This window comes from Trichogramma pretiosum, unplaced genomic scaffold (genome assembly GCF_000599845.2).
Source record: "Trichogramma pretiosum strain Unisexual culture from Peru unplaced genomic scaffold, Tpre_2.0 scaffold73, whole genome shotgun sequence".
NCBI lineage: Eukaryota > Metazoa > Arthropoda > Insecta > Hymenoptera > Trichogrammatidae > Trichogramma > Trichogramma pretiosum.
This window is the reverse complement of record NW_019641624.1, coordinates 610,729-670,567: the sequence shown is the minus strand read 5'-3', so window position 1 is coordinate 670,567 and position 59,839 is coordinate 610,729. Positions and strand designations below refer to the sequence as shown.

The following is a 59,839-nucleotide window of genomic DNA, read 5'->3' as shown; positions in this document are numbered from 1 at the left end:
CCCCCCCCCCCCATGTCCCTGCGTCGTGGCAGCGGGAAGAACGAGGATACGAAGAGAGAGCGAGAGAGAGATTGACAATTAAAGCTCGGAGGCTCGGAGCGGGTCGTACGCGGTAGCGACGTTTCGAAGGTCCTTATACCCACGACGTTCCTTCGATAATTCGACAGGCTCGAGAGGATGTATTATATACGTAATAATAATGCAGGAGGGAGCTAAGATCGCTCGCGAGCTCGAAGTCTGACGTTTGAAAGGATTCCACGCGCTGTCGGAATACGTGTATCGGACGTTTTTCCAGAAACGATATTATACGCGTAGGAGAGACACGAGCGAGAGAGTTTCCTCGGAGAAATGCAATGTCCGAGCTCGCCTTCGCTTCTTGTATAATATGCCGACGACAGGTAATGTCGACTTACAGTCACGAAATCTTCAATAAGATGCTTTGTAGTAAAAATCGCTTGCGCTTAATAGTAAAACTTTGCTTTTTCTCTTATAGGTTTCAAATATTTGGTCATACGCCATCTAGCGGTAACTTATGGACCATTGTATGCTGGATAAAAAAGGGTCGAAACGCGAGAAATTGACACCGGTGCCTATTTTATACTAAATAATCGAAATCATTGGGAGTAATTAGATCGAATTCATCAATAAAATTTGAATTAATTAATTTTTTATACTTCTTGCGTTTGTTTTTCGCTACGTCCAGAATCACTCGTAAGCATGATCGTCGTGTATTTCCGTTGAAGATTATAACTCAAGTACTTAGTCAACTCTCTCTCTCTCTCTCTCTCTCTCTCGGCTCTTAGGCTGGAGGAGTGGTAGGACTGGCATCGGAGCTACACTGGCGGCACGATAATATACAGTACAAGCGTATAAAATATATATAACGCAGCAGCAGCGTCGGGCAGAGTAATTTGCGCGCGCAAAACTTTCTGATACACAAAGTACAGCGTAAATCCAAAAATCAATCCCCGAACGTCGAGTTATAATCCTGGGCTACTCGTGGCCCCCGTCATCAACTATACATATATATATATACGATAACAAGTACCGACGAATGAAAAGTTTCGCAGCTTGAAACGTAAACGCGTATTTGTCTCGCGCGCGACACGGCCAAGTTCGCGTCTATATGTATTTACAGTCGACGATATATATAGATACATTAAAAGTGAGTAACATCAAAACAGCTCGACAACGGGCGCGAAATTCCTATACACATATATACCCAACGATGTCTCTCTTGCGCGCTCTATCCTTTTTCGTTCTCTCTTTCTATCGATAAAATTCAATAGCGCAATATTGTGAAAATAACTCATAAATCATCGGGTAAAAAAGAGCCATGAAAGCCCCTAACCGATACATATGAAGCGCGCGCTACAAAGTACAAGTGAGACAGAAACGCATCAATTTATCCTTCATCCTTTATTTTTTTCGTTCTATGTATGCGCGCTTTATCGGGGCCAATGTCTATATGTGTGCATAAGAAATTTGACATCGTGCGTGCCAGTCTGTGTATGTGTGCCCTACGTAATAAAATGTCAGCTCGTGCATGTCCCGGGCGCAAATCTAATGCATATTTTAAATCCTCTTCTCTCGCTCCTACAGCGCAGCGCCCCATATATATACCTACATGAGCACAAGAGAAGTGTGCGCTCGTGTATATATTGTATTTAACGTGCCGCTGCAGATCATATAATTTCTCATCGGTGTCATTCGCACGGCCGTAAAGACACGATTCGTACGAGGAGGAGGACGACGACGACGACGTCGAGAATAAGCTTAACGTATAATACGTTCGATACCGGAGCCACTCGACGACGAAGCACTCGAGACTCGCACAATTAATGTCTTTGAATGTATTATAATATCGTACACGTAATATCATGGAACAAGCGGCCAAAAGCGTTGTAAAACTTATTCACGAATTCTGCCTCGGAGAAGTGCGCGAGACGTTTCGATGAATTTTTTTTTCTCGTACTCGTCCAGAGATGGTAATAAAAAAAATGGAAAAAAAAACGAAGAAGACGAAAGGGACGAAAAAAATTTCAATTACCGCGGTGCGAAGATAAACAAAGCAAATGGGCGCGAGGGATATCTCGTCGTTTTTAAATCGTCAAGCCCTCGAGTCTACGTACGGACTCTGGGCCTATCCTCGTTATCGAATGCAAAATACATTCAGCCGGGCGTATACGCGTTTTTGAGCTTTTGATGAACGGGGGGGAAGCGAGTCTGCAAATATATATTATATCGTATATGGGTCAAAATAATACTTTTTTACAAAACCGTGCGCACGTATGTCACCGATCTTGACACGCTTTTGGTATGTTATAGTACATGGTAAAAAGGTCCCAAAAAAAAATTTTTAGACCCCCTCCCCCCTCCTACCCCCCACTTCCGGTATAAACGTCCATTTTCGATCTATATTTTTTCTGAGGACATGAAGCAAGTAAAAAATCTGAAAAAATTCATAAAAATACTTTTCCACAATCCAAACAACCTTGAATTTTTTCAGATTTTTTGAGTGCTTCAGGCCTTCAGATAAAATCATTGAAAATTTCAAAAATCGAGATACGGCGGTATGAGCCGATGTAGTACTCGGAAATTTTTTCAGTTATTTTTCGCATTAAAAAACATAACCTCAATTTTTTTCAGATTTTTTCAGATTACCTAACGCACCTTTTGAAGCCAAAAACCGATTTTTTTGACGAAAATAATTTTTTTAGGACAGTACGGAGCCTCGAAAAATCTGAAAAAAATTTTTTCTTGTTTTTTTCATCAAAATACGTAATCTCAAATTTTTTCAGATTTTTTAATTGAAGGCGATAGCTTCTAGGGCCGAAAAATGCTATTTTTAACAAAAAATGGTTCCTAGAACCCGATGGTTCCGGTGAAAAAATTTGAAAATATTTTTTTTGAATTCCTTGTCAAATTTTAATAAATTTTGACCGTTTCAAAAGTTCGATTGAAGCTTCCTAGCTCATTTTAGAGCAGGACAAAGATTAGTGCAAAATATCTGAAGACGTTTCTGAAGACATTAAGGAATGATAAAACTCGTTTGATGCTCTAAAATGAGCTAGGAAGCTTCAATCGAACTTTTGAAACGGTCAAAATTTATTAAAATTTGACAAGGAATTCAAAAAAAATATTTTCAAATTTTTTCACCGGAACCATCGGGTTCTAGGAACCATTTTTTGTTAAAAATAGCATTTTTCGGCCCTAGAAGCTATCGCCTTCAATTAAAAAATCTGAAAAAATTTGAGATTACGTATTTTGATGAAAAAAACAAGAAAAAATTTTTTTCAGATTTTTCGAGGCTCCGTACTGTCCTAAAAAAATTATTTTCGTCAAAAAAATCGGTTTTTGGCTTCAAAAGGTGCGTTAGGTAATCTGAAAAAATCTGAAAAAAATTGAGGTTATGTTTTTTAATGCGAAAAATAACTGAAAAAATTTCCGAGTACTACATCGGCTCATACCGCCGTATCTCGATTTTTGAAATTTTCAATAATTTTTTCTGAAGGCCTGAAGCACTCAAAAAATCTGAAAAAATTCAAGGTTGTTTGGATTGTGGAAAAGTATTTTTATGAATTTTTTCAGATTTTTTACTTGCTTCATGTCCTCAGAAAAAATATAGATCGAAAATGGACGTTTATACCGGAAGTGGGGGGTAGGAGGGGGGAGGGGGTCTAAAAATTTTTTTTTGGGACCTTTTTACCATGTACTATAACATACCAAAAGCGCGTCAAGATCGGTGACATACGTGCGCACGGTTTTGTAAAAAAGTATTATTTTGACCCATATATATACAGCGCCTACGGCACAGGCGCGTAATGTGTCAAAATCTCTCCCCAAGGGTCGAGAGCCAAAAGAGAGAAGCGTGTAGTGCAGAGGTATATAAGGGGAGAGAGACCCGAGGATTACGTCGAATAAACCTCTGACGCGCGCGCGGGGCTCCTCCTCGCATATATACATAGCATACATACAGCTCTCATCTCGACGCGCCCTGCGCAAACTTTCTAATGCCTACTGATGGGATATATTCTAAAAACGATAATCTCTTTCTCTCTCGCGCGCGCGCGCTCTTATATAATATGTAACATCAACGTCGTCGTCGTCGGCGCACTCCTATATGACCAAAAGTTAAAACTTCATTTATATGCTGTCCATTAAGTGTCAAATATATGTATTCGACCGCTCGGTTGACGCCACCGTCGCACATATTTTTATATATGTATATACGTATGGAACGTCGAGAGGACCTAAAAGGTGCCGCACAAGGCAAAGCTTTTAAAGATATATATATACCGAAGCGAGCGCGACTTCGATTTTCCGCAATGTATGGGCGTATCGCGCGAAGCTTTTTAGATATTATATGGTCGAATTAACGAGGCATCGATTTCATTATCGAGAAAATCTATGATAGCCGTTATAGCTTTGTACGGACGGCGCGCGCAGATGGACGGGTGTGCGTTGCCAACAGCCGAGCTTTCCCCTTATTTCGATTGAAAACGTCGCAGACTCGCGACTCCCCGCGCGCAAGATAGACGTATGGGGCGAGTCATGATAAATCCCTTAACTGTGTGCGCGAGTGCGCAAAACAGCCAAATCAAGCAGTTTTTGACTCGCTGTACGGACTTCATATTCTATCTTGAAAAAATCGCAGCGACGCCGAAGAACAGCTCCGCCAAGTTGCCGTAGCGGTCCCGCCTCGATATGACGTGCAGCGGAGCCATCTGCGCGCCGTTGACGAAATTGGGGTTCGCGCCGTGCCTCAACAGCAACTCGACCATCTTTGCGTTGCCATAGTGCAGGGCCAGGTGCAGCGGTGTATTGCCGAATTTGTCCCAAGCGTCGACTCGCACGGCGACGCCGCCGTACAACAACGTCTGCGCCAAGTCCGTATCGCATTCCCGATTCTGACCGAGCACGTGCATAGCCGTCAATCCGTCTCTGCTGGTCGCGGTTGGAACGGCGTGACCTCGACTCGAGAGCAATTCGGCCGTCTTCCAGTGGCCGTGGTGCAGAGCCAAGTGCACCGGTGGGTCTTCCGTTTGTAACGGTCGAAAAATTCGGACTCTGTCCGACCTCGATGAATCGCTCGACCACGTCGCAGAAGCCGAATCGGCAAGCCACGTGGAAGTGGCTCAAGCCCGTCTCGTCGACGTAGTTCGCCTCGAATCTGTCGTACATTCGAAAGAGGGCCCGGATCTTGGAGTTCTCCATGAATACATCGCGCCTGGCCACGAAATGCACCGCCGTGGTAAGCTGCAGTTTTGGCTTACCCTCTTGGTCGACTTTCGGCTTGTCTTTGTCGTTCAAGAGGATCATTCTCTCGATCATCGACAAGCATTTGACGTACGGATCGACTCGCCTTTCTCAGAATTGATGTTGGCCTGGAGAAACTGCTCGAATTGTGGCAGCGGCAAGTCCGCAGCTTCTCGTCGATGACGTTGTTGTTGCTCAACTGGTCCATGATCGTATTGTTCTACACTCGCGAGCGAATACCTTTACGCTTATCGATCGCTAACTTCTGCCGACTGGTTACAGTCGAGAACTTTTTTGTGCTACCTGTTCGCTACGGCGTCGTGACTCGTACTGATCTGAGACCACGAAACAACGGTAGTATGTGCGTTAAGGAGCAGAGTACAGAGTGAAAGGCCTGTACGTGTACTGCAGCGATTGGTTGCACCGAGAATAAGATCCATTGTCTCCGAGCGTTGGGGGCGGAGCCCGAAGCGTCGCTGCAGTCATCGTTGACACACTGAAAATTTCAAAAAGCAGTCCCCGGAACTCATTGCGCTGGTAATAGTTACTGGAGCTCTGTAGTATGAGAGGTTACCTACCACTATGTTACCGTATTAGTGAAGTTAACGTGTTTGTGCTCTAGAAAACAGTACTATTTTATTATCCCTGGTAGCAAAATCCTTTTGAATTCGATTATACCTGCTTTGAAATAACAATATTTTGCTTAGCGCAGAGGCAGGAAAATGCTACTTTCGGGCCACAGGGTATGTAAAATAGCATACCGCCCTGTACCGGAAAAAGAAAGCCCCAGAGCACGTTCTAATCGACCTCAGCTTCTCCTTGGTCGGTTATTTCAAGTGCCCTAGGACTTTTCGATTTTTCCCGGCCTAATCCAGTCCAATCCTTATGTTTCATATCTCTTTTTGGATCGTTACAACTTTCTCTAGAACATGAACCTCTAAAAATTAAAAGCAATCATCCCAAATTTAATGAATATGATTTTGACTGGATCGGAAATGTGTCATTCATTTACAAAAATATAACCCCGTGGTTCCAATATAAGCCTATAATATCCTGAGGCAGACTAATTGCTACGTCTCTGTTTCACTTTCTCACTTTTTCTTTCTCGCATGTCCGTGACTACTCAGGTTGTTAGACGACACGGATAGGGACATTTACATCAGTAAAAATCAGAAATTATTCAAGTCCATCGAATTAGCGGCGGGGCCTATTGCCTACTGTAGCCACATGTGTTTTACACATCATATGTTTCACCACTCTGAATTAAAAATTTCTTTTATTTTCTGCAGCTTTGGTCACTTTCTGTACATATCATAGTACACGTTCACGGCATTGCAAACAGATCGAGCGTCTTTTCTTGGATTCCATAAATTATTCTGAAGGACAATTCATCGGCTTCGTGGCTCGCAGCGGCTACAAAGACGAGCCCAAAGTTGATACGAACGGCGAGATATCGTTGTGTCGCACGACACCAGTACATCACGCGATTAGATTCAAGTTCCGAACCATAGTCCATGATCTTTTTAAAATTTACAGTACACTGAAAAAATTTTGCACTTAATTCGTGTTCACCTGTGGTCTTTTATTGATATCACACTATAGTGTCTTAACTTTATATTCAACAGTTAACTTGTAAAAAGTTCACGACGATGGTGACAGGGATTTAGGTTCACGGTGAACGCGATTATCAAGCACTTCATGTTGTCGATTCGACGATTGAACTATATTTAAGTAAAATCTTACACAAACGAGCCTATTTTCTTTATATGTTCGAATAATATTGTAAAAACTTTGTTATTTAAAAAAAAAGATTTATAAAATATTACAGTAAAATAATCGTGAATTATTGTACTTATCAATATTATTTACAAAGATAACAAAAATATCGCTTATAAGTTATGCCTAGTAACAACATAATTCTTATTAACTAGTTCAACAAATAACAATGGTGAAGTTTTGGGTAGTGATTGAACCTCTACATAAGTGTGGCGATTTGTTTCAATGACTTCATAAGCACGAATATGTGTATCAAATGATACAGTTTCTAATAAGTTTACACGGAAAAGAATTAATTTATCCGTTTTGTATACATATATGTTATAGCCAGCCAGCTAATAAATAGTGCCATGCGTAGCGGTAATTGCTTTCGAGCGTTGGCTTTACGGTGGTTCTGACATGTGCATTGTCGATATCGCAATTTACCGTCATGCGTGAAGCCAAATTCTTGTCACAGTGACAAATGATTCCCTTCAAAATATTAGTATACTGTTTTGTGTTCACTGTGTCATAAATAGTTGTTCATTTGATGAATATAAGATGTATTCACGCTGTAGAGATCTACTATTCAGTGCAAAATTTTTTCAGTGTAGAACAGACGTAAATTACACGGACGAATCCGGCTACTCTCATTTTCATGTGGCCTGCATGTTTGGCTGACACGAAATCGTCAAAAATTTCTCGAACTCGGACAAGATCCCAATTATTTCTTAAAAAAAAAGGTGCTTCCTCGCTACACTTGGCTTTGGAGAATCAAAGAAATGTGGCCGAATTACTGCTGATGTCACGTCCTTCGTGACTTATTATAAATAAATAATTATAATAAGAAAAATAATATTATATACATGTGAAAGCGTCTCGCTGTACGAATGTCTCTTTGCCTCTCCTCACTATCCGACACCAGATGACGCAGACCGTCGACGCTTTCGGGTATGAAAGATTCGAAATATAAACGTTAGTCTCACAGTGTTTCGATCTTGCGACGTAGCAACAAGGCAGCTTAAATATCTCGTTGACAATATGGCTTCAAATCAAGAAAACTCTAGCAAGGTAAGTTTTTCATTCTGACGTTGTATGTGTTGTGCGTGTATGTGTTGTAACGTGTGTAGAGCATTGTTTCGAAATCAGATAGAATAAAGGTCTGAGCCATGAAAAAAAAGCCCCAGAGCCCGTGCTTTACGGACTCGGCCACTAATTACAAGTCCTTTTAGAATATTTTGTTTTTCATGGCCTAGGGCAGCAATTTGCTATTGCCAATAACTTTACCACATCGTTTTTGTTCCGATTGTTACACTTAATAGTAAGCAAAGAGACTTTTGAAGAAGTCATTGAAAAAGAACCTGCACTTGAATTTTTCGTTAGAATTCATCATTTTTGAAATAGGCTTATCTCTTAATTTATCAGAATTTCATATGTGAAAGTAGGAAAAAATCATATTTTCAATAGGAAGCTATTTGCAAAAATATTGACATTATTTATTATATTTTATAAAAAATTTTATAAAAAATAATTACCGCCAAATTTTGACAGCTGATCGCGTGATGAGCCCGTGTTGTTTTTAACTGTCAAAATCAGGATACCGACCACGTGGCTTTATCCGTTGAACATCTGCTCTCACTCAATTATTGGATCGATCGTACTTTCGAAATGAATATGCTGTGATTGGTCTTTGTATTTGGGTAGGCGGCACCCGATGCATCGAAGGCGTATTTTTTAAATTTCTGATAACGTGATCGAATTAACTTATTTTCATTGTATATTTATTCATAATAATTGTATACGTAGTGTAGAAATGAGTCTAACTAGATAGCATTTATTACCAAATACTACCACTTAATAACTATCAGTTCTATTTCGAAACAAAATTTCAATATTTATCATTTATTTTGATTTTTTTTACAAGAACTTTTATTGTTGTTCAGTTTACAAAGTGTATAGGTAGTAAAAATAGAATAATATTACTAACTCTATTGCTACAATCAATGAAATAAATGTAAACCATTTGACTAATATCTTTTTCAATGTTATTACAGGTGCTAATCCTGCATTTGCAAAGTTCTGACGGAGTCGTTTTTGACGTGGAATTAGCAATCGCTAAGCGCTCAATGATGATAAGAACAATGATTGAAAGTTTAGGCGAAGATAGCTTGGATGAAGTACTTCCTCTAACAAAAATTAAGTCTGATACTCTGAAAAAGGTTATTGAATTCGCTACTCATCATAAAAATGATCCCATGCCAAAAGAATATGGCACGGATGAAAGAACTCGAATGACAGAATGGGATCGAACATTTCTAGAGGTATTTAAGCAATATTAAGTTTGAATATTAGTTTTATTGGAATTTAGTTGAACATTTCAACTCAAAATTCAAATTTAAAATCGCATGAGCAAAAATTATACCTTTGTTTGCTTGGCTGAATACTGTCATCAATACAACATCTATACCTGCTTATGCCGTAAAGTTAGTAGTGTATACACGTGGACCATGATTGAATTTAATAACTTGAATTATCGAAATAAGCTTAAAATCTCAATTGTTTACAAAAATTATATGTACTACTTAACAAATCAGAAAAATTTTTATAATATTTTCGAATAATGTTACAGGTTGATTTGGGCACTCTTTTTTCTCTTGCACGCGCAGCCAATTATTTAGATATGAAAGATTTGTTAGATTTGGTAACCCAAGCAATAGGCCAAGGATATTTTAAAGATAAATCAATGGATGAACTGAAGAAGACTTTTGAAATATTGATGCCAAAGTAGAGAAGCTCATCCACCCTCTGCTTCTGATGATGTCAATGCCTTTTTTCAAAATTTGATGAAATAGTTTTAATTAAATAAGAGACCTAGTTATAAATACTTATTGTTCATGATAAAAATGTCGAAATAAAGCAGATATAAAAATTAGTGAAATAACATAACTTAATTAACACTAGCGCTATAACCTCACTCGCTACGCTCGTTCGCTGTTTGAGACTATTTTTGAGAAACATCTGATTTTCATTTAAAAGAAAAAAAGTACTATAATAGTTCTATATATTATATATACCAAGTCCACTTTCGCGACAATTCTGCTTTTTAAAAGGAATGTTTCTTGTGGGTTTTGTAGTAATTACGTATTATTATGTTGCTAACTTGAAAAAATAGCTAATAAAACGTATCAAAATGCCAGGTTCATCAAATTAACAGATGATTGATGTGTATCTACCTAAAAAAATGTTTCAATTTTGTTGAGCCTTATTTTATTCTGGCAGCTTCCAATAACGCGAGAGTTGATATGCACAGTGTTCGAACATCATATTTTATCATGTATGAAAGTTTATAAAACCAGATGAAATTATTTATCAGGTGAACCATTTAAAAAAGTATATAGCTTTATGAGCAAATCTCGTGAAATTTTAATATTTGTGTCGACTCTACAATATTAGGGGAGAAACTAAAAAATTGGCATTCCTGGAATTGTTTTTGTTAAATTTTTCAATTTTTATGTTCTTGAGAACAACTTGTAGTGGTATCCAAACTCGAATTCATACATGAATCATCCATTTTATGGCATTTTTATGCATTTTGAAATTCAACTCATCCTATTTTTAATTTTCAAATTCAAATTTGCGTGGTATATTAATAGTTTTGCTTTAAATGGCATAATTTATATTGCCCGTTTTAGTTTTTGACATTTTGAAAAGGATAACGCTGAGTGCCTCTTTTGAAATGGCGAAAAACTTATTTTTAACCAAAGTTAGGAACACATATTGTCTTAAAAATATTATATAGCAGTTTTAGATTCAACATTTACATTTTTAAATCTTCGAAGGCCCTCATCCGAATTTTATAAGCCCTGCTTTTGTCAGGTTTCTGAATTACTTGTAAAAAATATTTCCCTTTAATAGTTTATAGTAAAATATTAAAATTTTAGAAGATTTACTCAAATAAACTTTTTTAATACCTTTGAAATACGTTTAATTTTTATACTCATTTTTTAATTTAAACTCAAAACTATTGAAATTTCAAGCCAATAATTGGCAAAAAAATTTCTACTTGAAAATAATGTTGTACACTTTTTAAAACTTGCTCAAACTAAAATTATCGATTTCCGCAGGGACTTTTATTATATATTTTGCCATGTATTACATATTAGTTTTTGTATTGTTCCAATAAATACACTTACAAAATGAGTTTTGATTTTTCTATTCGTAAGTCCGACATCATCTGAATTAAATGATCTCAATTTGGGCATTCATTTCCACGGTGCCTCAAAAATATAATAAAGAGAACTATACTCAAGCGCAATTGAAAAAATTGTAATGCAAGTGTTTGAAAAAAAAAATCGATCACCGCATACTCGTACCTGCACACCTTCAGAAAAGCGTATACGAATTACACGAGTTTGTATACCACACGCGCTATGTTTTTTTTCAGCTTTACGAACGTATCGTATATAATAAAAGAAAAGAAAATCTCTATAACGAATCGCGTATATATACAGCGCAGTGCCGTATAGTTTTTTAATGGACTCTGCAGAAATAATAGCCAACCGCCAGCGAGCCTGGTTGTGTGCAAGCTCGGCACAGTTCGAGTCTATATACCAGCCCTGAGCAAAAAGGGAAAGAAAGAGAGAGAGAGAGACAGAAAACACGCTCATCTTTCTCTGCCAACAGATCATCGTTTGTCTGCAGTAGCAGCCATTAATAATGCGCCAAGCAATTCGAGTCGAGATTCAACTTTGCGGCCAAAAAGAGAGAGACTCTCTGGCATTCTGCTGCCTTTGCTGCCGCCGTTGCCGCTGCTGCCGGTGTGCCCTCGTGAAACGAGAATCGGTGCGGGGTATATATAAATCTATAAAAATTCCATGATGCAGACGAAAGGCTCGTTGGCAAGGGTCCAGATTTTTAGACGCGCTTTTTTTCCACCCGAGAGAGAGATAGAGAACGCCTATATCGCTCGATACTCAATTTTGCGGATGGATAATTGGACATTTTCCGTGAGTGCAGCAGCAGCAGCAGCAGCGATAGCGAGAGCTATATAGCAAGTATCCTTTCCAATGAACTGAACGCGGTGGCGGCCTTGCCTCGTCTATGCGGCATATATATGGCATCGTGCGCGATCGTTATATAGAGCTTAAAGCGAGATACAAGTCGGAGCCGACCAAGTTATAACGAGAATTTCGTAAAAATCAAATACAGCAGAGAGAGAGAGAGATATCGAAAAATATCTTTTGGTGCTTGTTTAATTGATCGAGCACCGAAAGCTCCTGCCAGTAACACTGTCCGCAAAACGATCATTATTATTATTATCAACGTTATTATCGAGTATACAGACCAAGTTTTGCCTTTTGCGATTCATGCCGTACGTTACATAGGCGTGTGTGAAAGCGCGAGCGTAAATAGCGACGAGCCAGAGCGCAGCGACGGATACGAGCGTCAATTAAACAAGCTCGAACAATTCTCCGAACCGATGAATGCATAGTTGGCGCACACGCATACGTAGACACTATATTCTGGCAGCAGCATCAGCGGCGGCAATAGTTACTATCTGTACACCACCAACCCCTCTTGAGACTGTCACGACATTGGCAATAGCACACATTCGCTCGACGATTACGATCCTCCGCTATAGCCAAGTTTCATTCGGCAGTGAGAGAGAAATGTGCGGATGTGCCGCAGCATGCACATCCCGCTCCGGAGTATATACCGATAATTATGCGCGGCTGCACTCCGAGCGTATACGCGTGGACGAGTGATTTTATTCAGAACGCGCGTGTGTGCGTGTGTGTACGTACTCGATGGAGCAACAATTTTTGCAAGCTCTTAGATTTTGACCGACGCGAGAACCCACGAGCTTATACGGCGTTATATATATTTTGCAGTGTAGCATCGGCTAATTGGTTTCGTTAGTACGCGAGCACGCGCGCATTTCCCTGTGCACAACGACGTACGTCGACGAATTGTATATAAAGTGTTAAAATATAAACGTACACGATGTGGACGGAAGAAATGATAATTTTTCAGGAAAGTGCCGGTGCTTACAAATTTAAAAATTCGCCCTTCGAAACGAGCTAGCTACGTCCGCGGCTGAACGTTATTTACTCGACGTTAATCATCGGACGAGTCGTCTTCATTTTTTTCCCTTTGGCCAAACGTTAAGAGTTTATTATCATTAATACCAAAGAGCGCGTATTATAAATCAATGATGCCTGACGATTCGAATAATCATCACCCTGCTTGCCTCGAGCAGGTCAATCTTGTAAAAGCAATGCAGAGTCGCAAACAAAGTCGGGAATAAAGGTTGATCGATATTATACGGTATTCTCAGTGCCCTCGCATGTAGATACACATTAGCGATCGTACTTTTTTGACCCTGGATTCGAAAAGCACATTAAATTGTACGTAAGAAATAGTGTCTGAAAAGTTTTTTTAACAATTTTTAGTCGGTGTAATTCATCGCTATTAATGTTGTCCAAAAAATATTTGGTAACGTTGATTAAAATATACTGGTAAATCTAATACATTTGTTGAAAAATAATTCGAAGTCATATTTTTAACATAGTGTGGTACATTTGATAGTAACTTATTCTTAGTTCCAGCTGTAAAGAAGATACAAATTAATTAAATATTTAGTTGAAGTCATCATATGATCACCGTTGTATTTATGCTGTATGTTAATTAGTTTATTACATAATTATTGAACAATCTTAACGAGTATGAAATGCAAACCATATCCGATCTATGATAAATTCACAGATTTAGTACTCTCATTTTCAGTAAAACTCTAAACAGCTGTATCTCCAGTTCTAAAGGACTTAGAGTTTTTAAATATACCAAATTTAAAGTAATTTTGTATTCTTTAAGACCGTATAACTATCATTGGGTTGAAGTTTGTCTAGTATGTGTAACTCTTAACAAAATAAAAAAATAATAACAAATGTAGTTTCGAGCTCGACACAAGAGGTTGGACGTTACATTTTGTAACTTCAGAAAAAATTTAAAAAAAAACCTATACAAAGTTATATGGTTGAACGCGTCTTTAAAAGACGAAGAAATCGGTTACTTGTTCGTTTTAATAGCAGCAAAATGACAACAATTAGAAAATGAAGTTTTTACTTGAGCTTAATTTGAAGTTTAATCGGAGCTTTATTTGAGCCTGTAGCGCCCTTAAAATGAACTTGAAAAAAAAACGAAGTACATGTTTCAACGTAAAATTTTCCGCTCTTTTCAAATTTGCAATAAAAAATAGGGGTCTCCATTTGAAGAATCGATTATTGGGTCGCTGTAGCTTTGAGGTTAGGTTCAAGGTCAAATCCAAGATCACCATTAGATTCCCCATTAAAAAATGCGTCGGATATGAGGTTTTAGATTTTATGCCTCCACTTCCTTAACCCGTTTTTAGGAGGTTTTCATATTTTTGTGACACCTTGTATAATATGCAAAAATATTATAGTACTTTTTTTCTTTTACATCGAAATCAAATATTTCTCAAAAAACATCTAAAATACCGAGCGAGCTTAGCGAGTGAGATGAAAGCAGTAGTGATAATTAAATTTTGTTATTTTATAGTTGAATATCTGCTTTATTTAGTAATTTTTATTATAAACAATAAGTATTTATAACTAGGTCTCTTATTTAATTAAAACTATTTCATCAAATTTTGAAAAAAGGTATTGACATCATCAGAAGCAGAGGGTGGATGAGCTTCTCTACTTTGGCATCAATATTTCTGAAGTCTTATTCAGTTCGTCTATTGATTTTTCGTAAAAATGTCGGCTTATTGCTTGGGTTACCAAATCTAACAAATCTTTCATATCTAAATAATTGGCTGCGCGGGTAAGTTCAAAAAGAGTGTCCAAATCAACCTGTAACATTATTCAAAAATATTATAAAAATTTTTCTGGTTTGTTGAGTAGTACACATAATTTTTGTAAACAATTGAGATTTTAAGCTTATTTCGATAATTCAAGTTATTAAATTCAATCATGGTCCACGAGTAACTTTACGGGATAAGCCGGTATAGATGTTGTATTGATGACAGTATTCAGCAAAGCAAACAAAGGTATAATTTTTGCTCATGCGATTTTAAATTTGAATTTTAAGTTAAAATGTTCAACTGAATTCCAATAAAAATAATATTCCAACTTAATATTGCTTAAATACCTCTAGAAATGTTTGATCCCATTCTGTCATTCGAGTTTTTTCATTCTTGCCATATTGGTTTGGCATGGGATCATTTTTATGATGAGTAGCGAATTCAATAACCTTTCCCAGAATATCAGACTTAATATCTGGTAGAGGAAGAACTTCATCCAAGCTATCTTCGCCTAAACTTTCAATCATTGTTTTTACCATATATGAGCGCTTAGCGATTGCTAACTCCACGTCAAAAACGACTCCGTCAGAACTTTGCAAATGCAGGATTGGCACCTGTAATTAAATTAAAAAAGATATTAGTCAAATGGTTTACATTCATTTCATTGATTGTAGCAATAGAGTTAGTAATATTATCCTATTTTTACCACCTATACACTTTGTAAACTGAACAACAATAAAAATTCTTGTAAACAAATCAGAATAAATGATAGATATTTATATTTTGTTTCGAAATAGAACCGATAGTTATTAACTAGTAGTATTTGGTAATAAATGCTATCTAGTTAGACTCATTTCTTCACTACGTATACAATTATTATGAATAAATATACAATAAAAATAAGTTAACTTGATTAAGTTTTCAGAAATTTAAAAAATACGCCTTCGATGCATCGGGTGCCGCCTACCTAAATACAAAGACCAATCACAGCACATTCATTTCGAAAGTACGATCGATCCAATAATTGAGTGAGAGCAAATGTTCAACGGATAAAGCCACGAGGTCGGTACCCTGATTTCGACAGTGAAAAGAAAAAAACACGTGCTCATCACGCGATCAGCTGTCAACATTTGACGGTAATTATTTTTTATAAAATTTTTTTTACATATGAAATTCTGATAAATTAAGAGATAAGCCTATTTTAAAAATAATGAATTCCTGCGTAAAATTCAAGTACAGGTTCTTTTTCAATAACTTCTTCAAAAGTCTCTTTGCTTACTATTGAATGTAACAATCGGAACAGAAACGGTGTGGTAAAGTTATTGTCAATAGTATATTGCTGCTCTAGGCCATGAAAAACAAAATATTCTAAAAGGAATTGTAATTAGTGGCCGAGTCAGTAAAGCACGTGCTCTGGGGCTTGTTTTTTCCGTGGGTTAGACCTTTATTCTATTTTATTTAGAAATAATATTCTACACGCGTTACAACATATACACGCACGTGTTGGGAATTTAAACTAATTGACAAATAATTTAACCTAATTGTCTACGACGTCTGAATTAAAAACTTACCTGGCTAGAGTTTTCTTGATTTGAAGCCATATTTTCAATGAGATATTTTAAGCTGCGTTGTTACTACGTCGAAAGATTCAAGCACTGTGAGACTAACGTTCATATTTCGAATCTTTCATACCCGAAAGCGTAGGCGGTCAAGCCATCTAGCGTTGAATAGTGGGGAGAGGCAAAGAGTCATTTGTACGGCGAGACACACTTTCACATGTTCATTCTCATAAGAAAAAGATCGATTCACAGATTATTTTAATGTTCGTGGACTAGGAGTAAATGCTGCTAAAGCAGCCTTTTTACATCGACAGTTAAAGTTGAAATTATGGCTGTGCGAGTACTCGAAATAACTCGAATCGTCGAGTTCGAGTCGAGTACTCGACTTTTTGAGTACTCGAGTTTTTTCGGGTACTCGAATTTTTTCGAATAATCGAGTTTTTCGAGTACTCCCAATATATTAAAGTTTTTAATAAATAAATGATAAATTAATAGTCTCTAGACCGACTCTCTTTGTGTATACATGCTTATAAATTATAAACTATTCACAAATGTAGAATTTACAATGGTTCTTGTAGTTAAATGTAGCCTATATCTAAATAGCGTTTTTTATGGATATTTAACTCTATGGATATAGATCTGAATGGGGTTGAAATAGTTATTAACAATTTAATTTTATAAATACGGCAATATCTCGTAAAGTATTGAAGATAGATTTAAACAATTTCATATTATTTCATTCTTCTCAAAAAACGAAGAGATTGATGTGTAACCACGTGCTCTCTGGGGCTTTCTTTTTTCGCGGCATAGGCCTGTATACTATTTTTCATACACAGTGGCCCGAAAATCGCTCTTCCCGCTTTGCGCAGTGGCAGTGAAGTAGTCTTTTTCGGGCCGCTGGTATGAAAAAATATAAAGAGCGGATATACAGTATTATTTATGTACAACTTAATTTTCCAACAACTGCACTGAGAAAAAAATTTCATTGAAACAATCACGAAGTGATTGAATCAATGAAATATCATTTCATATTTCATATTTTATAAAATGAATGAAATGAATAAATAAAATTAATAAAATTATGATTACTTCTATGAAATATTTGATTGGCAGACATACCAAGTAAATATTTCACTTAATTGACGAAATGCTTCATTGATAGGATTACTTGATTTATCAAGTTGATGAAACTAGTTTCATTCAAAATTTTGTTACGAAATATTTTATCAAAACAACGAAACATTTCATTGGTATATGCCAAGTAAATATTTCACTAAATTGACGAAATGCTTCATTGTTAGGATTACTTGATTCATCAAGTTGATGAAACTAGTTTCATTCAAAATTTTGTTATGAAATATTTCATTGATTTAATAATCCGTAATAAAAAATGAGCCTAGGGTTTAGCCGCTAGAGGGCATTCGTCAACTATTTTTTCGTTTCCGCAAGTGACGAAATATTTTTTAGATTGGTATATAAGGAGGGTTCATCTTTATATAAGTAAATAAGCGAGCGACCCCTTAGTAAGCGTTAGTGTCGCGTTATCGTTTGCAAGCGTGTAAATGCGTTAGGTTTATAGAATATATGTTAAAATAGTGTGTTAAAATTTGTAAAATAATGTAAGGTAAACCACCCAATTCTGGGACAATGCGAAAATCCGTCGTAAAGTGGGACACCTGCGATTTTAAGTAGTTTCTTCAATGAAAATTTATAAAAACAACGATAAATCATATGAATTATCATTCATTTGAATCTCTATAATGCATATCTCAAACGCTCTTTTTATTTGCACTTACTCAAAAAATATGAAAATTCAATGAGTAACGACGAAGTTGATGGGGAGAAATTTCGGTGCGAAATCTTAGTTCTGGGTGGAAAAGTACCCACTCAATTTTTGTAAATTAAAGATAAAAGTCAAATATAAAGTAGGTAATGTTAAGTTTTATATTCAATATTTTGACTTCCCGGAACACGACTGTACTGTTATTTTTACAAATAATAGTATATTTTTTTTATAACAACATGTCCTGATTTACGTGCAGTTATTTCGCAATACGTCCTATAGTAGGACACATTAAGTAACATATTTGCTATACGCCCCGCGGTGCAGTTCGCTTTGTCGCTTAGGGTAGCATATAATATCTGCATCCATTAGAAGTAAGTGTATATTCGTAACTATTATAAAAAAGTGTGTCTTTTTAGACAATTATACTTATTATATTATTCAATTAAAAGCAGGGTAAATATGAGCCAATTTTGCGCAGACTTGTACGTCTTTGGTGATCGAGTATCCTAACCTTGAAAAGTACCAGCCACTGAAGGTATGTTTACATTCTGTTTTCAATTTATTAAGAAAAATTGAAAGCAGTACAGAGTAAAATAAAAATAAAAAAAGAAACGATTTAATGTTATTTAAAATGATTTATTATCAGTTTGTATTTATTAACATAATTTTTGTTGAAATTTCGGAATCAGATTAATAACAATAAAAAACATATTTATTCTTATGTATTTATTATGTCCCACTTTTGGTCTGACGCGTGTCCCACTATACAGTGGCGCTGTTCGAGGTGTCCTACTATTGGTGATTTTTACTACTCAAGAAAATGTCTTATTTTTTAATAATTTTACAATCTAGAATTTTTTCAACTGATATATTACATTTTTAATTGGGCGTCAAAAGCTATTTAATATAAAGAGTCCATGATAGTTATGAGGCTAAATTTAAATCATTAATAATACTTATTTTTATACTCGCTATCAATTTATTTATTATCTGTTGAAATTCCTGTAATGATTTCATGTGGAATCAGAAAAACGCAAATGGTTATTTTTTGATTTTAATTATAATAATAAATATATTATTTGCTTATAGGGGCTACATTAGATAATGGTTACCAATTAAAAAAATAAAATCGTTATCATACATTGCAATAAGAAAACTTGAATGAGTTTTTTGGTGGAAAATTATGTTAAATAAAATAATTTCATTCAGTTCAAACTTTTATTGAGATAAAAATACATAAAAGTTACATGTGCATGTCAAAAAAAACTATGCAAAACATTGTATACAAACAGCACAGTGCATTTCACATACACAATAAAACACTCGAGATAATAAAATTAAAAGTATTAGTGCCTATCACGCACGCACAAACTCGAACTGTTAAACAAACCATGAGAAAATTGATTTACGTCACGCTTGGAAGTGGCATTGAAAATATTTTGAAAATCCATACATCTATACATTCGATTCGTATACGTTCAGTAAATAATTATTCATGTGTGTAGTATAGCATAGTAATGTAGTAGTGTATAATTAGTCACTATACACAGCTCGAGTCACTTTCATCTCTTATGTAACTTCAATCGCGTAGTTCTCACTCTCTTTCAATCGTTTTATATAGTGTGCAGGCATATAGTCAATACAGGTTACGACGTTGCCATGTGAACAGTACAAAAATTAAGTCCAATGTCTAAAGTCTCATTGACCGTAGCAAGTGATTAAAAGTGAAAATTTATTTATTATCAGCGACTGAGTGAGTGTGAAAAACGATGGCCTCGTTCGAAGATAAATCCGACATATGTTCCAGTGGTGTTGGCGAAAGCCAGATCGAACCCAAAATACGTTTGGAACAATTAAATTATTTACGACAAAGTGTCAATTGGAAGTTCGCAGCTAATCGACTAAAATATTACGATAATTTTTATAACATAGTCTCTAATTGGAAAGGCCCGCATCCAAATCTTCAAGAGATTATCAAGCCCAAAAACATCGACAAACTTCTCTCGGATCTCATAAAGAACAAAAAGATAGACGCATCGAAAATAAAACGAATTATCGAGTTCGTGGCACGCTGCGGCTACAAAGACGAGCCCAAAGTCGATAAAGACGGCAAGCCTGCGTTGCGTCGCACTACAGCAGTGCATCACGCGGCCGTATCGAAGCACCTCAAGGTATCCGAGCGTAAGGCTATACTGCGCGAGCTTTTTGAAATTTACAACCGATTCGACGCGAATTACACCGACGTCAAGTCCGAGGTTACCCATTTCCATATAGCGTGCAAATTCGGATGCAACAAAGTCATCAAGCGATTTTTAGAACTCGGCCAGGATCCCGATCTCGTCGCGAAAAATCAATCGGTCGATCCGCCGCTGCTCCTAGCTACAAAACGCGCCAAAGCCACGGTAATCAAGTTGCTGCTCAAACACGGAGCCAATCCGAACTTGACCGACAAATACGGATCGACTCCTTTGCACATTATTAGTTGGAAATACGGCGATGCTGACTTGGCGAAGACGTTCTTCGATATCAACGACGACGTCGAACGGACGTTGGATATAAATGCCCGAGACAAGTTCGGTAACACACCGTTGCAGGTGGCTCTGGCCAATGACCACTGGAAGTTGGCCGAATCGTTGTTGAGCAGAGGCGGCGACCTAAACCTAAATTTTTGCGACGAGATGGGACGGACACCTTTGCACAATATTTGCATGAGAAACGATCGCTTGGCGAAGTGGCTACTCGGGCTGAGCGGCGATTTACGCCAGCCGGTGCAAGTCAATATCAATGCTCAGGACAAGACGGGCAACACACCGTTGCATTATGCTCTGGAAAACAATTTGAGTGACACAGCCGAATGGCTGCTGAGTAAAGGCGCCGATGTCAACTTGGCCAACGAGGAGGGATCGACTCCCCTGCATAATGTTTGCAAAGGAGAAAGAGTTTCTTTCTTGAAGTCGTTCTTAAAGAACGCCGAGGAAGTCAATCAGTCGGTGCGGCTCGATGCCCGAGACAAGTTGGGCAACGCGCCACTGCACTTGGCTCTGCGATTTAACAAGGACCCGGAGGTGCCTGAATTGTTGCTGAAAAAAGGCGCCGATGCCAATTTGGCCAACGAGGAGGGATCGACTCCTCTGCATATTATCTGCAAAAGAGAAAGAGTTTCTTTCTTGAAGTCGTTCTTAAAAAACGCCGAGGAAGTCAATCAGTCGGTGCGGCTCGATGCCCGAGACAAGTTCGGCAACGCGCCACTGCACTTGGCTCTGCAATTCAACGCCGACCCGGAGGTGCCTGAATTCCTGCTGAAAAAAGGAGCCGATGTCAACTTGGCCAACGAGGAAGGATCGACTCCTCTGCACATTATCTGCGAAAAAGAAAGCGTTTCTCGCTTGAAGTTATTCTTAAAAAACGCCGAGGAAGTCAATCAGTCGGTGCAGATCGATGCTTGGAACAATGAGGGCAACACACCACTACATTTGGCTATAAAATGCAACACCGACAAGAAAGTGTCCGAATTGTTGCTTCAAACAGGCGCCGATCCCAATTCGGCCAACGAGAAGGGATTGACTCCTTTGCACATTATTTGCAAATGGAAAGGAGCTAACTTATTGACGATGTTCTTCAATATCAACAAAAAACTCGATCGGACGGTGCAGGTCGATGCACAGGACAACGAGGGTAACACGCCACTACACTCGGTTACTTTATCCGGAAACGAGAAGAAAATCGAATTCTTGCTGAGAAAGGGCGCCAATCCTAATTTGGCCAATGAGGACGGAACGACTCCTCTGCATATTATTTGCAACAGACGCGTATTCGATGACGACTTGGCGGGGCTGTTCTTCGAGGTCAACGACAAATTGAATCAGCCGGTGCGAGTCGACGTCAAAGATAAGAAGGGCCTGACACCGCTGCAACGGGCTGTGATGAATTTTCGAACGGATACCGTCGATCTTCTCCTGGATCGTGGAGCTGATCTGGCTAGCTTCGTTTTTCCCGCCGAGAGTCACTTCGAAGAGATTTATGACACGTTGGAGGGTTCATTGAGCTATGATGGAATGATATTGTTAGCATCTGGGGCTCTGGCCACCGTCGAACGTCTCGAGAGAGGAGGGTATGAATTGGATCGATGCGACGCCCTGACCATCATGAGAGCGTTCGCCGAATGCAGATTGTTCGAAAAATCGTCGGATCTCGAAAAACATTGGTACGACGACGAAGAGTTCGCAGAACGAGCGAAGAAGAAGATGGTGAAACCGAATCTGTCTTTGTACGATCTGGTCCGGTTGCAACCCAAACAGGCGGCGAAATTACTCACGTATCAAGATTACACGGAATTGGCGTCGGGGAAATTGCGTTTTTGTCGCGTTGAGACTTGCGCTGTGCGTCTGTGCGAGATAATATCGAGAGGATTTTTTCGCGACTGGGCGCTGGATTCTTTCATGCAGTTGATACAATATCGGCTGCCGGTTGAGATCTGTGAAATTATCGTCGACCAGCTCGCGAACCAAGATTTACATAACATTTGCTTGGCGGCTAGCATCGAACTCCAAAAGGACAACGAAAAAAATACAACAACAACTGTATCGAAATGTGCCGAAAAAAGGCTGAAAATTGCATAGTGAAAATTAAGAAGGTTTTTATTTATCCTCGCACGAAACTAATAAAAGAAGCGAGGGAGACAGATGCTTTATTTTTTTATGATTTTAATTATTCGTGTTTTAATTTTATTTCAGAAATATATCTATAAAAAAAACATAAAAAAGTTTCACATGTTGAATTTGTTCCTTGAATCCTTTAGCTTTCCCATTCTTATATTTTTTTATCGTATGTTAAATAACCATTTGAGTTAATATTCAAAGCTTCCTTGAAAAAATTTAAAATTAATTACAATAAAGCTCAGTCAAAACCAAATCATTCAGAATCTCCGGCTTCCTTTTCCAGTCAACTTTGCCATCGGATCGGAGAACAGACTGCAAAATATCGACACGATGTGCAAGAAAAAATAAACGAATACACCGAGTCAATATGATCCAGCCCAAATGCTTTATTCTCTACTACACGGAAAAACTGGCGCCGAGCTGTGAGCCGTGCTCGCTAAGAGCATGAGTTTTAGGTTCATGTTCAAGAAAAAGCCGTGCATGAGCAGCAGCGTCCTAACGCGGCGGTCGCACGGCACTTTTTGACAAAATTGTTTAATTTCTAACTCGTTTGAAAACCTCCTAAACCTACTTAAAAAAAATATGTGACCTACGATTTCGATTGGAAATTTCCTCAGCTTTCTGATGGTGCGCTCAGAAAATTAAAAAAATAAACTTTTAACATTAAATAAAGTAAAAAGCGTAATTTTAAGATTTTTTATAATAGTCTAGATCGAAAGCTGAGAGAATTTCCGTCTGAATTCTCATTTTCCAGATGGTTCATTTTATTTTTACTAGCTGAACTACATCGATGAATGTGTAAAAACGCGTTTTTACACGTTTATCGCTGTGGTTTAATAAGTAATAATTATTTTCACACTATGAAGACTTGCATATCGATGGGAAATTTCCTCAGCTTTCGTTCTAGACTATTTTGAAAAATCTTAAAATTACACTTTTTAATATATTTAATGTTAAAAGTTAATTTTTTTAATTTTCCGGAGAAAAATAGTTTTTTCCGAAAATTTGAGCACACCATCAAAAAGCTGAGAAAATTTTCCATCGATATAGCATATCACATATTTCTTGTAAGTACGTTTAGGAGGTTTTCCAGCGAGTTAGAAAATGAGTAATTTCGACGATAAGTGCCGTGCTATGCGACCGACGCGCGATGAGCGCTGCGCTGCTCATGCCCGGCTTTTTCCTGTGCATGCACGGCTATTTCATGAGCACGCACGGCTACATGAGGTGCATGAATATTTTGTACGGCTCACAGCCGAGCGCCAGTTTTTCCGTGTACTATCATGAATATCTTGTATATTTTAACATGTAGCAATATCCACAGGGAGTTGCAGTTTCTTGAAAATCATATTCCAATTCAAGGTAAACGTTAAACTCCAGTAAAATGTAAAGAGAACAACTGATCATTAGCGAACGTTTTACATCGCCTATCGTGATCCTGCATAAGCGCATCATGGATAATCAAAGCGGGTCCATGTCCGAAAAATGAGACTTTAGTAAGGTATACGCCCCTATTTTCGATCAGTTAGGTTCTAATTTCGATCAAATTTAAATCGATTTTTTATATAGGACTGAAACTTGATATCTGATTTTGAATAATGTATTCATTTGCCAATTATTAAAAAAATTTTTCTTACGTACTATTAAGTTTTTAATATTATATAATTACTTATCGAATATAGGGACATGATCGAAAATAGAGGCATATACCTTACGCGAGGTGCGAGTTGGAAATAAAATTTTAATAGACTGAACGCGAGTTGGCTTTCTTCGTTAAGTTTGATGCGATACTGTAGCCTATCGCACACGCACAAACTCGAACTTTTGAAGAAACGATGAGAAAATTGATTTACGTGACGCTTGAAAGTGGAATTGAAAATATTTTGAAAATCCATGCATCTGTACATTTAATGCGTATACATTCTGCAAATAATTATTTGTGTGTGATTTGATTGCTCAGCAGTTGTTAGAAAATTAAGTTGTACATGAATAATACTGTATATCCGCTCTTTATATTTTTTCATACCAGCGACCCGAAAAAGACTACTTCACTGCCACTGCGCAAAGCGGGAAGAGCAATTTTCGGACCACTGTGTATGAAAAATAGTATACAGGCCTATGCCGCGAAAAAAGAAAGCCCCAGAGCACGTAGTTACACTTCAATCTCTTCGTTTTTTGAGAAGAATGAAATAATATGAAATTGTTTAAATCTATCTTCAATACTTTACGAGATATTGCCGTATATATAAAATTAAATTGTTAATAACTATTTCAACCCCATTCAGATCTATATCCATAGAGTTAAATATCCATAAAAAACGCTATTTAGATATAGGCTACATTTAACCATTGTAAATTCTACATTTGTGAATAATTTATAATTTATAAGCATGTACACACAAAGAGAGTCGGTCTAGAGACTATTAATTTATCATTTATTTATTAAAAACTTTAATATATTGCGAGTACTCAAAAAACTCGATTATTCGAAAAAATTCGAGTACCCGAAAAAACTCGAGTACTCAAAAAATCGAGTACTCGACTCGAACTCGACGATTCGAGTTATTTCGAGTACTCGCACAGCCATAATTTCAACTTTAACTGTCGATGTAAAAAGGCTGCTTTAGCAGCATTTACGCCTAGTCCACGACCATTAAAATAATCTGTGAATCGATCTTTTTCTTATGAGAATGAACATGTGAAAGTGTGTCTCGCCGTACAAATGACTCTTTGCCTCTCCCCACTATTCGACACCAGATGGCTTGACCGCCTACACTTTAGGATATAAAAGATTCGGAATATGAACGTTAGTCTCACAGTGCTTGAATCTTTCGACGTAGTAACAACGCAGCTTAAAATATCTCATTGAAAATATGGCTTCAAATCAAGAAAACTCTAGCAAGGTAAGTTTTTAATTCAGACGTCGTAGACAATTAGGTTAAATTATTTGTCAATTAGTTTAAATTCCCAACACGTGCGTGTATATGTTGTAACGCGTGTAGAATATTATTTCAAAATAAAATAGAATAAAGGTCTAACCCACGGAAAAAACAAGCCCCAGAGCACGTGCTTTACTGACTCGGCCACTAATTACAAGTCCTTTTAGAATATTTTGTTTTTCATGGCCTAGAGCAGCAGTATACTATTGCCAATAACTTTACCACATCGTTTCTGTTCCGATTGTTACATTCAATAGTAAGCAAAGAGACTTTTGAAGAAGTTATTGAAAAAGAACCTGTACTTGAATTTTACGCAGGAATTCATTATTTTTGAAATAGGCTTATCTCTTAATTTATCAGAATTTCATATGTAAAAAAAATTTTATAAAAAATAATTACCGTCAAATGTTGACAGCTGATCGCGTGATGAGCACGTGTTTTTTTCTTTTCACTGTCGAAATCAGGGTACCGACCTCGTGGCTTTATCCGTTGAACATCTGCTTTCACTGAAGTATTGGATCGATCGTACTTTCGAAATGAATATGCTGTGAATGATCTATGTATTTGGGTAGACGGTGTCCGATGCATCGAAGGCGTATTTTTAAATTTCTGAAAACTTGATCGAGTTAACTTTTTTTTATTGTATATTTATTCATACTTATTGTATACGTATAGTATAGAAATGAGTCTAACTAGATATCATTTATTATCAAATACTACCACTTAATAACTATTAGTTCTATTTCGAAATAAAATTTAAATATCTATCATTTATTTTGATTTTTTTACAAGAACTTTTATAGTTGTTCAGTTTACAAAGTGTATACGTAGTAAAAATAGAATAATATTACTAACTCTATTGCTACAATCAATGAAATAAATGTAAACCATTTGACCAATATCTTTTTCAATTTTATTACAGGTGCCAATCATGCATTTGCAAAGTTCTGACGGAGTCGTTTTTGACGTGGAGTTACCAATCGCTAAGCGCTCATATATGGTAAAAACAATGGTTGAAAGTTTAGGCGAAGAAGAATTGGATGAAGTTCTTACTCTAAAAAATATTAAGTCTGATACTCTGGAAAAGGTTATTGAATTCGCTACTCATCATAAAAATGATCCCATGCCAAAAGGAGATGGCACGGATGAAAAAACTCAAATGACAGAATGGGATCAAACATTTCTAGAGGTATTTAAGCAATATTAAGTTTGAATATTCTTTTTGTTGGAATTTAGTTGAACATTTAAACTCAAAATTCGAATTTAAAATCACACGAGCATAAATTATATCTTTGTTTGCTTTGCTGAATACTGTCATCAATACAATATATATACCTGTTTATCCCGTAAAGTTACTCGTGGACCATGATTGAATTTAATAACTTGAATTATCGAAATAAGCTTAAAATCTCAATTGTTTACAAAAATTATATGTACTACTTAACAAATCAGAAAAATTTTTATAATATTTTTGAATAATGTTACAGGTTCATTTGGACCCTCTTTTTGAACTTACTTTAGCAGCCAATTATTTAGATATGAAAGAATTGTTAGATTTGGTAACCCAAATGATAGCCAAAGGAGATTTTATAGATACATCAGTAGACGGACTGCAGAAGACTTCAGAAATATTGATGCCAAAGTAGAGAAGCTCATCCACCCTCTGCTTCTGATGATGTCAATGCCTTTTTTCAAAATTAGACGAAATAGTTTTAATTAAATAAGAGACCTAGTTATAAATACTTATTGTTCGTGATAAAAATTACTAAAAAAGCAGATATTCAACTATTAAAATATAAAAACTTAATTAACACTAGCTATTTAACCTTACTAGCTACGCTTGCTCTGTATTTGAGATTTTTTTTGAAAAATGTCTCATTTCGATTTAAAAGAAAAAAACCGCTTCCTATTCATTGACAAAGAGCTTCCTCGTAAAAAATTATCGTTCCTATTTTATTTATGAAATGCTAATGAAGCAAGTAATCAAACTAGAATCCAGCACAAAAAAAATTAATCCGTTTCGGGCCAGTTAGACGAAATTTCCCACATTTTTTCCGATGCTATAAGCTCTGTGAAAAAAATATCTGAAAAATGTTAAAATAGTCATTATTGATGTGGAATTTTATGAACTTTTCGAATCCGATGTCAGAATTGTAAAAAATGTTAAGGAACAAAAGTTATAAACATTTAAACATCAAAACACGCGATTTTTTTGAAAAAAATTTTGATTCAACCTAAATTTTTGAATCAAAAGAGACTTGATCCGTGTGTCTGACACATATTTTTTGCGTCCATGGAGTGTAGACATAAAAGTCCAATTGTTACAATATCGAAAATTCAACATGGTGGACAACAAAATGGCGCCTCGTAAAAAAAACCATGTATAAACTTGGTCAATTTTTTTATCTGCTAACCAAGCATCTAGGAAAAAAACTTTACTTAGAAAAACTCCTTATAATTGTTCAAAAAAGACCCCTGAATTATTTCAGAATTTTCCGGGGAAATTTTTGTATTTTTGAAAATGGTCAGAAATCAAAAATACCAAAAATGATCCATAAAAATCTTAAAAAATTCAGACATATTCTATAAAATATTCTAAGACTTTTATAACGTACAACTCTTTTTCGTCAAGTTCTTCATTACAAGTAGAAAAATTAAATTATAATTATTCTAAGAACATAATTAGTTTTCATAACTCGAAAATGAAGAACTCGACGCTAAGACAGCTGCTAGCGTGCTCGATATGTACAGAAGAAAACGAACGCGTTTTTCTCGAAACTACTTTTTTCAGTTCTTACCGATGATTGAGAAAAAACTACAAGTCCAATCCTTATGTATATACCATAATTAGTACCATGAGATGAATAATCATTATTATTATAATTTTCTCATGGTACTCTCAGACCTTATTTTGGGTAGCTACACACAGCACTTATGCCTCTTTCAAAATAAGTTTATTTCATCGTTTTCGACCTCTCAGAGAAATGGCATAAGTTTAGAAATGGTTATCCCAAAAACGACTTTTGAGAAATTCTCACCTTTTCAGCGCATTAAATTGGGTAGCTACTACCTGCACTTATGCCAATATTTTTTATCAACTATTCTAGTCAATAAATTTCATACTGCTCAAAGGCATAAGTTAAAAAATTAATATCCTCGAATTATTTTTTTTACATATCGAGCCTAGACCTGTAGATTTAAGGCTACGATGTGCACTTATGCCTGGTTCAAAATAAGCTGGGCTAGTACTTTACAACCAATCTATGAAAGAGGCATAAGTTAAAAAATAAATATCCAAGGCCTTTATTTATTGCAAACGCGCATGCGCCAAGATATTTTTATCTACATGGGATCACGCTAAAATTTTAGATTTAGTCTTGTCTTTGGACATACTTTGAGTACTCCAAGAGGTATGAGTTAAAAAATCGTTATGCTCGATGGGTCATTATCTCCCGGTCTATCTGTAGCTGGCGCGGCAGCCAATCACAGCGCGTAGCGCAAACCGACGCTGTATAGGCAGTTCTACTACCAAAGTTGTGCTCGCTCGGACGGACGGACGGACGGACGCTCGGTTTTTACGGGTTTACCCCGGACACCAAACGCGAATATAGATGTTTCACATCAAAAAATGATATACGTATTGCATACATTATTTGTACAATTGTAATATTTGTATAACTTGACAGATTTTGATTTCGAATTTTTTCAAGACAAACGTGTAATTTTTTGCGTAAAACCAGAAAATTAGACAGACAACATAACTTATAATTTTGCCTTGAATAAAAACGCGAGTAAAGTCGATTAGAGTTCTCATCATTACATTGAGCGCAAAAACGCATTTTGGACACTTGTTGTATAAATAACTATAATTCTACAGTTTGAATTCATCAATTACCTGAAAATAACATTATTATTGTTTCAACAAATAAGATTAGTTTTAGATCACTTTATATACGATTGAGACTCAACCAATAGATGGCGAGTACCATTAACTGTAAATCTGCAAGTGGCAAAAGGTAACGTATTTAAATACATCTTGACGACGATATTCGTGTAAAAGTTTACTTGGAAGCGGCAATTAGTCGAATCCGCCACTGCAAGTTGGAACTGGTTCAAATATTCTAAGGAAAATGTATAAATAGATAAATGGGTACCTTGTAAACAAAATCATTATAAACGATTTTGACATCGTCCCTCAACACACTTATCGTGTTTACGGTAAGAACAAATTAGTTTGAATGTTATATTTTTCGATGAAACAAGCCTTAGTATCAACAGATAAATCTTACTCGTTCAAATTCTAACATGGACAACAGTGAAAAGAAATTCGAAAAAATTGACTCGGAAACTAATTCAAGTGAACAAGACATTGTTGTTTCCAACAACAAAAAATACTTTTGTAATATTTGCCAGGAGGCCTTTACACTAGAATCGAGCATGATAACTCACAAAAATACAATTCATAATGAGCAAAAAAAGTATACATGCTACGAGTGCGAAAAACAATTCGAGTTCCGAAGTCATTTGAGTAGACACAAAATATCAGTGCACAAAAGTCGCAAAGATCTCGCATATGACAGGTGCGAGAAAAAATTGGTAAAAAAATCTAGTTTATTTACTCACCGAAAATTGGTACACAAAGATCGTGAAAATTTCATGTGCAATAAGTGCGAGAGAAAATTTGAAAATAAAACAACTTTACTCAAGCACAACAAAATATTCCACGAAGTCTTTAAAGATTACCTATGTGAAAAGTGCGCGAAAAGATTTGGAAATAAACAGAATTTGCTCCTACACATAAAGACAGTTCATGAGCGATGCAAATATTTCGCCTGCGACAAGTCCGAAAATAAATCTGAAAAAAAATCGCATTTGCTCTTCCATCAAAGGATAGTGTACGGAGGTCAGAGAGATTTCCCATGTGACAAGTGTGAGAGGGTATTTAATAATCAAAACAATTTGAAAATACATCAAAGAATAGTCCATAATGGTTGTAAAGATTACTCATGTGACAATTGTGAGAAGAAATTCGGACTAAAAGCGAATTTGATTAGACACCAAAAAACATTCCACCTAGATCAAAAAGATTTTTCATGTGACAAGTGCGAAAAAAAATTCGGACTTAAACATCAGTTGCTTTTGCATCAAAGAACAGTCCATGAAGGTCACAAAGATTTTGAATGCGACAAATGCGAGCAGAAATTTACACAAAAACCGAGTTTGCTCTTACACCAAATGACAGTCCACGAAGGTCGCAAAAATTACATATGTGACAAATGCGAGAAGACATTTGGACGAAAAGGAAATTTGCTCAGACACCAAAAGACAGTTCACGATGATCGCAAAGATTTCTCATGCGACAAGTGCGAGATGAAATTTGGAATAAAATCGCATTTTCTCTTTCACCAAAGGACAGTCCACAAAGGTCAGAAAGATTTTGCATGTGACAAGTGCGAAAAGAAATTTGGAGAAAAATGGATTATGATTCAGCACCAAAAAACAGTCCACGAAGGTCGTAAAGATTTTGCATGCAACAAATGCGAGCAGAAATTTGGACAAAAAACGACTCTGCTTAAGCACCAAAAAACAGTTCACGATGGTCGCAAAGATTTCGCATGCGACAAGTGCGACTGGAAATTTGGAGAAAAATGGGTATTGATCAGACATCAAAAGACAATACACGAGGGCCGCAAAGATTATGTATGCGACAAGTGCGGGAAAAAATTTGGAGAAAAATGGATTATGATTCAGCATCAAAAGACAATACACGAAGGTCGCAAAGATTTCGCATGCGATAAGTGCGAGCAGAAATTTTCACAAAAACCGAGTTTGTTCTTACACCAGAGGATAGTCCACGAAGGTCGCAAAGATTACGCATGCGACAAGTGCGACTGGAAATTTGGACGAAAATCAGATTTGTTGAAACATCAAAACACGGTTCATGAGGGTCGCAAAGATTACGGATGCGACAAGTGTGAGAAGAAATTTGGGGTTCGGAGTAATTTGATAAAACACAAAAAAACAGTACACTAAGGTCGTAAAAAATTCGAACGTTAATTAACCCAATTGAAAGAAATTGCGAGGATTTCTACGTGGATCATCCACGCAGATCTCGTGTGAATTCTACGCGAAAAGTGCATGGAATCCATGTGGAAAGTGCATAAATTCCATGTAGAATCAGCGTGGATTATTTTTGTAAAAATATTTAAAACGTACGTCTGCGCTACATTTCTAATTATTTTTTATTCTGTGTAATGACGATCATTCAAGTCTCAGGGCCTCATTTACGATGTTCCAATGGCCAGTGGTTCATCCCTCGTGGACTTCACTCACACGATTCGATGACAACCTGAAAATGACGCGCAGCTACCCGCGCAAAAAGAAAATCAATTGTACAAGTGAATGTATTGAAATTTGAAATAACATCAAAACCAATTCGCACTGAATAAATTTTATTACTTTTTCTCTCAATACCATGATGAACAAATGATATATATTTATAATATATGTAGATACTTTTCAAACAGTCAATATAGCTTTTATTTATATCTTAAATGAAGTTTAACAAATGCCATTTAATAATAGATTACATTTGATTAATCGGCAACGGGCGCATTGCGACATGTCTCTCGTTCATTTGGAATATTTATACATATAGACGTTGCCCACAAGTAATTTCGCGCGCGAATGAAGAAAAAACTATAATCGGTTCTATTTCATGGAAATTCTTTCGAAAAAGTTATACGAGTATAAAAATATATGTTTATTATAGCTATCGCGTAATTCTAAATGAAGTAACTAAAATCACATCGGTCGGAAATTCGTCTGTAACGATGTCGTATATATCATTAATGCAATTATTGTGTCAAATTCGATGTTACACGCTGAAAGAGATCGGACAAAATTTTTGCGGTCGCTGTAAAAAAGTACAATCAAGAGTTTTAACGCTTCGAGTGATTCCTCGTTAAGTAACGATAACGCAATTGCAATGTGTATAATGAAGTACAATTCAATCATTAAATCGCTTCGTAAGCCGCGTCGAGGCCCGAACTCGGCCCGTTCAAGAACTCCTCCAGCTCGTCGCGCTGTCTCTCCTCTCGTTTCGACGACTTCTTCTTCTTCCTCTCGGATTTGTCGGATTTGTCCTTGTCCTTTGACTTTTTCTTCTTCTTCTTCTCCTTGTCCTCAGTCTAAAAAAAACAAAAAATCAAAGCGCCATGAGAAACACGCTCGAAGATGAAATGCATCATCCGAACTCTCACCTTGTCCCTGTGCTTCTTCTTCTCCTTCATCACCGGACTGCTACTGTTCGAGCTGGGCTGCCTCGCGCTGCCGTTGTCCAGCAGATCCAGATGTACGTTCGAGCTGGTCACGCTGGCGTCGAGGCTCTTGTCGCTCAGCTCGTGATGATGATGATGCAGCCTGTCCTTCTTGGCGCTGACGCTGACGCTGCTGCTGACGTCCTCGCCGCCCTCGGGGCTCTGTCGCCACTTGCAGGAGTCGCCGCGCTGGCCCAGCCAGCTGTCGAACGTCGCGGTGGCGTCGTCGGAGTTCGCGGCGTCCTGCTGAAGCTGCAGCTTGCTCGACAGCCGGAGCTCTTGCTCGATCGACGAGCTGGAGCCGCGGCGCTTGACGATCGACGACGGTGGCGGCGACGAGTCGATGGTGAAGGCCGCCACTGAGTTGGCCATGTCGCCGCCACCGCCGCTTCGTTTGTGCCTCTGCTTGCTGAGCGGATTCTCGGATAGGGTCGTCAGTACCGGGACTGGGGACGGCATCTCGTCGGCCGAGGACAGATCGTCCTCGATACCGGCCACCAGAGGATTTCCCGTTTCCGTGTCGCTGCAAATTTACAAATACAAAATCAGTAAGGGATATTATTTCGAGGATTATTTTCAAAGTAACCGGTCGACAAACCTATCGGAGTCGAGCTGTTTCTTCTGGCTCGCCTGTGAATTCGAATGACTATTATCTTCTAAAAACGATTTGTCGATGTATCCGTCGTCGGGCACGAAGTCTTCCACGCTGGCGATCGGCACGCCGAAAACCGTCTTCGTTTCCTCGCCCGACGCCGTCGTCGTCGTCTTGTCCTTGTCGAGGCTCATCTGCTTTCGAATGGACGATACTTTGGATGGACTGACGCTGTTGACGGTCGATTTGGAATTCATGTGCTCGGGAACGCTGGCACTGCTCGAGAGCGCGGATGGTTCGCTCCTGCTTCCACCGTTCGCTTGAGACAGCGTGGACGCGTCTTTTTTCACCAATAGCTTGATATCCGCAGTCTTGACTGGAATCGGAGTGCCACCTCCGATCGGTCCCAGTACTTTTGCGACGGGTACGTTTGCGTGATTGATGTTGCCGTGAGGGCTGAGAGAAGACTGCACATTGGGAATTAATGTGGCAGAAACCGAATCGGCTGCTGCTCTTCGTTTGTTGACCAAATTGTCTAAAAATTTATTATAATCTGCATCTTCGCTATCTTGGAAAAGATCCAACTCCTGTACAGTTAAATTTGTTTCCTCTTTGTTGGTTTCTAATTGCTGTAAAAGAGTCTCTTTTTGTAATTGAAGGAATGGAAGATTGAAAAATTTGTGCAAAAGTTTCAAACCAAATCCATTTCTCATGGAAGATTCTGCGTAGCGAATCTGTGCAGTCCTCTCTCCCAATGATTCAATGAAGTAAGTAACGTGATCACTTGTAACTGTTCTGTGATGTGACATATCACAGTGATTACCTAAAACAATAACAGGTATGTGGCTGGGCACCTTTGGCAGTTCTCGTTGAACATAATCAAAAGTCCAGTGTTTAGTTATATCCATCATAATTATTACACCATTGGTTCCCTTATAGACATCTAAAAACTCTGCATCCAGTGCAGGCTCCTCAATAACACTCTCAGCCGATGCAATATTGTCCATTTTCAAACCATCCATTTTCTTTCTTCTTGTGCCTCTATCGACGACATCCCAAACTTCAACTTTAACAACATCATCTGTCGCCTTGTAGTTCCACTGTATACTGGCAACTTGAATTTCATCTGTGGGTACATATTCTTCGACAAACTTTTGCCCTTGCAATCTATGGAACAAACATGTTTTTCCAACATTTCTATCCCCTTTAATTATTATTTTCACTGGAAATAAGAAAAAGGATTGATTTCATTATTTGCAAAATATGTCAAGCAATAAAAATAAAGCCGTTCTTACTATTATACTGGACGCCTTTTGCAAATTTCCTCTGCAAATTCGTAGGCATGGATTGATGAGCTGGTCTAGGGGACGATGAGGACACCCCCTCGGATTTTCCAGCCAATCTCTTGAACGCCGAAAACATGATTGAATCTTGTCCGTAACTTCAATCGATTAATTCGAACTACTACGACTTCTCAAAGTACGAAACGAATGTAATAATAATCGTACTTTACAACAGATTATCAGGACGTTAAATAATAACCAGATTAAACTAGAAAATTTCAAATGAACACAAACAGTTTTCTCGAGGATAACAATATTGCACTTGTCAACATTATTGACGCTAACAGGCGATTCTTTTTTTCCTCGATCTCGTAGTCAAATCAACTTAGCTATTAGCGCAGGTACACAAACTATTGATAGGTATCGAAACTCATCAATAACACCATCACAACAGTCATTATTTTGATAAAATTTGGCCTTAGCTGACAGATGCCACTGCCCCGCACCAGCTGGCATGGCCTTTTAATATTATACGCTTGTCAGACTGGGGGATAACCTCTCGCGCATGCATACAGCAAGTAGTGTGTGTATACAGTGAACTTTCCTTTATCGGCGCTAGGATTGAAATTATTTGCAGGCGTTTATTGGCGATTGCGTAAGACGCGAATATTCGAAAAGTTTCATTTTTTCAAAATTAGCCGGCAAATAGATTTTAAAATTTTTAGTTAAAATCAAGAAACTAGTTTGCAAAATCGTTTAATAAGGATCATTTGTAAAATGAATTTTTATGAATAAGTAACTGGGATATTGTTATGCATTATTAATTACAACATCTTAGCTATTGAAATACTTGTGCAATGCATGTTGAAATATCATGCCCGTTTGAACTAATGCATGTTAGACTTCATACAAAAAAACCTATAAATTACATTAATAATATCTCATTAAGAATTTTAAATAAAAATAATTTTTTATTTTCTGTACAATATGTATAATGGTAAGGCATAATTGTTATTTTCCTTTGCTGACTTCTGAAATAGCTTGAAACAGCAAAGGTTTTAAATTCTCCCTTACGACAATGTGTTTTTCTCCATGGGTTATTTTTAAAATTTCATCTGCTTTTTTCAAGGTTTCCAGTGCAGATTCATCTTTACATAAATGCAATTGAATTTTACCCAATAACAAAAACAACGTTCCAGTGATGGGATGGGTTTCACCATAATAGTGCCTATAATAGATATTGTTTATTTCGATTATTAGTTTCGTCAATGTAATAAACAATAATAAATTTCTATAATTACAAGTAGCCTGGGATCAATTCATTTCCATAATTCTCAGCATCGTCCCAGTATCCCAAATTAACACTGGCATCAAATGCTGATTCAACAGTTCTGATGTGTTGAATATTTAATGGATGCATAACATTTTCTTGTTTCTCCAGACATTTTTTACTTAAATCAAGATCTAAAGGTTGATTGTTAAGAAATTATACATCAATATATCCTAAAATATGATTTGTTCAGTTTCTCAGTTTTTAAAGGATACAGGCTGTATTTCTCATACTTTCAAGGGTGCTGACAGTGAATTCACTAATTTCATTGAACTCCTTTTTAAAATTCAATGGAAATAGTTTCTGACATTTTTCACAATGTTCTTTGGTAGCATCGCATGCACTTTTGCACGAAGCACACATGGCTGCTGTGGCATATGGTTCTGGCTCTTTGCACTTTTCACAGTCACAAGTAAAGTAATAGGTTTTTTCAAGCTCTTCCCTTCTCGTTCTTGTGGTATTTAAAATATCAATGTATGAAATATGTATCTGAAACATTCATGTTTATGATAAGTATTATTTTCTTTCAAAATTTGATAAGTATAAAATACAGACCAGAGACCAATCTAATTGAGGAATATCTTCGATAGCTCTGATCATGAGTTTGGTACCTTCAAAAACAGCCACAGCATTGGGTTTGCAGCTGTGATCTATTACAGAAGGGCCAAGGTATATTCCAACACCTATACTATTCATATCCGTGTCGAGTATGTTGTAGGAATTTACGCAGATTCTTCCATAAATACCCATCAACTCAGCTGGATTGGGAAGCTCCACTCCCTCCAAATAATCTTCCAAAACTTGACAGAGAGTCAGAAAATGATCCACCCTTTTCGGATCTTTCTTGACATCGGAATAATCTGTTCATAACAAGCATGAATTAGTTCTAACTCATCGAAATTATTTAAAACGCTAAAAAATAATAAAACGCACGGGACATCAAATCCTTGAATCTCCTGTACATGTTGTTGCCGTACGAGTCCTTCTCGTCGGCGCCGCCCTGCTGCAGCTTTATGACGATTCGCGCGAGCAGCCGCGCGGCGTCCGGCACGATTTTCGGCAGTACTCGCTTCAGATTCGGACACTCGGCCTTGTGTATCTTCCACGACTCCTTTTGGCAGAGCCGATCGCAGTACGAGACGTACTGGCATCCCGAGCACTTCAACAGTTTCTTGCTGAAAGAAGAAATGAACGACAATAAAATAGACAATTAAAGAAAATCGAGTCGTTTGGATTTTAACGATGAATTTTCGCGCATTAACGAGTATAATTATAATCACCTCTTGAGGCAATTGTCGCAGAGATTGTCTTTGTGTTTCGAGCTCAAAACGTAGGCGAACGGTTTCGAGCTTATCAGACAATCGCCTCGTTTGACTTGCATGATTCTTTTATTATCGGTTAAACTTTTACTTCATGAAAGAGACAATTTTGTTTCTTTGTTAATACATCACCCACGACGAGCTAATTAGTTTCTGTACTCTTTATGGAATTGATGCGCGACTTTGTCTTATTACATTATAACAGACAGACGACGAACTTCGAAAACAAAACAGGCGCACATGCATTGGTAAGTCTTCTGCTCGCGGCGCGCGCACGACGATACTTTAGCCGCGCTCCGAAACTGACGAATGAATCCCGGCCACGATATATTATATATATGGTACGGAAGTAAATCACGGCAGCTGTCAAAACTCGAACGTCTCGAACTGCGTAAAGTGTATAATCGTGAATCGCGCGGCGCTGCCGGTGAGAATTTTTTGAAAAGAAAAAAAAGGAAAATTGATTATACACGGTCGTTGCGAACACCATTATCATGCGACTTACTCTTTGTTGAAGCAGTGATCGCAGTGGGTGTAGCGATGGTACGACGACAGCACGTAGGCGAACGGACTGCTCGTCAATACGGTCGTGCCCTTCTGAACGATCGCCTTCTGCGATCGGTAATTGCGGCCCCAGAATCGCATGATGTTTTTTTTTTTGAAGTTTCACACACTTGACAATTTTTTTTTATTTATAATAATAGAAAACCCCGATCGGAGGGTGTCCGACACGCAGAGAACACGCGATCGGATCGCAGCAAATCATTGCTGCGCGCGGCTGAACCCGGCGTCGCGCGCGCTCGTAAACTATTTTAGGCGAATACATATAATTGCCACTAGGTGATGATTATTTTTAGTGACGCACGTAGGCACGCGAGTACTTGATCCGCATGTCGAAGTGGTTATATATAAGTATGAGAAAAGTGTTCGGTGCATATGTAATGAAAAACTAAAGCGAATAATTAAAAAATATTTTATTAAAATGTTTGCTCCACAAATGTGTTTTTTTTCTTTTTTTTTTCTTTTTTTTTTTTAATGTATGTACAATGTACAATTATAAGCTAAAGCTTCAGTTTAGTCCTCTGTAGATATTTTCGCTTTTTTCTTTTTCTTTTTCTCTCTCTCTCTCGTTAATCTTCATTTTTGCATTTACAATTTTAACAACTGCGTTACTCATTTACAAAGTGCCTTGCATAATTTGCAGAGTAAATAAAAAAAAAAATAAAATAAAATAAACGTAACAAGGCCTTCCAAAAAACAACATTCACCTGTTACAGCAGACGTATAATCTAACTTTTTTTTCATTTGCACACATATTCTCCGACCCACACATTAAATTCTATTACAATTTGCTGGATTGACTGGAGTGCTCTCGAGAGTCGAATAGTACAGCGAGAGTTTGGCAGAGTCAATCAACGTTTAATTAAGTATGTGTGAAACAGATTTAACAGGAAGATATAAATCATAGAAAAAAACTGTCATCTAGAGTTGATCCGATACGAGGCAAAATCTTAAGTTGGCTTTTTTATTTCATGTTTCATTTGATATTTACATACGGTTTCGTTTTATACTAGTCATCATTTTTTTAGCACAGCAACGCGATCATTTTTACGTAAATAAAAGTATTTTATAATATTATTCTAGAAGTTTAGGTATAAAAAAAAAGACTCTGGTATCACACAAGTTTCAACAGTATGTAAAATTGATCATATAAAAATATTAAAATTGAATATATTATATACATAATCAAATACAAGTTCAAATCGCAAGTTTCAATTTTTTAGGACATCGTTCAAATAAAATCTATTTCATTGAAAACATGGTCGTTCTTAAAAAAAATTGTATTTAATTATCATAAAATATTTACATGATTTTAAACTTTTGGAGCATGTAAAACTTAGTTCATCTGAAATCAGTTAGTAATTTTTATAGCCTAGAGATTTCTCGTCAGTCGTTTCGGATACCCCAGAGACGGGTCTCGGATATCAATACCAAGTCGAGAATTCTCGCGAGATTTCTAAGTCTCACACACACTTAGTCTACAATATCATTCTACCACCTTTTCTTGTGTTCGTCCATAGATACACCTCCTGGTCCTAGAGAAACAATCATCAATAATCCACCAATAACAGAGAGGGTCTGTAAAAGATAACATTTAGTTAATAATTAGGTGAGTAATTTTCTTTAAAAAGCTCCAAGAATAAAATTATTCGAGCTTACCTGGAAGAAATCGTATTTAAGGAAATCTCTGAGTGGTTTGTAGTCTGGAACGGTCCACCAAGCGTTGTGGTAAAAGTTAAGGCCCGACAGGATGAGCACGAGCAGCAAAGCGCTGAGCTTAGTTTTGTATCCTATTGTCACGCAAATCATGAGGATACCACCCAAGACGTCCTGTATAACTTGGAACAAGGACCACTCGAATCGAATGAGCGTGATGAACATGAAAGCGAGCAGTATCCTGCCGGTAAGTTGGAGGATATTTTTGGGCTTGTTTTCACCCAGGGAAGGTACGCCGGCGAAGAGAGATCTGCCCTCGGCCTTGGACTCGGCCAGTACGAGGAGCAGTGCACCGATGAGCGCCAAATTCCTGAACAAGAACTGCATGTCCCACAGGATGCTGTAGGCCACCGTCTGCAGGATCACAATGAAAAACAGCACGCCGCACGCGTAATTGACCTTCATCCGGCCGATGACGGCCACGCAGCCGCCGAGCTGTCCGAACAGATTGACGAGCACGAAGAGGGTGGCCAGGAATTTGCCGCAGCCCCAGGACATGTCCATGTACTCGCTCTGCTCCTTCCATTGGAACCACATGCGCAGTCCGTCCTCGAGGAAGGTGGCGATGAGGCAGACCCGGGCCAGCGTCGGCAGCACATGTTTGCCGTGACGGATGACCTATAGAAGAGGCGGCGGCAGCGCATGAAAAAAAAAAAGACGTATGAATTAAAATTTCGTCACTTCTCGAGTGACCTATTTAAGATCGCGAATATCATTATGATCGAAAGCACAAAGACGTATGTATCGGCGATAAACTCCCTATGGCCAGACGCGAAGGAGTCAAGAGAGAGACTTGAAAAGGAGGTCTCTCGATCCTCGTCTCTCTCTCTCTCTCTCTCGCCATCGCGTGAAAGTATATTTTGGTAACGTCAAAAGAGAGAATAAAGAAGAGCCTTCGGAAGTGTCCAGTATGTACAGTGGTATTAACATAATGTATAGCAAATCTCTGCCACGTATTTTCTTTTCTCTCTCTCTCTCTCTGTCATCAAAACAACTAAAAAATGTTTAGCTCGCGCGAATTACACGGCCGGCATTGTTATACATTTCAGCGTTTGTCTGTATCTCTTTCTCTCTCGGCATGTATAAGAATTTCGACACGGAGCGTGTGTGTGTGTGTGTGTAAAGCACACATATCGCATGACTATACGTGGACATTTATTCATGCATATCGATACAATATGCACGAGTTATATACGAGTTACACGCGAGAAACGTATACGTGCTCCGAAATAAAAAAAAAAAAAAAAGGAAGGAGTACGAGCGATCGTACACTTGTTGTAGTAGTGCGTCGTGCCATACACACACGCAGATAGAGAGACACCGACCGACTCTCCGCTAAACGCTCGCGAAAAAACAGCGGCATATGGTTAAGTCGGTGCGGGTACACTGTAATAATGCAAGCTCTCGGCATTCCGCGAATTAAGTGGCACGCGAGATTCAGCAATGTAATAATTGAGCGAGACGTGTACGATGTGTACGAGAAAGCGTTTTTCCAGCTGTAGCAGCGGCAGCAGCAGCAGAAGCTGTACAATAATACGAGTCGTTATGAGGAAAAGCTCCAATGCTGCTGCTGCTCCGGGTTGGTTATGTCGCATCGTGTGCAGCAAGGCACAACACGTTTGCATTGCCAATTGACACATAACAAGACGACGAGAGAGAGAGAAGAAGCCCCTGAATGATGACGTAGACACAAGTGTGCCTATATATCGCTGCCCCGAGCGCAGGCACGTATGCCGCCGCGGCAGACGCCACGGATGTGCAGAGATATCTATCCGTATTATGCGTGCAGCATTACGCGAGAGAAAAAAGTGCAGAGAGAGAGCTCCAAACTTCGCGATAGATATCGGAGCCGTTCCGATCTCGTTTTTTTTTGGGTTTTTTTTAATGCAAGAAACGTACCTTGTCGGCTACGTCCTCAGCCTTGGATATGACCTCCTGCTGGTTCATCTTTCGCTCGCTCTATGTATTATTCTACTATCGTGATAATAATTCACACTGCGGCACACGCGTCGCGCTCTGTCGTCGTGCTCTGCAGCAGCCCCGCACCGATGCGCGATATATACAACAATACTCTCGACCGATTACAACGAAAAACTGTTACACGCGCACTACCTGCTAGTCTACTGCTGTTGCTGTTGCTGCTGCTGCTGCCTCTCCTTTCACGCACACACACACAGAGTACACAAACACATACACCACCCGAGCGAGTGAGAGAGACAGACAGACAGAGAGAGAAAAAAAATATGTATTCGAGTTCTGCTGGTCTTTCGGCCCGCGATGCGAATGGATATATATGCGTGTGTGCGCGCTGCGGCGGCGGTGTGTTGTTCGCGTGCGAGAGTCGCTCGTGGCTCTGCTGCGCACGGCGGCGGCGGCCCCGCAGTCAACACGTATATTATAATGTAAAATGTACAGGCAGGCCAGTCGGGCGGGCAGAGGCTGAGCCAGGCGGCCGCGGGCGAATATATAAGCAGCGACGGAGACAGCCTTTACTTTACTCACACTTTATATGTGTAGTTGTAGGCCGTGAACGTGTGTTATATTTCGCCGAGACAATGACAGACAAATTTAGGGAGTCGAACGTTTACGTACACGGTACCATATTTTTCGAGTTAAAATCGTGCATTCGAAAAATGTATCGATGATCGGTTACAGGAGTTCGATGCGATGGATCACTCGGAGCTTTTGCAAGTTCGACCGCTGGAAACGTATCTTTCATATAGTTAGATGGAATGCATAACTCGAAGAAAAACATTCAATGACGCACAAAGTATTTTTCGAGACATCGTGTACAAATCGAAGTTTTTTCGATCTAATTATTATCGAGCTCCGAGTTACGATAATGTCATACGCATCGTTACGTATCGGAGTTCGCGTTAATTTTTGACTGGTCGCGATCGATATTTTCCTACCGATACACGCATATCAAACGTGTATTTAATCGATGAATTTCGATATCGAACGATACGGCCGCGATCGCGTAACAATTACCGTTACACGCGCGCGCAATTTTTATCAATCTAATCGTCGCGGAAACGACAACGAGCGCTACGATTCCTCTTTCTTTCTATCTTTCTTTTTTTTCGGTTACATTACAATGGCCAAAGTGAGATACGTTCCATATACGGGAATAATAATTATAATTGGATCATGAACTTGTTGGCGAGGCCGCGAGCGAGCGAATACGTAATCGGAGCACACGAGCGAACGCGTTGGCAATCTTACTTTTTGACCTACAAAAAACGGCCTATTATAACGGAAACTAGTATATGGAAGTCCGCGCGCGCGCTGCTGTACTATGCGCGGCCCGAGTTTTATAATAATATATAATAATGAGCCGCAAGTCGTAAGTATTTTTAGCTCCCGATTTTGCAGCGCGCGCGCACATATACAAATCGAGCGAATCGTCGCGCAGATGTCGCGTATATCTCGTTCTCCTTCCTTGTCCGCGTTTTTCACATAAACCGGCGATACACCGGCGTACCGACGATTGCCTATATAGGCCTATTTACTCGTGAACGCCACGAGTCGCGTATAGATATTTGGCAAGCCGCGCGAAACTTTATTATACACGTGGCTGGCGTGTAATTTTACTGTCTCGGTCGCGAAACGCGCGCAACGTTGTCATCGAACACTGCTGAGTGCTGCGCTGTGATCGCCTCCAGACTACTACTATGTACTATATACTCCTATATGCTGAATGCTGATTTCCACCGCTCCGCGTCCGCGAAAGTATATAGCGTATATACTGTACAGCGCCTCAGTATTACAACCATACGGCAGCAGCAGCAGCAGGTTAAAAACAATATGTGAGAGAGATTTTTATCGACTCCGCACGCACGCACCAGCTGGCTGTTACGAATCGAGGAATAAACAACGTGAAATAAGAGAAAATTCGCGCGAGGTGTGCAGTTGTGTGCAGCGCGGAACTGTGCGAGTGCGAGACGGACGTGTGTACTTAATTATCGTTGTTATTATTGTCGTAGGGACGTCAGACGTCCTGCGTTCAGTACATATAGTATAGTAGCAGAGTAAACATTGAAGCGCCATGAAGTGCCAACGAGCCGCGATAAGCCTTCTGCTGGCTACGCTGGTCTGCCTCGACGCGGCCAGCGCGTACTTCATCACCGTCGACTCCTACACCGAGGAGTGCTTCTTCGAGAAGGTCGAGGCCGACACCTCGCTGGGTAAGTGTTGAAAACTGTATGAGCGCGATTTTATATCCGCGAGTCTCACGCGCGTGTCTGTGTTTTTTTCCATATGTCCCCGCAGTGCTGTCGTTCGAGATCGCCGACGGCGGCTTCCAGGACATCAGGGTGCGCATCAACGACGCCGACGGCCGACTGATCGCCAACGAGGAGCACCGCATCGGCGCCTACTTCACCTTCAAGTCGCGCGCCGCCGGCCCCATACAGTACTGCTTCGACAACACGGCGGGCTCGGCCTCGCCCAAGCTCATCGTCTTCAACATCGAGGTCCAGGAGCCCGGCAAGGAGGGCCATCACGCCGGCAAGGACGGCAAGACCGACGACGACGTGTCCAACGACAAGCTCACCGACATGATCACCGAGCTCGGCTCGACCATACGCTCGGTCAAGCAGAATCAGGAGTACATGGAGGTAAGGCCTACCCTATAGAAGCATTACTTTTTTTATGGAAGAACAGTAATGATTTAATCATTGTGTTTTTTTTTCTTTTAGATAAGAGACAGAGTCCACAGGGAAATCAGTGAGCATACGAATTCCAGCGTTGTCTGGTGGTCTGTGTTTGAATTCGCTGTGATGGTAGTCTTAAGCGCAGCACAAATCTTCTACTTGAAGAGATTCTTCGAAGTCAAGGCTTTCGTCTGAGCCCAATTGTGTTACTGTACAAACTTAACGAATAATATTGAGACAGAAAAGAAGGACGTTATAAGCGTAAGAGATTGTGAGTTCTGTTAAGACAAAAAATTATATAATTTTTTAACGAGAAATTGTTATGTACATTGATGATTGGCTACGCAAGCTGTCAAGCGTCACAACTTTTCACCGCAACAGAATGCTGGTAAAGTTTTTGCAGTTGTAATATATTTGTAGAATTTAATGCATTCTCTTTTGATAAATAAATCAGTGCTATTTTCTAAAGTTGAATAACTTCTATTAAACAATTAATTATGTTTGCCATATTTTATTTTTTTTTTGTAGTTCGTAAAACACCAGCAGAAGTCAATAAATTGTCACGATGCATAATATACGTGGCTCTGCTGTATCTTATCGCGTTGCAAGCGGTTACAATAATATTAATACACGTGTGAAACGAACGAAACCGAGAGAGAGAGAGAGAAAAAATCTGCTTTTTGAATTCGCGCGGCTAAACTCGGAGCCGGTGTGCTGCAGAATCTGCTCCGTAATACGTGGCGCACCCTCATAGAGCGTACTCGCTACTATATCGGCGATTATCAAACACAAATGTATACAGATATACAATATTAATACGCCGCGGCGGCTGCGAAGCGAGAGAGCCTGACACCACCGTGACTCTCCATACAATCTTCGTATTCTGACCGCTAATACATACCGAAACTGCAAGTATATAGTCGTGTAGTGTCTCGCTCTTATCATTCGGAATCAAGTGTGTGCCGCTGGAGACGAAAAAATTTATTTTCGGACGTAACTGCGACGACGACAGCTCGGTGGTGGCCCGCGTACAGTTGCGGTTGTGTGTACCGAATTTGCATATGGATGCGGATAAACAAAGTAACGTCGTCGTTTCAACTGATGTCAAAGTTTAATTGTTGCCGGAGTCCGTGATATCGATTCTTTTTATATATTACGCGAGTTTAGAGAGTATAGTGCGGTGCGTCCAAAATATAAACATGAACTGGCTGATTTCGATGTTTCTGCTGGCGTGTTTCGCCTGGCGAACTGGACAGTCCTACTTCATAACCGTCGATGCACATTCCGAGGAGTGTTTCTTCGACAACGTCGAGTACGGCACCAAAATGGGTTTGTTTGTTTGTTTTTTGCCTAATTCTTTAATTCGATACGATTAAATGCCTCTCGACCTTTGTGCTAACACGAGGTTAGATTCGTCACGTCAAACGCTCATGTTTTTCAATCGCGCTCCGACTTTGTTACGCAGGCCTGACGTTCGAAATAGCCGAGGGTGGCTTTCTCGACATCGACGTGAGGATAGTGGCCCCGGACAACAAGATCATGTACGACGGCGAGCAGGAGAGCAGCGGCAAGTTCACGTTCGCCGCCCATACCGGCGGTGTTTACACTTACTGCTTCAGCAACTTCAGGGGCACTATGACGCCCAAGGTGGTCATGTTCAACATGTTCATCGGTGAGAGTCCCAGCCAACAAGCCAAAAAACAAGCCGTCGAAGGCGATACTTCCAATGCCAAACTCGAGGACATGATCAAGGAGCTCAGCGAGGGCTTACAGAGTGTCAAGAGCGAACAAGAGTACATGGCTGTAAGTTGATTTGCACTTGGTAATTGTAATTGCTCGACAGATACGAAGCACTGATGATTTTATTGTATTTCAGGTCAGAGATAGAAATCATAGGGCTATCAACGAAAGCACCAACTTCAGAGTTGTTGCGTGGTCGATCTTTGAAGCTACAGCTTTGCTGTGCATGACGTTAGGTCAAGTGTACTATTTGAAGCGTTTCTTTGAAGTGAGACGTGTTGTGTAAGATGTGATTTAACAAAGACAATTGAAGTGAATTGATAAGTTTTATCTTCTAAGACTTTCTGAGAAAGAAACAGAGTCAGAGATGTATATGTTGTTCTAATTGTAACTATAAGTAAATGGATCTTTTCAATAAAGAGTATTGTCATTCTTATAGCTTATGTATAATATATTTGATTTATAGTTTTCCACGTAACATTATTACACTAATTAACAAAAACTCTAAAAAAAACAGTTACAACTAATTCTCGAGAGTCCATGGTTTCACCATCCTCTTGGCGTCCCATGGATACGCGTGTGTGTATTGTGGTGGTTCTTCCAACGCTACACCACCTTTCCTCATTTCATCAATGAAAGCTGCAAACTTTTGGCTCGAGTTTTCATCGATGTCGCAGTAAACCGATGTGATTCCAGCTTCCAGGCATTTCTGCGCCAACATTCTCCCAACATTCGAATAGGCAGAAATGTCATTTGTTCTGAAGAAAACATAATAATGAAAATTACAATCTTTAACTTGTAGATTTAAATGTTATTAAAATTTTGTAAATCGTTACTTGTAAAGCTGCTTTTTCAAGGCCCAATCTCTCGTCGACACCGTTATGGTCGGACCATGTTTATAGTGAACAATCTCGGCGTCGAAGTGCCTAGCAGAAACCCTGACGAATAATCTGCGAATCAAAAACGTCATAACCATCAGTTCGCCTCGTATACAAAACACTCGTTAAACTATTTGAAACGTTAAAGACGTACTTGTTCCAGAACTCGTGTCCCTTCTTATCGAGATGATAACCCTGTGGCTTGCGGGCGATCGTCATTAACTCCAAATTTCTCGGATTCCTATTTCTGATCTCTGTGCACCTCTCCAGCACGGCCGCGTTGCTTCGCACTTGCCTCGACGCGACGACGACGATGTTGCCCCCAAGACTCTTGGCCGCGATCGACGAGCCAGTCAGCCTCAAACCGTTCATCATCATTGTTTCAAATTATTTAAAATAGAACGAAAACAAAAAAGTGACGACCGTACTCGAAAGGCGCATGGAAAAATTATCGCACCGCACATCGACTGCTGCTGTGTTTACAAAGCAGCCACCGGGCTATAACAGCAGTATAGTCTATGCGTGAGCAGCCGCGAGGACTCCGAAGTCGAGCGCGTATCGAACGAGCACTGACTCGGCGGCAAATTTAAAAGGTCGAGCGTCGCGGCCTAGCTGCAGGATAGGAGTCGAGTCAATGAACTCTCTCGCGCGCAAACGTGTGCAGAATTGACATAATAAGGGCCGCGACGATGTAACGAATAACGTAAAAAATGTTATTTCGCGCAATTTTCTCGTTTCAATCATTTGTAGAATAGCAATGAATTCTCATTAGTCAATATCCGAGTCGAAATTCGAAAGTATATAACGCCATACCCGAGCGAAATTTACACGCGATAACGATCCCAGCTGACGACATAGATTACAACTCATACATGGGTTCAGTACACAAACGACGACCGACTTCAGGGCAATGGCAATACATATTCGCACAAATCCGTAGTCCGTACAGTCGTCGTCAGTCGTGCGTGTGTGTACATTATAGTGCACTGCCACTGGAGAGTCGCGCGGCGCCCTGCACATTATACACAACAGAGGCGATTGTTTACCTCGAAACGCTTTATAGTGTGTGTATACACACGCAGGCCAGTGACAGTTCGCTGCACCTCACGCGCGCTCCACTCGAGGAATCGCTTTAACCACACTGCACCCCAATCGTATTAGGGGTTTTTTTTTTCTCTGTATATATAGCCTGGACATTTTTTGGTGACTGCAAAGTTTATAGTATATAACGTAAGTACGAGCGCCGCGATTGATTTTCTTTAATTGTTCATGTATAGCTCCGTGTATAGACGTAGATTTCACGTCGCGACGTCGCGTGTATTATAAGGCACGCACAGGTGTGTGTTTACGCTTCTTTACACACACACACACATTCCATCCGTGTCTGTCTGTCAGTGTACCTGTATAATTATCTATATACACACTGACGTACGTCTATGTATAACACGCGCCAGTGCTTCGCCCTTCTTTTTTTATTCCTCCTATAGCCGATATATACGCTATTGTACTCACACGGACTGCAGTGCGCGCGTTTATAACGTTTTTGTGTTTACGCGTTAACGGTAAATGTTGTTGCTATCGCGATTCGATGCGCTAGCGACTCGGAGCGTGTGTGTATATACGTGCATATTATTATTTACTTCGTCGTGGATCGTCGCCGAGTAAACAATTGCGCGCGGCTATTCTCTCGCTATAATACTATCTATATATATATACTGCGCTTGTGTTGTGTGCATTAGAATTTGGAAGGGTCAACGTACCCGTCGACCGAGCCGAAGTGTTGCGTTCGAAACTGTTTTCCGTTTGAAACTCTTCGAAGGTCCTTTTTATAGAAAATATTACCTCGAACTCTTTTGATCGATATTTTAAAACGATGCCTCTTGCTTGACATTTATAATTACAGAGCGCCTCAACGTCCAATCGTTCCTTCGGACTCGTCGATTTTTATTTTTCCTTTTCTTTTCTTTTTTTTATGATTAATTCGTTCTTCGTCGCGTTCGTGGGAGTTCTTACTCGTCGTCGTCGACAACATCATGAGTTTACTCGACAAGCAGACCGCTGATACCCGCGACAATGGCGCGGCGGACACGACCACCACCAGCAAAGCCGTCGACGAACCCCAAGGTGTCTCGCAGGAGTCGACGGGCATCACCCCCGAAATGGTTCTGGGCTTTACATCCATTACCGATTGTGAGTTTCCTTTATATATCCTCCTTGTTTTCGCTTCTTTGCACTAATAAAACGTGTTCATTTTTCGACAGCCTACTTGTGCACGCCCGAGGCCAATACCTACGGCATCGACTTCACGAAATTTCACATTCGCGACATCGACACGGGCCTGACTCTGTTCGAAATCGCAAAGCCACCCGTACTGAAATCCGGTAAGTTTTTTTTTTTATTTTTTATCTTTACGATGATCATTCGGAGAACTGATCATTTTTTCGTTTTCACAAGACGCGGACGGCGAGAAGAGCGGCGGCGAACGCGTCGCGCCCCCGACGGCCGACGAGACCAAGGACTCCAACGCCGGACGATACGTGCGTTATCAGTTCACGCCACAATTCTTGAAGCTGAAAAACGTCGGAGCCACGGTGGAGTTCATGACGGGCTCGAAGCCCATCAGGAGATTCCGCATGATCGAGAAGCACTACTTCAAGAGTCAGCTGCTCAAGACGTTCGACTTCGAGTTCGGATTCTGCATACCCAACAGTCGAAATTCCTGCGAGCACATTTACGAATTTCCCGAGCTGCCGGCGGAATTAGGTAGCGTATATATACGATAAAAGTAGTGAAGTTTATGCTGAATTTTTTATCGCTCAAATTTTTCCAGCTGCCGAAATGATTGCCAATCCGTTCGAGACCAAATCGGACTCGTTCTACTTCGTCAACGACGAGCTCGTGATGCACAACAAAGCGGACTACGCGTACAACGGCGGCCTGGAGCAAAAGGAATGAACTCTCGTCATGGATTTTTCTAAATGAAACAACTTGGAACGTTGGCTCTAAAGAATGTAATATCATTAAATCAATTTATTACTTTGTACATACTATATATATAATTGTATATTCATCACATATATACTCAATTTATATCACGGGTGATATAAAATAATTTTTCCTTTTCTTCTTTGTATAAATAATTTACAATTTTAACTTTGTATTTATATTTTACAAAGTTTTGGTACATCACAAGTAAACGATAGCAGCTGCTATCAAATCTACACAATATTTCATGTACGATTTTCACTTTGAACATGAGCAATAGCTTTCATGCCTTATTTGGACTATGTAACTTATTGTTCTATCGTTTGCAAAAATAAAAGATGCATTTAAAATTTGAACTGAACAAAAATCGATGCGAGTTGAAGTCATTCATCGAATTTGAATTGCAAAGATTTTATGTAAACTGTTATTGTAGAAATATTTTATTTATAACATATTTGACTCTGTGTTCATAAAATGAAAGTATTTATAGAATTGAAGAATAATTACTAATGAACACAATTAGGATTAGGACTATTCACCTGCCAATTTGTTTTTATTAATGTTCTTCATTAATAAAATTAGTTGAACAATCTAGAAATTCTTTTGGTTTGTCTGCATGTACCCAGTGTCCTGCACCAGTTATATAATGAAACTTAGCCATTGGAAATATCTTTTGAATAAATGGATGATCACTTTCTTTTAGATAATCACTTTCAGTTCCACCGATGAATAACACTGGACCATTGAACTTTCTATCTTTTTCGTGTGTGAATTTCGCAATGCGAGTAGGAAAACTCTCTTCTAAAACAGGAAGATTTATCCGCCATTTGTATTTCCCAGGCTCAGATTCGACCAAATTAGTCAATAAAAACTGAAAATTAAAAAAATTGATAAATTACCAACAATTGCAATAATTGGTTTTGTTAAATGAATAATGATTTTATTAAAATTAAGTACCTGTCGAACTGCGTTTGATTTGACGTTTACAGAAAGTTGCTCATCTGCTAATTTCCTTGCTTTAGTTAATGACGGTGCACCTTCTAAAGATATGGACCTCATAGCATCGAACAATTGGTTCATTCCCAATAGACTAGGGCTCATTTTAGTAGGACAAAAATCAACAACAATAAGTTTTTCAACCAACTCAGGGTAACTCAATGCTGTATACATGACAGCTCCACCTCCCATACTATGGCCCATAAGAATAAGTTTCTTAATTTCTAAATCTTTTGCTAGTAATGCTATATCTTCTGACATATGATGATATGTATGCTGTGCAGCATGTGGTGAATCTCCATGATTTCTGGCATCGATGGTGATTACCTAAACAATAAATTAATATTTTTATATCAAGTTTCTATAATAAGAGACAATAATACAGGTAATCATATGTACCTTTCGTTTCGTCTTCTGATGAATGGTTTTTGACAAGCTGTTCCAATTGCTTTTGGAACCAAAGAGACCATGCATTATCAAAATTGGAGCTTTTGTATCTAACGCTTCATGATTCGTTGACTCGTACGATGCATATGCCAACTTGACAGGTTTTTGACTGCTGTCATAAATAATCACTTTCAGTTGTAACCGATGATCAAAATTTAAAAATAAAAAAAATCTAAAATACTTACGACGAAGTGGTGCTGGCTGCTCTTCGTTCGACAAGAACTGCATTTAACCTGCACGGCAACAACGACAGGGTCGAGGAACATTTTCTTAAAATCATCTTCTGTTTGTCACTGGCCTCGCACCTGATCGTCTGGGAGATGGCGAAGCTACGAAGTCGTTACGGAAAATTTTAAATCACGTCGCTGGAGTATCATCGAGAAAACATGCTACTATTTTGACAATCACCCACGGATCTGTGCCAATGCCAAATGTCTTACGCGCGCCACGCAGCAGCAGCGAGAGGAGCCGTCTTGAAAAGAATAGTGTCCGAAGCAGACGACTTTTGATTATGCAGTTGTCATAGCGCTAAAAATTTATGCCCCAGATTGCAGTTATGAGGATGATTTTTCGTTTCAAGTTTTAAGGATGAAATAAAATTATTTGATTGAAGAAATAAAAAATTATTTCGGATAAAGATTTTTTAATAACTCTTTTATTTTTTATATTTATGTTTTCGGAATTGTAAATGGCTAGCATTAAAACCGGAAATACAACCGAATCGTGAATTAAATATTTTTCCCTGGATAACTTTCAATGGCAATTAATTTCATCGATACTCGAGTTATTTCAATTATCTATTTGCATGTGTAAATTTGTATATTGGGAAATGAATTGTGGGCGGAGCTGAATCAATGACTGGTACGTAACGCGTCAATTAAGACAAGACTTGCCTGTTTGTACACAAATGCGTCAGAATCAAATTGTCAGTTGCAGACGCTTTTATCACATTGTTTGGGACCCGGCTCGGCTCGTACAAGTTTTTAAACACATTCCTTATATTTTTATATTTTTCGACGAGACAGAACAGAATCATCAAAATGGTTCGTACTTGATTCATAATCAATAGCTACTAAAAAAATCTCATAATGCCCTATTTTAATTGTAATGTTTACTTTTTCATCAGAGTGTAACGTTGCACACAGACATCGGTGACATCAAAATAGAGCTGTTTTGTGAATTGTGTCCAAAAACTTGCGAGGTGAGTGAACTTTGCAGTTATTTCTGTTACATCATTGTTAAAAATTTGTCTACGAACTTGTTATATTGAATCTTACAGTACGTAATGTCATTGCTTGACACATAACCTCATGTAGAAATTTCTGGATATTTATTTTTTAATCTAATTCAAACATTGTTAATTTCTTAATGAATTTGTATATTTGTATATGTATTTCAATTTGTATATTTATTAATTTTATTTTTACAGAATTTCCTTGCACTTTGTGCCACGGACTACTACAATGGTTGCATATTTCACAGAAATATTAAGGGATTCATTGTACAAACGGGTGATCCACTGAACACTGGTAAAGGAGGTACATCCATTTGGAACAGAAAATTTGAAGATGAATTCAAAGAGGAACTGAAGCACAATGCAAGAGGTTTGGTGTCGATGGCTAACAATGGTCCAAATACAAACGGAAGTCAATTTTTCATCAGCTATGCTCCTCAACCACATTTGGATTTGAAATATACGTTGTTTGGCAGGTAAATAGAAGCTACAACATTTGTACTTTTACCAAACCTTACATTTCAATTTTTAACATACTTTAATTGTCATTCAATTTTCAGGGTCATCGATGGTTTGGACACTTTAGAGCAATTGGAAAAATTGCCGGTTAATCCTAAAAATTTCAAGCCCCTCACTGACACAAGAATCAACTCCGTAACAATTCATGCTAATCCTTTAGCAGCATAAAATAAGTTAATTATTTTCTGTAGATACAACTGAGTTTGAATATATTATGTAAATAGAACTGAATATTATGTAAATACTGTACTGAAAAATCAAATGTATTAATATTAATTTATCGATTAAATTTTTCACAAAATAAAAATAAGGTATGAAAATTAACTATTAGTTTTTTATTTGGTTGGCCAAGGTTTGCATGCTTAGTTTGAAAAATGTATACATAAGCTTTCTTGTAAATATGAGTTCTGGTAATAATTAGTTTTCTGACTGAGCAACTTGGAAAAAACGAAACCCCAGTGTCTGCATTTCAAATGCGCAACTTTTTCTCTCCTGCATTATAGTCACGGCCGGTTGCGGATTATGGAGCACGCCAACCAGGGGTGGTATAGCAAATAAGGGCTGCAAATTTCGGAATCATTATATTTTTGAAGATTACTCCATTATTGCTATGAGAAAAGAGATCAAATTAAAATTAATCATTGATTCGGTGAAAATATAACGTGTTTGTGAGTAAGCGAATCGATCTGGTGAAGCTTCAGATAGAACCGAAAATCTGTTTACCTGAAAATAAAATCAAAATCCTTCAAAAGCGTCCAAAAGCAATGAACAATTCAATTCATTACCTTAGTTAAACATAGATCCAAATTAAATCAATCTATGGATTATTAAAGTTTACTGGCGAATTCGCTCAAATAAAAATTAAAAAAAAAAAATTGAATTTCATTTGTTATTTTTACATGAAATTTCAAAAAGTTTTTTTCGTACTTTGTTATACTTGAAGTTTTATTTTGTTTACACTTTCGATAATCAAAAGTTCTCATAATTGTTTCATCATTTCCCTAATTGCTATTACCAATCTACAATCTTATTTTAATACTGTGAATATAATTTTTTGGGTTTTCAAAAATTAATCGCTTTAAGTGGACGACAAATAAAATTTTACGAGGAAGCGGCAATAGGTCGAATCCGCCACTGCAAGTTGGAACTTGTTAAAATATTCTAAGCCAAATGTATAAACAGATAAATCGGTACATTACTTGTAAATAATATCATTATAAACGATTTTGACATCGTCCCTCAACACACTGATCATGTTAATAGCGAAAACAAATTATTTTGAATTTTGTCAAGACTTATTTGGTATCGAAAAATATATCTCACTTGTTCAAATTCTAACATGGACAACAGGGAAAAGAAATTCGAAGAAATTGACTCGGAAACTAAATTAAGTGAACGGGACATTGTTGTTTCAGACGCCAAAAAATACGTTTGTGATATTTGCCAGGAGGCATTTACACTAGAATCGAGCATGATAACACACCGCAATACAATTCATAATGAGCAAAAATATTACACGTGCGGCAAGTGCGAGAAGAAATTCGAGTTCCGAAGTCATTTGAGTAGACACCAAATATCAGAACACAAAAGTTGCAAAGATTTTTCATGCGATCAGTGCGAGAAAAAATTTGTGCAAAGATCGAGTTTGTTCACGCACCAAAAATTAGTCCACAAACTTCGCAATGATTTCACATGCAAAAAGTGCGAGAAGAAATTTGAAAATAAATCAAATTTACTCAGGCACAAAAAAGTATTCCACGAAGTATTCAAAGATTACTTATGTGAAAAGTGCGCCAAGAGATTTGGAAATAAACTGAGTTTGCTGAAACACGTAAAAATAGTCCATGAGGGTCCCCAAGATTTCTTATGCGACAAATGCGGGGAGAAATTTAAAAAAAAACCGAGTTTGCTCTTACACCAAACGACAGTCCACGAAGGTCGCAAAAATTACATATGTGACAAATGCGAGAAGACATTTGGACAAAAAGGAACTTTGATCTATCACCAAAAAACAATTCACGAAGGTCGCAAAGATTTCGCGTGTAACAATTGCGCGAAGAAATTTGGAAGAGAATCGCATTTGCTCATTCATGAAAAGACAATACACGAGGGCCGCAAAGATTACGAATGCGACAAATGCGATAAGAAATTTGGACAAAAAGGAACTTTGATCTATCACCAAAAAACAATTCATGAAGGTCGTAAAGATTTCGCATGTGACAAATGCGGGAAGAAATTTGGAGAAAAATGGATTATGATTCAGCACCAAAAAACAGTCCACGAAGGTCTTAAAGATTACGCATGCGACAAATGCGAGAAGAAATTTGGGCAGCGAACTACTTTGCTTGCCCACCAAAAGATGGTACATGAGGGTCGTAGAGATTATGAATGCGACAAATGCGAGAAGAAATTTGGACTTAAACATCAATTGCTCAGACACCAAAAAGTAGTTCACGAAGGTCGTAAAGATTACGCATGTGACAAATGCGAAAAGAAATTTGGACGTAAATCGATTTTACTCAGGCATCAAAAGACAGTCCACGAAGGACGGAAAGATTTCTCATGCGAATATTGTGAGAAATCATTTGGACAAAAAAATCATTGGCTTTTACATCAAAGGACAGTACACAAAGATCGTAAAAAATTCGAATTTTAATTAATCCATTTGAAAAAAATTGCGTCGATTTCTACGTTGATTCAACTCGATATCATCTATCATTACACTTTTGGTCAATATCGTGGTTGAAGCTTGCATTTTTTGGCTTATACTTCAACAATGAGCCGAGAATTTTTTTTATTTCTTATTTTGAGATGAAGCGCGACCCTAAATTGATCAAGCACCTGTTTTTCAAAGATTTTGATAGATCTGCGGACTGATTCATGATTATTTCTGCCTCGAGAGACGTAGTAATAATAATTTTCACTCAAAAAACTCTAGCTCTCCTAATTCATGAATCCTCTTCCTCAATATTTTTATCCAATCCAAAATTTTATTTTAATCCAACGGCCAACGATTTTTATTTTTCAAGTTTCCAAAAATCAACTGCCTTTCAGGTGATGCCGAAGCCTCGATTTTGACCGACCAAGCATTAAAATTGTACATTCAAATAACTTTTTTATTAGACCTGAAAATAATCATTTTCTTGGGGCGGCGGTTTTCTAATTCGCCACATTCGCCACATTCGGTAAAATTATATATTACTGCTCTACACCGCAAAAAAGTATCTCAAGATACGCGTAATAAAATCGGCGAAGCCGAGTGCACTGGAGATTCATTTTTTCTTGGCTGAATACGATTTTTTATAACCAATGGACATGTCATTTACTGTTTTGCACATCGTCGAGAGAAAATAGTCGAGTCACTGGCCCGAAAAATACACTCATGTACAATTTTAATTCTGTTAGGCATTATCAACAAAAAATCCAAAATACTCAAGTACTCTCAAAAAAACTTGATTACTCTTTTCGAAAAAGATAGTTTTGCACTCCCATCATCGCAGCTGAAAAAAGTATTAAACCAGCAACAATCTCGTTCAAATTCGCAACAAACTTACGTTAGGACAGGTTTAAATTTGGAAGGCAATGAATAAACCGATAAATCGATAACAATGATAACATTGTAAACAATATGATCATAAACGAATCGAACGTCGTCCCTCGAAGAACTGATCATGTTTATAGCGAAAATAAATTAGTGTGAATATTGTCTTTCCCGACGAAACAAGCCTCAATACCAGAACAAAAATTGTAATAATTTAATTTCTGTAGCACCAAATATAAAGATCCAACATTTATTTTAGTCACCAAAATGGATAAAAGTGAACAGAAATCAGAAGAAATTGTCTCCAAGATTGTTTCAGATGGCAAACGATACGTTTGTGATATTTTCCAAGAGGCATTTGCACTAGAATCAGGCATGATAACACACAGAGACACAATTAATGATGAACGAAAAGATTACACGTGTGACAAGTGCAAAAAGACATTCGAGTTCCGAAGTCATTTGAGTAGACACCAAATATCAGAACACAAAAGCCGAAAAGATTTTGCATGCAACAGGCGTGACAAGAAATTTGTGAAAAAATCGAGTTTATTCACTCACCAGAAATTAGAACACAAAGATCGCTATGATTTCATATGCAAACCGTGCGAGAAAAAATTTGAAAATAAATCAAGTTTACTCAGGCACAAAAAAATATTTCACGAAGTTTTCAAAGATTACTTATGTGACAAGTGCGCGAAGAGATTTGCAAGTAAGCAGAAGCTGCTCTTACACATAAAAGCAGCCCACGAGGGTCACAAAGATTTTGCTTGCGACAATAGCAAGGGCATATTCAGAAAAAAATGGCATTTGCTCTCCCATCAAAAAACAGTCAACGGAGGTCGAAAAGATAACGCGTGCAACAAGTGCGAGAAGAAATTTAGACAAAAAAGGCATTTGATTTTGCATCAAAAGACAGTCCATGAGGGTCGCAAAGATTACGCATGCGACAAGTGTGAAAAGAAGTTTGGATTCAAATCAGATTTGTTAAAGCACCAAAGGATAGTGCACGAGGGTCGCAGAGATTATGCATGCGACGAATGCGATAAGAAATTTGGACATAAATCGCATTTGCTCAGCCATCACAGGGTAGTACACCAGGGCCGGAAAGATTACGCATGCGACAAGTGCGACTGGAAATTTGGAGAAAAAAGGACTATGATTCAGCACCAAAAAACAGTCCACGAAGGTCGTAAAGATTACGCATGCGACAAGTGTGAAAAGAAGTTTGGACTAAAATGTAATTTGATCAAACACCTAAAGATAATCCACGAAGGTCGAAAAGACTTTGCATGCGACAAGTGCGAGATGAAATTTGGACAAAAAGTGCATTTGCTTGTGCATCAAAGTACGATCTACGAAGGTCGGAGAGATTTTGCATGTGACAAATGCGACAAGATATTCGTAAAGAAATCGAATTTGCTCATTCACCAAAACTCCGTCCACGAAGGTCGGAGAGATTATGCATGTAAAAATTGTGATAAGAAATTTGGAGATCCAAGCACTTTGATCAGACACACAAAAACGATCCATGAAGGTCGCAAAGACTACGCATGCGACAAGTGCGACATGAAATTCGGAAAAAAATCACATTTGCTCAGACACCAAAAAACAGTCCACGAAAATCGCAAAGATTACGCATGCGACAAGTGTGAGATGAAATTTGGGAGTAAAGAAGATTTGCTCAGACACCAAAGGACGGTGCATGAAGGTCGGAAAGATTTCGCGTGTGAAAAGTGCGAGAAAAAATTCGGACTAAGACAACATTTGCTGGTGCACCAAAGAACAGTACACGAAGCCCAGAAAGATTTCGCGTGTGACAAGTGCGAAAAGAAATTCGCACATAAATGGCATTTACTTCGACACCAAAAAACAGTCCATGAAGGTTGTAAAGATTATGCATGCCCCGAGTGCGAGAAGAAATTTACAAGAAAATCGAATTTGCTCTCGCACCAAAAGACAGTACACGACGGTCGAAAAGACTTCGAACTAATCGAAAAATATGAGCCTCGTGAGTACTAACAGTAGATTTCAACATCAACTCTCCAAATTTTCTGGATCATATTGAAAAAAGTTTTATTAAGCTAATTATATTTTGTATTTTTCAGAAGATTAAACAGTATAATAACCAGGTTTATTATAATAATAGAATTTTATGATGATGGGTTGCTTTGCTATCAACTTTTTAAAACTTTTTCAAGTGATTTTTTCTTATAAATTAAAATTAATAACAGATGATAATCCAGTCTTTATGTACAATTAATTATTTGCTTATATGATTATGTTGAAGTCATTGCAGTTATAGTTCTTCAGATAATAGAGTACATTTGGTCAGGGAAATAATGAAAAGGACTAATTGTTTTCTTTACAGTTGTAAATGTATGAGCCAAATCACGACAACCGTGATGATGAAAAAAATGATGTTGAAACAAATTATGTACTTTTGAAAAGTACATTGAAAAATGAAAATCCTGAAATTTTCATCCTTCTTGGTCCATCTCTCTCATGTTTCAACAATTTTTTCATGTTCACCCCAGAAAATCAGACTAAAATTAGAAAAATCAAATTCCTGGAGGGCTGAAAATTTCAGGATTTTCATTTTTCAAAGTAATTTTCAACAGTACATACTTTGTTTCAGTTTCATTTTTTTGGTTATTCACGATTGGTTACATAGATATTTATAAAGACGTTTTTCTAAAATTTTAATGAAAATTATACCAACATGATTGAGTCTCACTCAATATCATCCATCATTACACATTTGGTCAATATCCTGGTTTGTGCTGGTATTTTTCGGCTCGATCAGCCGACAATTTTTTTTCATACCAGCGGCCCGAAAGTGACTACTTCCCTGCCGCTGCGCAAAGCGGGAAGAGCGATTTTCGGGCCACTGTGTATGAAAAATAGTATACAGGCCTATGCCGCGAAAAAAGAAAGCCCCAG

The 59,839-nt window shown here is 38.3% G+C and overlaps 12 protein-coding genes and 1 pseudogene across 16 annotated transcripts; 7 read left to right on the top strand and 6 right to left on the bottom strand.

Annotated features, from left to right (window-relative positions):
- The first annotated feature begins 7,980 nt into the window (after window positions 1–7,980).
- LOC106655565 (S-phase kinase-associated protein 1-like) lies at window positions 7,981–9,952 on the top strand. The gene is made up of 3 exons (XM_014376025.2): window positions 7,981–8,085; window positions 9,069–9,335; window positions 9,644–9,952. Exons 1-3 carry the CDS (start codon window positions 8,056–8,058, stop codon window positions 9,800–9,802), a joined length of 456 nt encoding a protein of 151 aa, XP_014231511.1. The 5' UTR covers window positions 7,981–8,055; the 3' UTR covers window positions 9,803–9,952.
- A 4,671-nt stretch (window positions 9,953–14,623) lies between these two features.
- LOC106655568 (S-phase kinase-associated protein 1-like) lies at window positions 14,624–16,443 on the bottom strand. The gene is made up of 3 exons (XM_023459025.1): window positions 16,411–16,443; window positions 15,187–15,453; window positions 14,624–14,888 (listed from the first exon to the last, which is right to left on the bottom strand). Exons 1-3 carry the CDS (start codon window positions 16,438–16,440, stop codon window positions 14,733–14,735), a joined length of 453 nt encoding a protein of 150 aa, XP_023314793.1. The 5' UTR covers window positions 16,441–16,443; the 3' UTR covers window positions 14,624–14,732.
- Window positions 16,444–19,697: 3,254 nt separating this feature from the next.
- LOC106655560 (ankyrin-1-like) lies at window positions 19,698–22,839 on the top strand. 2 transcript variants are annotated; one of them, XM_023459024.1, is made up of 2 exons: window positions 19,698–21,201; window positions 21,640–22,839. In XM_023459024.1, the coding sequence occupies exons 1-2, from the start codon at window positions 19,954–19,956 to the stop codon at window positions 22,801–22,803; spliced, it is 2,412 nt and encodes an 803-aa protein (XP_023314792.1). In that variant the 5' UTR covers window positions 19,698–19,953; the 3' UTR covers window positions 22,804–22,839. The 2 variants fall into 2 exon arrangements, with proteins under 2 accessions (XP_023314792.1, XP_014231506.1); XM_014376020.2 differs by having other exon boundaries at window positions 19,698–22,839.
- A 2,876-nt stretch (window positions 22,840–25,715) lies between these two features.
- LOC111693668 lies at window positions 25,716–27,427 on the top strand (annotated as a pseudogene).
- Window positions 27,428–32,216: 4,789 nt separating this feature from the next.
- On the bottom strand, window positions 32,217–35,444 carry LOC106655532 (rab-like protein 6). The gene is made up of 4 exons (XM_014375956.2): window positions 34,988–35,444; window positions 33,699–34,914; window positions 33,044–33,623; window positions 32,217–32,971 (listed from the first exon to the last, which is right to left on the bottom strand). Exons 1-4 carry the CDS (start codon window positions 35,112–35,114, stop codon window positions 32,798–32,800), a joined length of 2,097 nt encoding a protein of 698 aa, XP_014231442.1. The 5' UTR covers window positions 35,115–35,444; the 3' UTR covers window positions 32,217–32,797.
- Window positions 35,445–35,860: 416 nt separating this feature from the next.
- On the bottom strand, window positions 35,861–39,009 carry LOC106655505 (histone-lysine N-methyltransferase SMYD3). 2 transcript variants are annotated; one of them, XM_023458997.1, is made up of 6 exons: window positions 38,130–39,009; window positions 37,239–37,480; window positions 36,861–37,165; window positions 36,521–36,794; window positions 36,277–36,439; window positions 35,861–36,203 (listed from the first exon to the last, which is right to left on the bottom strand). In XM_023458997.1, exons 1-6 carry the CDS (start codon window positions 38,267–38,269, stop codon window positions 35,987–35,989), a joined length of 1,341 nt encoding a protein of 446 aa, XP_023314765.1. In that variant the 5' UTR covers window positions 38,270–39,009; the 3' UTR covers window positions 35,861–35,986. The 2 variants fall into 2 exon arrangements, with proteins under 2 accessions (XP_023314765.1, XP_014231412.1); XM_014375926.2 differs by lacking the exon at window positions 38,130–39,009 and adding an exon at window positions 37,586–38,015.
- A 438-nt stretch (window positions 39,010–39,447) lies between these two features.
- Window positions 39,448–42,268, bottom strand: LOC106655511 (surfeit locus protein 4 homolog). Its single transcript, XM_014375932.2, has 3 exons — window positions 41,801–42,268; window positions 39,845–40,519; window positions 39,448–39,763 (listed from the first exon to the last, which is right to left on the bottom strand). The coding sequence occupies exons 1-3, from the start codon at window positions 41,846–41,848 to the stop codon at window positions 39,677–39,679; spliced, it is 810 nt and encodes a 269-aa protein (XP_014231418.1). The 5' UTR covers window positions 41,849–42,268; the 3' UTR covers window positions 39,448–39,676.
- A 1,202-nt stretch (window positions 42,269–43,470) lies between these two features.
- Window positions 43,471–45,009, top strand: LOC106655609 (transmembrane emp24 domain-containing protein 2-like). The gene is made up of 3 exons (XM_023458998.1): window positions 43,471–44,088; window positions 44,174–44,520; window positions 44,602–45,009. The coding sequence occupies exons 1-3, from the start codon at window positions 43,950–43,952 to the stop codon at window positions 44,749–44,751; spliced, it is 636 nt and encodes a 211-aa protein (XP_023314766.1). The 5' UTR covers window positions 43,471–43,949; the 3' UTR covers window positions 44,752–45,009.
- Window positions 45,010–45,419: 410 nt separating this feature from the next.
- On the top strand, window positions 45,420–46,739 carry LOC106655610 (transmembrane emp24 domain-containing protein 2-like). Its single transcript, XM_014376101.2, has 3 exons — window positions 45,420–45,885; window positions 46,022–46,359; window positions 46,433–46,739. The coding sequence occupies exons 1-3, from the start codon at window positions 45,756–45,758 to the stop codon at window positions 46,580–46,582; spliced, it is 618 nt and encodes a 205-aa protein (XP_014231587.1). The 5' UTR covers window positions 45,420–45,755; the 3' UTR covers window positions 46,583–46,739.
- A 27-nt stretch (window positions 46,740–46,766) lies between these two features.
- Window positions 46,767–47,665, bottom strand: LOC106655550 (39S ribosomal protein L18, mitochondrial). Its single transcript, XM_014375980.2, has 3 exons — window positions 47,329–47,665; window positions 47,133–47,246; window positions 46,767–47,054 (listed from the first exon to the last, which is right to left on the bottom strand). Exons 1-3 carry the CDS (start codon window positions 47,550–47,552, stop codon window positions 46,820–46,822), a joined length of 573 nt encoding a protein of 190 aa, XP_014231466.1. The 5' UTR covers window positions 47,553–47,665; the 3' UTR covers window positions 46,767–46,819.
- A 468-nt stretch (window positions 47,666–48,133) lies between these two features.
- LOC106655530 (protein unc-119 homolog) lies at window positions 48,134–50,400 on the top strand. Of its 2 annotated transcripts, none has more exons than XM_014375953.1 (5): window positions 48,134–48,404; window positions 49,078–49,364; window positions 49,436–49,555; window positions 49,629–49,937; window positions 50,005–50,400. In XM_014375953.1, the coding sequence occupies exons 2-5, from the start codon at window positions 49,208–49,210 to the stop codon at window positions 50,127–50,129; spliced, it is 711 nt and encodes a 236-aa protein (XP_014231439.1). In that variant the 5' UTR covers window positions 48,134–48,404; window positions 49,078–49,207; the 3' UTR covers window positions 50,130–50,400. The 2 variants fall into 2 exon arrangements, with proteins under 2 accessions (XP_014231439.1, XP_023314772.1); XM_023459004.1 differs by lacking the exon at window positions 48,134–48,404 and adding an exon at window positions 48,865–48,993.
- LOC106655529 (protein ABHD11) lies at window positions 50,171–52,042 on the bottom strand. 2 transcript variants are annotated; one of them, XM_023459002.1, is made up of 4 exons: window positions 51,788–52,042; window positions 51,555–51,714; window positions 51,117–51,482; window positions 50,171–51,030 (listed from the first exon to the last, which is right to left on the bottom strand). In XM_023459002.1, the coding sequence occupies exons 1-4, from the start codon at window positions 51,880–51,882 to the stop codon at window positions 50,716–50,718; spliced, it is 936 nt and encodes a 311-aa protein (XP_023314770.1). In that variant the 5' UTR covers window positions 51,883–52,042; the 3' UTR covers window positions 50,171–50,715. The 2 variants fall into 2 exon arrangements, with proteins under 2 accessions (XP_023314770.1, XP_023314771.1); XM_023459003.1 differs by having other exon boundaries at window positions 51,555–51,711.
- Window positions 52,043–52,513: 471 nt separating this feature from the next.
- LOC106655549 (peptidyl-prolyl cis-trans isomerase-like 3) lies at window positions 52,514–53,596 on the top strand. The gene is made up of 4 exons (XM_014375979.2): window positions 52,514–52,645; window positions 52,729–52,803; window positions 53,032–53,312; window positions 53,397–53,596. Exons 1-4 carry the CDS (start codon window positions 52,643–52,645, stop codon window positions 53,521–53,523), a joined length of 486 nt encoding a protein of 161 aa, XP_014231465.1. The 5' UTR covers window positions 52,514–52,642; the 3' UTR covers window positions 53,524–53,596.
- The last annotated feature ends 6,243 nt before the right edge of the window (window positions 53,597–59,839 follow it).

Bases quoted from the DNA above. Each gene is read 5' to 3' on its own strand.
- LOC106655565 (XM_014376025.2), top strand. From the start codon at position 8,056: ATGGCTTCAAATCAAGAAAACTCTAGCAAG. The intron at 8,086-9,068 runs GTAAGTTTTTCA...ATGTTATTACAG, and splicing joins ATCAAGAAAACTCTAGCAAG to GTGCTAATCCTGCATTTGCA. The intron at 9,336-9,643 runs GTATTTAAGCAA...ATAATGTTACAG, and splicing joins GGGATCGAACATTTCTAGAG to GTTGATTTGGGCACTCTTTT.
- LOC106655568 (XM_023459025.1), bottom strand. From the start codon at position 16,440: ATGGCTTCAAATCAAGAAAACTCTAGCCAG. The intron at 15,454-16,410 runs GTAAGTTTTTAA...ATTTAATTACAG, and splicing joins ATCAAGAAAACTCTAGCCAG to GTGCCAATCCTGCATTTGCA. The intron at 14,889-15,186 runs GTATTTAAGCAA...ATAATGTTACAG, and splicing joins GGGATCAAACATTTCTAGAG to GTTGATTTGGACACTCTTTT.
- LOC106655560 (XM_014376020.2), top strand. From the start codon at position 19,954: ATGGCCTCGTTCGAAGATAAATCCGACATATGTTCCAGTGGTGTTGGC.
- LOC106655532 (XM_014375956.2), bottom strand. From the start codon at position 35,114: ATGTTTTCGGCGTTCAAGAGATTGGCTGGAAAATCCGAGGGGGTGTCC. The intron at 33,624-33,698 runs GTTTGTCGACCG...GTAAATTTGCAG, and splicing joins AAACAGCTCGACTCCGATAG to CGACACGGAAACGGGAAATC. The intron at 32,972-33,043 runs GTGAGAGTTCGG...TGTTTTTTTTAG, and splicing joins AGAAGAAGCACAGGGACAAG to ACTGAGGACAAGGAGAAGAA.
- LOC106655505 (XM_023458997.1), bottom strand. From the start codon at position 38,269: ATGCGATTCTGGGGCCGCAATTACCGATCGCAGAAGGCGATCGTTCAG. The intron at 37,166-37,238 runs GTGCGTTTTATT...TGTTATGAACAG, and splicing joins ATTCAAGGATTTGATGTCCC to ATTATTCCGATGTCAAGAAA. The intron at 36,204-36,276 runs GTAATTATAGAA...TATCTATTATAG, and splicing joins GAATTGATCCCAGGCTACTT to GCACTATTATGGTGAAACCC.
- LOC106655511 (XM_014375932.2), bottom strand. From the start codon at position 41,848: ATGAACCAGCAGGAGGTCATATCCAAGGCTGAGGACGTAGCCGACAAG. The intron at 40,520-41,800 runs GTACGTTTCTTG...CCTCTTCTATAG, and splicing joins CTGAGGACGTAGCCGACAAG to GTCATCCGTCACGGCAAACA. The intron at 39,764-39,844 runs GTAAGCTCGAAT...TATCTTTTACAG, and splicing joins TTAAATACGATTTCTTCCAG to ACCCTCTCTGTTATTGGTGG.
- LOC106655609 (XM_023458998.1), top strand. From the start codon at position 43,950: ATGAAGTGCCAACGAGCCGCGATAAGCCTTCTGCTGGCTACGCTGGTC. The intron at 44,089-44,173 runs GTAAGTGTTGAA...ATGTCCCCGCAG, and splicing joins CGAGGCCGACACCTCGCTGG to TGCTGTCGTTCGAGATCGCC. The intron at 44,521-44,601 runs GTAAGGCCTACC...TTTTTCTTTTAG, and splicing joins AGAATCAGGAGTACATGGAG to ATAAGAGACAGAGTCCACAG.
- LOC106655610 (XM_014376101.2), top strand. From the start codon at position 45,756: ATGAACTGGCTGATTTCGATGTTTCTGCTGGCGTGTTTCGCCTGGCGA. The intron at 45,886-46,021 runs GTTTGTTTGTTT...TTTGTTACGCAG, and splicing joins CGAGTACGGCACCAAAATGG to GCCTGACGTTCGAAATAGCC. The intron at 46,360-46,432 runs GTAAGTTGATTT...ATTGTATTTCAG, and splicing joins GCGAACAAGAGTACATGGCT to GTCAGAGATAGAAATCATAG.
- LOC106655550 (XM_014375980.2), bottom strand. From the start codon at position 47,552: ATGATGATGAACGGTTTGAGGCTGACTGGCTCGTCGATCGCGGCCAAG. The intron at 47,247-47,328 runs GTACGTCTTTAA...TTTGATTCGCAG, and splicing joins GGACACGAGTTCTGGAACAA to ATTATTCGTCAGGGTTTCTG. The intron at 47,055-47,132 runs GTAACGATTTAC...TGTTTTCTTCAG, and splicing joins TTGAAAAAGCAGCTTTACAA to AACAAATGACATTTCTGCCT.
- LOC106655530 (XM_014375953.1), top strand. From the start codon at position 49,208: ATGAGTTTACTCGACAAGCAGACCGCTGATACCCGCGACAATGGCGCG. The intron at 49,365-49,435 runs GTGAGTTTCCTT...ATTTTTCGACAG, and splicing joins CTTTACATCCATTACCGATT to CCTACTTGTGCACGCCCGAG. The intron at 49,556-49,628 runs GTAAGTTTTTTT...CGTTTTCACAAG, and splicing joins GCCACCCGTACTGAAATCCG to ACGCGGACGGCGAGAAGAGC.
- LOC106655529 (XM_023459002.1), bottom strand. From the start codon at position 51,882: ATGATTTTAAGAAAATGTTCCTCGACCCTGTCGTTGTTGCCGTGCAGG. The intron at 51,715-51,787 runs GTAAGTATTTTA...TATTTATGACAG, and splicing joins GCAGCCAGCACCACTTCGTC to CAGTCAAAAACCTGTCAAGT. The intron at 51,483-51,554 runs GTACATATGATT...TTTATTGTTTAG, and splicing joins ATCAGAAGACGAAACGAAAG to GTAATCACCATCGATGCCAG.
- LOC106655549 (XM_014375979.2), top strand. The intron at 52,804-53,031 runs GTGAGTGAACTT...TTATTTTTACAG, and splicing joins TGTGTCCAAAAACTTGCGAG to AATTTCCTTGCACTTTGTGC. The intron at 53,313-53,396 runs GTAAATAGAAGC...TTCAATTTTCAG, and splicing joins AAATATACGTTGTTTGGCAG to GGTCATCGATGGTTTGGACA.